At 38.4% G+C, this 63,231-nt stretch overlaps 2 protein-coding genes across 7 annotated transcripts in view; both read left to right on the forward strand.

Annotated features, from left to right (window-relative positions):
* Positions 1–15,682, forward strand: part of ptprfa (protein tyrosine phosphatase receptor type Fa) — a 244,962-nt gene extending 229,280 nt beyond the window's left edge. For all 4 annotated transcript variants that reach the window (XM_053499332.1, XM_053499336.1, XM_053499333.1 and 1 more), the window contains 11 exons: positions 938–1,061; positions 2,216–2,391; positions 2,538–2,657; positions 2,765–2,919; positions 4,135–4,420; positions 5,044–5,222; positions 9,615–9,741; positions 11,626–11,751; positions 12,957–13,111; positions 13,207–13,342; positions 13,616–15,682. In XM_053499332.1, the coding sequence (XP_053355307.1) occupies positions 938–1,061; positions 2,216–2,391; positions 2,538–2,657; positions 2,765–2,919; positions 4,135–4,420; positions 5,044–5,222; positions 9,615–9,741; positions 11,626–11,751; positions 12,957–13,111; positions 13,207–13,342; positions 13,616–13,684 (1,653 nt within the window). In that variant the 3' untranslated portion in view covers positions 13,685–15,682. The remainder of the gene's footprint in view (positions 1–937; positions 1,062–2,215; positions 2,392–2,537; positions 2,658–2,764; positions 2,920–4,134; positions 4,421–5,043; positions 5,223–9,614; positions 9,742–11,625; positions 11,752–12,956; positions 13,112–13,206; positions 13,343–13,615) is intronic.
* A 2,464-nt stretch (positions 15,683–18,146) lies between these two features.
* kdm4aa (lysine (K)-specific demethylase 4A, genome duplicate a) lies at positions 18,147–53,365 on the forward strand. Of its 3 annotated transcripts, none has more exons than XM_053497631.1 (22): positions 18,147–18,300; positions 20,287–20,431; positions 20,734–20,909; positions 21,784–21,898; positions 24,385–24,578; positions 24,793–24,842; positions 25,320–25,423; positions 27,709–27,846; positions 29,951–33,369; positions 33,659–33,810; positions 33,885–34,555; positions 36,813–36,909; positions 37,027–37,208; positions 39,472–39,667; positions 40,039–40,115; positions 40,667–40,722; positions 40,843–40,951; positions 42,771–42,959; positions 45,008–45,178; positions 46,462–46,581; positions 47,191–47,283; positions 51,029–53,365. In XM_053497631.1, the coding sequence occupies exons 2-22, from the start codon at positions 20,294–20,296 to the stop codon at positions 51,164–51,166; spliced, it is 6,585 nt and encodes a 2,194-aa protein (XP_053353606.1). In that variant the 5' UTR covers positions 18,147–18,300; positions 20,287–20,293; the 3' UTR covers positions 51,167–53,365. The 3 variants fall into 3 exon arrangements, with proteins under 3 accessions (XP_053353606.1, XP_053353607.1, XP_053353608.1); XM_053497632.1 differs by having other exon boundaries at positions 36,816–36,909; XM_053497633.1 differs by having other exon boundaries at positions 33,662–33,810.
* The last annotated feature ends 9,866 nt before the right edge of the window (positions 53,366–63,231 follow it).

A 63,231-nucleotide genomic window follows, 5' to 3' on the forward strand; every position in this document is an offset into this window, starting at 1 on the left:
TTACACACAGATATAACAGGGACTGATTTATGGTCATATCACCCAAATGAGGATGGGTTCCCTGTTGGGTCTGGTTTTCTCTCCAGGTTTCTTTCTATTGTCGTCTAAGAGAGTTTTTCCTTCTCGCCGTCACCCCGGCTTGCTCATCAGGCACAAACTGATCATTAGAATTTCTACTTTTTTCATTTGCATTCTTCTAATTTATATCCATTATTTTATTTCCATAGAGCTGCTTTACAATGATGCACATTATTAAAAGTGCTAAAAGTAAATGTAACATTTATGTATAGTTTGTATAAAGTGTTTGCTATACATCCTGTTTCGTGATTGATTGAATTGTTTAAAATTGAATTGGTCTAAATTAGGTTCAAGGATGAGGTTCTGCCTGAAAATGAAGCAACCTTTAGTTTTAATGAATCTGAAACATATTACACCTAGGTATGTTTATCATACTATTATTATTATCATGGAGTATTATTATTATTATCGTGATTACTCCATTTACTGTATTATCAGCACTTAACTTATTTCTTCACTCATATTGTGTTATCTTTATCTGGTCCTGCTTCCTTTTTACTTCTTTTTAACTATTATAGATGAATTCTTATTATACTTTTATAACGTCTTTGTACATTAACATTATTATGGTCTTGTTTTTTTTCTGTTACTGGTATTCCTACAAAGAATTATGAGCTGCATTTTATAATAAAAGAGGCTGTACTGATGATGATGATGAAGAAGATGATGAAGATAATTTATTATTATTATTATTATTATTATTATAATCCTATTATCTTGTGATGCCACATAAATCTTTTGCTAACATTTCACATTTGCTAACTCTTTCAAAGGAAGGTTTTTAAATGCCAAGTGTAGTCTTTCAATAAAGCTATAACTAAAGGTCTGACTTGATCATATTTCATTCCTCTGTTCCCAGTCAATTGATCCCGGGCAGCAGTTCACCTGGGAACACTCCAACCTCGAAGTGAACAAGCCAAAAAACCGATACGCTAATGTCATCGCCTACGATCATTCCAGAGTAGTCTTGTCACCCATCGATGGTTTGTAACTTAAGGGAATTTTTTATCTCCTGTGTGTGTGTGTGTGTGTGTGAGTGTGTGTGTGTGTGTGAGAGTGTGTGTGAGTGAATGAGCGAGTGAGTAATGAACAAGGAATTGAGTGATAGAGAGATGTGATGTGATCTGTAACAGAATGTGTTAGGTATATAAACTCTAATCGAATGATTTAGCGAGTGAAATAGTGAATCAGTCAGTGAGTGAGGTGTGTATTTGAATGCTTTAAATGATTGACTAAGTGAGTAAAAAAATCATCACCGTTTGTATCTCAATGAGAAACAAGTCTGCAACTTAAAAACTGAAACCTAGGATATAATGTGAAGTAGATAACCAGCTGTTACTTAGCTTATTAGAGAGTGTTTCTACGTTGCATATTTGTGCATGTTATAGTTTATTGTTTAGAAATGTTCATAGTTGATGTCCTTGGGCATTAAAGCATTTTGAATAATGTATTATACCAAATGAATTATTCAATAAGGAGGAAATAAATCAGTTGGTTTTATAAGAAATATAATCCATGATGAAATAGCCTGACAGTGCCGTTACCAAGTTGATTATGCCGCTAAATTCTTCTTATACTATATGACAGCTAATTTTATTCAAGAACAGCACATCATACTTTTGTGCCCAGTGTTCCTGGGCTAGGATCCAGACCTACCGCAGCCCGGACAGAGCAGTTACTGAAAAAATGACTTAATGAATAAACATTATTACTTGTTTATAGAATATACGCCAAATCTGAACATTATATAACAGAGGTACAGTACAGTGTAATAGTTTTGAGTCAAGTATCAATGAGATACTCTCTTGTGCAAACGTCTTAAGCCACCTTTCAATTTTTTTCATATTAAATTAAATTATGTAGAAATAGAAACAAATGTTTTACTGTGACAGGCTGTGACGTGCCTAAAGATACAATTCAAAAATAAATGTATTGTTAATGTAATTGTCAGCAGCAGCCTCATTTCCCCTCTCATCTGTTCCAACCACACAGCATTCGGCATCACCGGTGTACAGTACTAATCCCCAGCCGTTCATCATCTGCATCTGTATCTCACTGCTTCATGCCTTAAGTTAGATGATTTTATGGCTAAATAATTCATAGGTCACTGAATGTGTGTGTGTGTGTGTTATACCAGCTATACCAGGGAGCGACTACATAAATGCAAACTACATCGATGGATACAGGAAGCAGAATGCCTACATTGCTACACAGGGCCCACTGCCAGAGACTGTCAGTGATTTCTGGAGGATGCTCTGGGAGCAGAGGAGCAGCACTATCATCATGATGACACGACTGGAAGAAAAGTCAAGAGTGGGTTAAAACACATGGACTTGCATACACACTCACACACACATGCATGCCCACCCACCTGCAAAGATAAAGCGTTATTTCTGTCCTCTACCTGCAGCTGATTTTGTCTATGTGTGTGTATGTGCGTGTGCATTGTTCCGCCACAGGTGAAGTGTGATCAGTACTGGCCAAGCCGGGGGACAGAGACATATGGCATGATTCAGGTCACGCTGCTGGACACGGTAGAGCTTGCCACATACAGCGTCAGAACCTTCACTATGTACAAGGTAAACGCTACACTCCTGAACAACTTAGTGAGTGAAATTGTAAATCAGTTGCGGTCATCAAGACTCAATACAAAGTGTGTGTTTGTGTATGTGAAAAAAACAAACAGAGTGGCTCCAGTGAAAAGAGAGAGGTGAGGCAGTTCCAGTTCATGGTCTGGCCGGATCATGGCGTGCCTGAGTATCCCACTCCCATCCTGGCCTTCATGCGCAGAGTCAAAGCTTGTAACCCACCAGACGCTGGACCCGTGGTGGTGCACTGCAGGTATACACACACACACACACACACGCACACAAACAGACCTCAGTGATCAGAGATAACTATAGTTGTCAAAGCTTCGAAAGCGTGTTGATTTTTTTATAGAAAATTAACAGAAACTTTCTGAATTCTGATATAGTTTAGAAACGTATTTAAGATTCTGCACTGTTTCTAGGTCGCGCTTTAAAATAGTGATATTAAGCATGTTAACTGCTTTATATAGAACCTCAGATTCTCCTCATGCCTAGTCTCTTCTATTAAAACAAGTGTTCTCTGATGGACTGATGGTTTTAGACAAACCTCCATGCCAGCTCATGCAGACATTTCAGCATTTAAGAAAAAAACAGGAAAGGCCAACATTGATTTTCTTTAGCTTTGGACTGGATGGGCTAGCCTTTGGTCTTACAGTACACGAGCACGGTGAGACTTGGGTGTCACCAGTTTACTGGTATATAATTAATAATCAGTGGAAATCTTATTGCTTATCAGTGTTTATTCTTAGTATGATCTTTAAATAATATACTGTGGGTATAATTCTTTTGCTAAAATTTATCCCGGTTTGAAAACATTGAAAAAGTTCACAGTTATGTCAGATGCTAATAAAGAGAAAGATGGAGGAGAAATTGTAATGTACAGTACAGAGTCTGGGTCTCAGGAGGTTAAATTAGAAAAGATTACAAAATGGAAGGATTTTTACTAATGCTTTCAGATTTTGAAACCCACTCTCATGGTTTAATTAATCTTTGCACGGATAGAAACGGCATACTACTTTTCTGCAACACTTTTTTTTCAAGGAGTTATAAGTTGCAGTCTCCAGCAATAGCACCTAATTGTTATTTATAAAAGGCTAAAAAACAACTTTGATCTGTGATTCGAACACTATGTGTTGTGTCTGGGGGACCAGCTGTGGTTCCAACATCAGCCTGAAGTGATCAGGAGTCTGACTTATTTAACACAAGAATGTGAGACTGTTTGATTGTTTGGTTGTGTTGTAAGTTCAGCTGTTTTCTGTAATAATTGACTTAACTGGGAAGCCGGAACTCAGATATCATATTCGACCCATGTGCATTCAAGTCACAAAAGTGGGGAAAAACATTACACAAGAGTGTTTATTTACAGGTCCAGGTGGACTCATACTGTATGAAGTGTTACATTTACATTAACATTAGTAGTAATAGAAAGTAGCTAGAATGTTAAAGTGAACTTGTGTCTCTTTGCTAGCGCGGGCGTGGGGCGGACGGGCTGCTACATCGTGATCGATGCCATGCTGGAGCGCATGAAGCACGAGCAAGCCGTGGACGTGTACGGTCATGTGACCCTGATGCGCTCTCAGAGGAACTACATGGTGCAAACAGAGGATCAGTACGTCTTCATCCATGATGCGCTGCTAGAAGCAGCCGTCTGCGCGCACACCGAGGTCCCCGCTCGCAGCCTTTACTCTCACCTCCAGAAACTAACAAACACACTTCCAGGGGATACCGTCACTGCCATGGAACTGGAGTTCAAGGTCAGTCTAGGAGGCATATAAACACACACACACACAAAAACTACAAAATTGAGAAGATTTGAGAAGATTGAGGACTCACTGGGACTCACTGTTAACAGTACACACATATTAAATATTAAAATATTTTAAATAAATCAAAAAAAGTAAGGAACGATGAGCCGCGTAAAGCCAAAGACAAATCAATGTACTTGTTTCCCAATACAGTGATAACATTTTTTATGATAGTGGTAAATATAAAATCATAACAATGCCATGATTAGAGGGAAAAAAACTTTGAATCATTCAACTGTGAAATATTTAACAGGCACATTAACCATTTTAAGAGGAGAATTTGTCAGAACATAATTTCTAGCAGACACACACTAATAAAATAGCAAACGAAATACAGACACGCCTACGCAAACCTCGCTCACACGTCCAATCAGACATCTAATCTCACAGGCTGTAAAAATGCTAGGCGTCGACCCGGCCCGTTCCCAGTCTGCAATCCTTCAGCGCGGGGTGTCTCCGAGCAGAACTGAACCGTTGTCGCAGTGTGATAGCTGCCTCCCTGTGATGGAGTGGATGTGAATGTGGATGTTGTAAAGATGTTTTATGACCCACTCTGTTTGCTCCCGTCATAGAAACTGGCCAACTCCAAAGCACACACCTCCCGCTTCATCAGCGCCAACCTGCCGTGCAACAAATTCAAAAACCGTCTCGTCAACATCATGCCTTACGAGTCGAGCCGAGTGTGTCTGCAGCCCATCAGAGGAGTGGAGGGATCTGACTACATCAATGCCAGCTTCATCGACGGATATAGGTGTGCAATTCCAAATATAATAAGTATTTGCTATTGCTTAACTGCTATCAATTCTCCCTGAGAATGGATCCTAACATTTTGGTGATTAACACAAATAAACAAAAGCAATCGTTATTATAGCTAGCTATTAGGTTAGCCCCATATATAGACTAGAAAAGCCATGAGGTCACCCTGAGTTAGATACCTTTGAGCATGAATGTGACTGTATAATAGTTACGCTCTTCTGTAACTGCATGTACCATTTGGTTAGTACAAAGCAAATTCCTGCAGAGTGCTGAATCAACACCCACCAGTATTTATATGTGGTAGCAAGGTGGCATAATGGTTAGTACTGTGGCCTCACAGCTCCAGGGTCAGGTTTCGATTCCCACCTTCAGGTCTGTGTGCGTGGAGTTCGCATGTTCTACCCGTGCTTAGTGGGTTTTCTCCAGGTACTCTAATTTCCTCCCACAGGCCAAAGACATGCAGTTTGGGCTAATTGGTGTTTACAGATTGCCCATAGTGTGTAAATGAGTGTGGTGTGCGTGCTTTTGCCCTGCAGTGGACAGTATCCCACCTACTGCCTTGACTCTTCCCGCGACCCTGTACAGAATAAGCAGTACAGAGAATAAGTGAAAGTGTGTGTGTTTATGGGAGTCAACTTAAACTCAGATTTTTTTTAAGTCTTAAAGCAACACTGGGGTAATTAAAACGTGCACTTCATACACATTTCCAGGTTGAAGGTACAAGAGGGTACACACAAACCTGGAAATGTGTATGACGTGCACATTTTAATTGTTACTCCCATGAATATTGTACTCCAGAGAGGACCGCCCCAGTGACAAGGAAAGAGAGAGAACCTTGTTGATATTGGTTATTTAAAGAGCAGGGAAATGTAGCCCTGAATAGCTGTAACTCGGAAAGTATATAGACACCTGTCCATCATGTCCATATCTCTTGCAGGGTGTCCTTCCATTCGTGCTATGAGAGTCTCTACTCTTTAGGGAAGGCTTTTCACTCGATTGTGAAGCTTGGTTCTGGGCATTTGTGCTCGTTCAGGCACAAGAGCATTAGTTATGTAAGGAGGCCTGGGGTGCTGTCAGGTGTTCAGTTCCAAAGAGGGGTAGATTCAGGGCTTTGTGCAACTCAAATTCTTCCAAACCAAAGCCTGTCTTTATGGACCACACTTAGTTCCAGTGAATGGAAATAAAAAATAGGTTGAAAACTGTGTGCCTTTGACTTCGTGACAACAGTTTAAAGAAGGCCTACATACAGTATGGGTATGGTAGTTAGGTGTCCACATACTTTTAGCCATATAGTTTATCTCAGGGATTTTATATGGGCCTGAGCTTAATAAAGGGAAATAAAAAGAGACCTGTGTGACCTACGTACGTTTCATTCAGCTCATTGGGCGAGGGATACTCCCCCACCTTGAAGATATACCTATCGTTTCTGTGGCAGGGTCTGGTTGCACTTAACCTGCTCAAGGGTCCGCAGCCTGGCGGCAACAGCGCTCAAACGGCGGACCTCCTGATCAGCAATCCAATACTCTAACCACCAAGCTACCCCTACCCCAGAACTTGATAAAACTTGGTAAAAGGTGTAAAAGTATGAAATAGATTTAGTTGGTTTGGACCATTCTTACATTATCAAAGCTCTGAAAACCTTAAATGTTACAATTAGGTTTTTTTTTTCCATAAAGTCCTTCACTTTCCCAAAGTCTTACCATTCCCCCAGTGAAGACCTTTGATTTGTAACCAGTAACTGCTGTAATCAGAAACACTGTGAGTTTATTCAACTGTGACCATTATTTAACAGCATATTACTTCAACACATTTAGCACTGTCTGGCTTTACTCTTCAACTGAGCACTATTGCATGATTTACAAGGCCAGTATCTATTGTCAATCTGAACAGGATGAGTTCCATTTTAAATCTGGTTCCTCTCAAGGTTTCTTTTTCAAATGACCTTCAGGATTTTTTTTTTTCTTTGCCAGTTATTACTGGCTCGCTCATTCTACTGTAGATCCAAATTTCATTACTCCTAAATGCAGGTCTAGATCCAGATTTTAGTGTTTGCTGCTAAGCTGAAATAGGTTCCAACTGGAAAATGTGCTTCCTGCTGATGGTCTACATGGTCCTCCATGTGATGCAGGTGCCAACAGACTTCCACAAGAGTCACAAAGGTGTGTTTAAACAGGACTGGAACAAAGAGAACTATTTAAAATCGTGTTACAGACAGCTGAGGTCTCAGAGGAGAGAATGTGATGGAGCCACTGATAGAGACAGAGAGGCAAGAACAGATGGAGAAAGACAGAAATGGATGATTTGATGTCACAGGTGAGAAATGGCATGCATCACAGAGTGAAAAAGAGAGAGTGACATCTAGAGAAATCGATGAGGTTTATAAGAAGGAATCTGGGCAGTGAGGAAGTCTCTCTCTTTTTTCTCTTTCTCGCTCAGTCTTTTTCTTTGCTGTATCTCACTCCATCTTTCCCACTACATCTCTTACACACAGTCTCTCTAGGTCCCCTGTCTCTCTGTGCTTATTCCTTTCTGTCTACTACTTTCCTTACTCTCTCTCTAGCCCTGACTACACTACACCATCTTTCTCTCTCTCTCTCTATCCCAAACCCATCATATATCTCTTTCTTTTCCCTGTGGGAGGAGACAGCTTGGTGTTTCTCTCTTTGCTGTGTGTCTCAGGATAAATAGACTTGGCAGGAAGTCTGCTGTCATTTCTAACCAAAGAACAGACAACACACAGAAACCATTAAGCCCCAATGCCACAAATGGAATGAAACTGATATCATCTTGTTACATGCAATCGTTTTGACAAAAAAATACTATAGTCAACTAGTTGTAAAGTGTTTCATTCTGAAAAATTACTTGCTGAGTGATCAGGACATAGATTCCGTCATACTGCGATGAAGTTCCCAATGCATTAAAAAAAAAATGTTAAAGAACGCAGCTAGAACAGTGTCAAAATGGAAAAGCGTAAGTTTATTAAGTTTATACTACTTCCTAGCCTAACGCATAATCATGCACATAATGCGCATAATCATGAAAAGACATACATTTAAAAAAGTGTATTATTCTAAAATGTTAAATTGTTAAGATATTGCTAAATGAATTTGACATGGTAACAGACACTACAGATTTTTTTTTTTAACCCTTAATTTTGCACAGAATGCTTTAATATGTTTTTAATCTGAATACTTTGCATTTTAAGTAATTTTTTTTGAAGCGAGACAGTATAATATGGCCGTTTTAGGGGCACATATAAAATCATCTCTCCAAAATGGCCATAGTTAGCAACTTAAAATTTTTAGGGACGAAGATTGTTCACTTCACATTGGTATGTTGCACAAACTTCTGGAGTAGCGTTTTTCAAACACACATTTTCTGTATTTCATGTATAACCTTCAAAACAAATCAGCACCAAAACAGTTTTTTGTGACTGAATGATAATTGATTAAAAAAAATATCAGTAACCAATTAGCAGTCGACCCTCTTCCATTTTTGTCTAATATTTTTTTAATAGAAATGATTCTGTACATGTTATTCACACTGCACTTAAACTGCATGTATGTATTTAATATAATTCTGATAATTTGCTGGAGCATTTTAAAACTAGCTCAATCTGGCAACCCTGTCATTAATTGGCGGTTCAGGGCTTGTTTTTTGGGGGAATTAAATTGATGATGCGCTATCCCAAGATAGAATGTGGCTGACCAGCTGTGCAGTGTAACCCATTGGCACAACTTCTGAGCTGCAGGCTGGGAACCACCACTGAAGTATGTGAACCACCTATAGTGTGTCTGGTATGGTAATGAGCGTTCACTGGGCCAATAGCTTTAACCCTGATCCAATGAGACCCATCATAACTGGCATATTGTTATGTTAAAAAAGAAATGCATTGGTAGAACTGCTGAATAGCCTCCTGTGTGTGCGTGCATGCGTGTGTGTGTGTGTGTGTGTGTTTGTGTGTGCTTTAACCCTGCCTCTTATAGATGACCTCAACTATAATGAAACATGTCACTGGTTTACTTTTGTCCTAGGAAGCAACAGTTCTGATTGTGCTTGCTTTTTGCTGTAATGTCATATCGCCCTCTGCTGTTTATATACAGAAACTGCAACACTGTACACTGGTACAAAAACACAGCACTACAGTACGAAGCTCAATGGCAAACAATGGCTATGAGTGCTTTCAAATTCTTTTCTAACTGGAGAGACAACACTCTTGTCCTCTCTCTTCTCTTTTCCTTTTTACTCCCTTGTCTCCATCTCTCACTTTTTTATTCTTTCTGTCTTTTCTCCACCTTTCTTTTCACTCCTTCATTACTATTACTCCGTCTTTTGCTACATGTCCTCTTCCTCATTAAGTGTAACTCTTTGTGTTCTGTGTGTGTAGGCAGCAGAAGGCCTACATAGCGACACAGGGACCTCTGGCCGAGACCACAGAGGACTTCTGGAGAATGCTTTGGGAGCATAACTCCACCATTGTAGTCATGCTGACCAAACTTAGAGAGATGGGAAGGGTGAGTCTCACATGGCAGGGACGTTCTGCAACGAAGTGACTTTAATTTGTATACAATGAATTTAGACATTGTCATTAGGGGTCCACATGGAAGGCAATGAGTTGCATCCTATTTTGTTTCAGTGAAGTGCCAGAATGGGGGGGGGGCGGGCTATGGGCTGTCAGATCATGGGTCTGTCAAGCATGGTGTGAGGCACAAAAGATCAGTGGTGCTTAATGTTATTCAAATTAACCTATCAGCAGTGTTACAACCCGTGATGGAAGAGAATGCCCAGTGGAAAGACTTTTAATTTATTTCTAAACTTCATTTAGAACAGCTCCTTTTCTTTTCAATGCATTATTTGAAACATTATTTTAAAAATTTAGCCTGTAGCAAGGTAGGTTACATGAAGAATAAAATTTTAAATAAGTTTTTTTTTTTTTTTTTTTTTTTAAATGAAAACAAGGTGGCGGGATGCAGCCTAATGCTAAATGTCTGCAGATTTTTCATTAGAGTGCTTTATTTCTCTTCCAGCACAGAAAATTTCCAACACTAACAACTTAAACTTAAATAATTAAATCAGGAATGACCCAACTCATTCATTTTGATCATATATGAAATAGACTTGGATACCATGAAGGTTCGGAAGATCCCAGGTTCAAACCCCACAACCACTGTTGCCACTGTTGGGCCCTTGAGCAAGGCCCTTAACCCTCAACTGCTCAGATATAAATGTAAGTCGCTCTGGATAAGAGCGTCTGCCAAAAGCCTAAATGTAAGGTAGAATGTTTTCTCAGTACGCCAGAGCCATGATCAGACTGCCTGATTCACACCTGAAACACTGGCCTTCCAGGAACTCTTGTAATGCCTCCTTATTTTAATTGATAATTAATTAAGAAGTTTGTCAATTAGTTCTTTACTGTGCAAATGTTTGTAGGCACTCATTGATTCCTTTATACATTTCATCTCAAATATTTGTCTTTTGCTTTAGTGTGTTAGTAGAAATTAGGAAAATTTGGACATCCAAATGTTCACTTTCCAATAAAATTGAACATTGCAGCCAATATTTGTTTATTTATTTATCTATTTATTTTATAGTTAAAGTGTTTTAGAATATTTTTATTTCATTAATCTTGAAGTATTGATGTTTCACATTTGTGATAAGAACGTGCAGGACAGGGACTAAACATATGTGGCCATAAAAAAAATTTAAAAAACATTTGTTAGTGAGAATAATTAGAATAAAGTGTTGAATTTGCTACAGAGCATAAAGATTGAAATTAGTTGCAACGATAAAAAGTCATGTGGTCTGATGAGTCCAGATTGACTCTTTTCCAGAGTGATGGCTGTGTCAGGGTGAGAATGGAAGTGCATAAGGCGATGCTCCCATCAAGCATAGTGTCCACTGTACAAGCCTCTGGCGGCTAAAAACCCCCACAAATAAATAAATAAATAAATAAATAAATAAATATATACAAAATATTATAAAGAAAGAAGGAAGGATCATTGAATTTAATTCCAACATGTTCTAGATGTTTATTTTGGTTCCATGAGAATGTTTCATAACCAAATTGATAGAAATGCCCTGAGGCAATAAAACAGATGCTGATGTGAACCTCTAGCTGTACATTGGTATAGACTATTGTGTGGTAAATATGCAGAGTTCTCTCTTAACACTCAGACATCAAATTTTATAAAAGAAATCAATGTGAATGAAGCTTGTTAAAGAAAATAATCAGCCTGCAGGAAATACAAATAAGGTGAACGTACTTGTGACCAGTGTATAAAAATTTTAATGCAAATCTACTGTACATAGATATCCTATTGCTTTATTTAAATCCAAATCCATATTATGTTTTCATGTGTTTTCATTATGTTCGCATGTGTTTGTGTTTTACCCCGCAGGAGAAATGTCATCAGTACTGGCCAGCTGAGCGCTCGGCACGCTATCAGTACTTTGTGGTGGACCCCATGGCTGAATACAACATGCCACAGTACATCCTAAGAGAGTTCAAAGTCACAGACGCCAGGGTACAGCCTTTCTATTGTTATATTCCACACTCCAAGGACATATTTATGATCAGGTGCTCCAGTGTACAGTACACCCAGTTAGATCGGTAATATCTATATAGTTGAAGTAGTGTTAATATGCAGACTATTTGCAGACTGCACCATACAAAATATGTATGTTTACTTAGTTTGTATGCATAGATTTGTTATAGTTAAAGTATTATGCTTTTACCTTCTGTATAGCCATTTATTAGACAATATAAGGTTTATTTGTTATTGAGTTGTGTTAAATTCGCAGTCCATGTGCGTAGAAAGTTTAGCTAGCCACACAAATACTGTATTGTTTTATTGTAACTAATGATTTAGGATATCAGTAATGTTTAGCTAATGTAAACTAGCAACTATTGCTTAATGATGTTTTAAAAAACTATGATGTTTTTTTTTTTCAAATTATTATTGATGTTGATGTTAAAGTTTTCACTGAAGTTTAGATAGGTGTTCAAGATGAAATTTATATCATAGCTCAGATTGTAGTTGAGATTAAACTTCCAATTGGACCACACATTATAATTTAGATTATAGTTTAGATTAAAGATCAGATTCAAGTTTATGTTAGAGTTCATTTTGTAGTTTATATTATAGTGGGATTATAGAGTTGGAATTAGACTTTAGATTAGAGTTCAGATTGAAGTTCATAATAAAGCTCCTGTTTGACTTCAGATGGTTTTTTTTTTATTGAAGATCAGGGTGGAATTCAGATTCGAAATCATATCATATTCTGATTAGAGTTTAGATTAAAAATCAGATTAAGGTTCAAATTATAGTCAAGATTTGAGTTCCAGTATGTTTATATTTCCGGTCTGACTGAAGTTCAGATTATAGTTAGGACTATCTTTTATTGGACTTTGGGTTAGAGTTTACAGTGTTTGGGTGTTGAGATTGCGGTTCTCATTGGAGTTGTGATTGCAATTTTTTGTTGGATTTATTAAATCAGAGTTCACGTTAGATTTCAGAATCAAGTTCATATTGGAGTCCATATACGCAGACTAGAGTTATAGTGCAGTTTGTAATGGAGTAAAGATTGGAGTTCATCTTGAAGTTTAGAATCATTCTGCAGTTCTACCAGGGGTTCTAAATGAGGTTTGTTTCCTCAGTGACTTTTACAGGTTGTATGTGATCTAGTTAACATCGATCATGTGTGTACAAATCTTCCTTTTTTTCCTCAGGATGGCCAATCCAGGACCATCCGTCAGTTCCAGTTCACTGACTGGCCAGAGCAGGGTGTGCCAAAGACGGGGGAGGGATTTATTGACTTTATTGGCCAGGTGCACAAAACCAAGGAGCAGTTTGGCCAAGATGGACCAATTACTGTTCATTGCAGGTGTGTGTATGTGTGTGTGCGTATCTGTAGCTGTTGCACTAGCTGTGCTAGTAAGTGTGTATATTGATCAACACTTGTATATTCATATTCTGCAGTGCCGGCGTGGGTCGTACAGGAGTGTTCATCACTCTGAGTATTGTACTGGAGAGGATGAGATATGAGGGAGTGGTGGATCTGTTCCAAACCATCAAAACCCTGCGCACTCAGAGGCCAGCCATGGTACAGACCGAGGTAAGGATCCATTTTGGAGACTGACAAAAGTCTCCTTACGTTGACCTTCCTGAACCAGACACATGTGGTCAACCCCATAATTATTTCATGAACGTGAGCTATCATTACAATTCATGAGAGCTTGCAATCTGTGATGTCAGCCACGCTAAAACACAAGGAGCAATGTACATTTATTTGGTAAAGCCTCTGCTGATGAGAGCGACGACACCGAATGTCTTTCTGTAACACAGATCTAAAATACCTGTACGTGTGTTCATGTGTGTGTTTTTGCAGGACCAGTATCAGCTGTGCTACCGAGCAGCTCTCGAGTACCTGGGCAGCTTCGATCACTATGCAACCTAACCGCTCGTCTAAAAACCTCCGGAAAGCCCTGAAACACCCCTCAGGAGAGCAGGCGGATCATTCTGAGCTACAACACACCCTCCACCGATTCAGTTTAGAGGTTCAATGAGAGAAAGAGGGGGAGAGGGAGAGGGAAGAGAAAGTACAGGAAAATGAGAATGGCAGACAGGGTGCTTACAACTCCTTCTAGTCCTGCATTCATTCCTCTTTCCGAACACAAAAGTGCCACTCTGGTGTCAACATTACTATAAAACATGTTATAGCATAAGAATATCTCTGGATCCTGCTGAGACTGAAAATCTTACTAATTTTTTCTTTTAATCATCATTGTCATATTAATCAGCATTACCATTATTATTATTATTATTATTATTATTATTATTATTATGAACATACAATGTACAACATATCCATGTAATTGTCTATCAGCATTTATATACTGGTATATGTAATGGGTCTATTTTTATTCTTTTTTTAATCCTTTTTATTTTTATATGCATATTTTAAAACGATCATTTATTATTTGATGTCAATGTTATCACCACATGGTCTTATACGTTTAGTACACAGGCGTGTATTTTAGCACGACACTGAGCTGCTGATCATCTCTTCGTTAATAAGATTATGTTATTTTAATGAGACTGCGATTCTTCAGCGGGGGAGGGGAGGAACTTCTGTACACCTTTTCTTCGGGGCACCTTTTTAGAACCAATTACACATGATATTAAACGATGTGAGTCCTGAGTCAGTGAACACATGAGGATAGATGAGATCTTGGAATGATTCAGTGTAAATAGTTTGCAGGAAATTAGACCAAACCAGATCAGTCATGTACCAGGAAGCATTCTCCTCCTTTAAAGGTCGGGTCAGCGATTTTTACAGTCAAAAATGTTTTTTTTTTTTTTTATATTTGCTGAAGCCCCTTTCACAGACAAGCACCTGCCTATAAAATGCTTTGAAGGGAATAGGCTTAGTGGATGGCTGCATTTGTTTGGGTTGTAAGTTTCACAACAGGTAGCATTAGATAGCTGTTGAAAATAAATTTGCACAAAGTTGTGACCAGAAAAGCAGAAATGAAATCCAATATCCAAAAAATGTATACATAGGAGGTCAAAGCACAATTGGTTTTAAAAAAATATTCAAGGTAAAGGGCTTAAACACGAACTAGAAAGCAGTACAAACAAGACTCTGAACTTATGCAGTTGTACAGAAAGGCAAGACTTTATAATTAGAAAATGATCATGAATTTTTATATATAACTAAAACCAGGAAGTAGTCTGGAAATGACTGTTAGAGGTCGCCCTAGTATTCCAGTGAGCGCAAAACCTCCATTGGAAAATAAATATTCTTTTTATACTTACTTCTTCAAAAATCGCTGACTACACCTTTGAAAAAAAAAAAAAAAGCAGTTAAAAATATCCAAATGATATTCAACATGAAGTCTTCACTACATACCTAGCCACGCCCACAATTAATACAAGACATAAATAAACCAGCACAATTAATACAAGACATAAATAATCCAGATATTTACAAGAAGACATGATGCTGTGTTCCGTAAATCTTAGAGGGTGCAAAATATTAGCAGGGTAATCCAGTGGGCTGTTATCAGGATTATTTCATGAGTGATTTTAAAACACAGCATGGAGCAGTTTGCTGAAACTACTGATCCTGAAGTCCCTACACATGGTATTGTCACATACCGTAATCATCATGTGATCATCTGTCACTGTGGCTCTGAAGGACAAAAAAATCATGACATTACCGAGAAGAATCACCGGCTAGGGAACCTCGAGCGCTTCCCTTCTCTGAGGGCTGAGAATGAGGTGGATTTCGACACACCGGACCACTCAGCATTTGCTTGGAGATGCGAGAGGCTTCGTTCGATCTGTTGGACATGCCGTTCGTTTTCTATTTGTTAATAAAAACAGGAGAGAAAGAGAGGAAATATGTTCCAATTACCTTGATGTTAATAAAGTTGAATAATTGGGTTTTGTACATTGTTGGTCGTGACTCTTCTTGTGCTTGAGTGCCTCATGACCCCTACAATGCAAACACACTTACATAGTCTACGCGTTGCCAAGGAAACAGATGGTGTATGTGTGTGTTCTTGGCAGTCCTTTAGTGCCCCTTAGCCCAGGACTGTGCCCTGTGTGTATGTGCGATGAAGAGAGAGAATGACTGCTATAACGCTTCCATGAGACCTCTATTTAAATACCATATGAAATGAGGAAATGCTCAGACATGGTACTTCAAGTTGTTTAATAAAACAGGTTTTACTGTATATTCGCCAGTCCACATCTTGGAAATATTAGTCAGACTTATTTGGCAAGGAAACATTGATGTTATAAATGTGTTATGTACTATATTTTATGCTTTCACACCAAAATATTGTTTAAAATATCTTATTCTAATGAAAGGTTGGAGTAAATGTGTGATTTTTAGGGAAAGAATTTTGAATGACAGATTTCCCTTTTTTGGTATGTACTTTAGCCTTGTAACTCCAATATGAAACTCCAATATAAAAAAAAAATCAGTGTAAAACTCCAGTGCAAAACTCTAGTGTGGAACTCCAGTCTAAAACTCCAATGTAAATCTCCAATGAAAAACTTAAGTGTAAAACTCCAGTGTGGCTCTCCAGTACAAAACTCAAGTAAGGAAAACACCAGTGTAGATCTCCAGTGTAAAACTTAAGTGTAAAAGTCCAGTGTTGAACTCCAGTATTAAAATCCAATGTGAAACTCCAGTATGCACTCCAGTATACTAATTATATTCACTGACAATGCACCCTGCTAGGTCCCCTTATTTTTTTTTTTATTATTTAAAGATTGGTTAAAAAAACATTCTGCCGTCTTTTCCCAACACACACATTTTAATCACCTCTGGCTTTGTATCATTTCTTCAGTTCTTAAAATATTAAATTCTTAAATTTTTTAAACACCAAACCCTGAGCACAACAACCCAGCTTACCCACTTAGCAACAAAAACAAAAACACTTAAAATAAACCTTTAGTTATAACAAGTTAATACCACAGTGCAGATGAGTCTGAATGTGTTGTTTAATGTTCTTTAACAGCAGCTCTGACATTCCTGCCAGCCGGAAGGTAAATCACAGCTCATACTATTATGTTAGTGGTTCTAAAATAACTACCTTTTCACAGAGACTTCAGGAAATGTAAGGCTAATAAACTATTATATATTATTAAACAGTTTTAAATATTTATTTAACGTCTATGGAGGAATTCTTGGATTGCAGCACTTTGTAAAGGTCAGTAAGTTTTTGCCATGGAAGAGTGGTTAGTGTAGATGATGTTTTTAACACTTTGACATGACAAACTGTGTTTTTAGTTTTTGTCAAAAAAAAGGGTGTCTGGAATGCTTGTTTACTCTTGCAATAATGTAAGTGATAAGCAGAACTTAATAGGATAGTCTTATGTATGCATCGATACATTGAACAGAGGTATAAATTGTTTAAATATTTCTGTCATATGTGAATGAATTACAAAATAGAATCGTTTGCAAATCATTGCAAAAACGTTGTTAGATTAATAAAACATGACCCTATTATATAAAAATAATCTGGACTTTGCATTGGGCAGCATTACACCACACCATTGTGGATTATTTTTGAAAGTATTTTTCTATGATGTTGATATTACATCATATAGTATGCTAAAGTGTCACTGTAGCCTCGCACCTCCAGGGCTGAGGGTTCGATTCCTGCAGATCAGGCTAACTGGCATTTCTTAACTGCATATTGTGAATAAGTGAGTGTTTGTGTAAAAATGAATACTGTGCATTTGTTACAAATATTATTAAATGCAACATTTGTCGAATGACCTTTTAATTTATTCATTTATTTATTTTCGACGTGCAGCACCAAGCAAATGTATATTAAGATTTTGCAAATATCACATTTCTTCAAGTACTAAATAAAATACTACTACCACTATTACTACTACTCATAATAATAATAATTTATTGTTCAGCAATTTGGGAATGCCAACTAACCTAATCTGCATGTCTTTGGACTGTGGGAGGAAACCCACCAGCATGGGAAGAACATGCAAACTTCACGAACACAGACCCAAGGTTGGGAATCTAAACTTCAACCCTAGAGGTGTAAGGACACAGTGCTAATTACTATGCCACCTTATAGTATTGCCTATATTATTATTATTATTATTATTAATGATAATATTAATATATTATCATTATATTATTCATATTATTCATAATATGAATTTGGGCCCTTAGGGAAAGACTCTAATCCTTCTCTGTTCAGTTCAATGCCCTTTGATACTTTGTTTCTCTTTTTATTATTATTATTATAATAATATATACTGGTGATATCAGACCAAGGTCATTTTTGATGACCAATCAGCTTTGCTGGGGGCGTGTCCACGCTGGAGAAGCAGCGAAGAAGAAGAGAAACATTGCGGTGGGAAAGCATGGGGGAACGCCTTCTTCCATCTTTGTAAACAACTCTATAGTGCGCGTGCGCGTCCGTGTGTCACAATAATGGAGGACAATCTTTTCCAGCCGTCGTGAACCTAACCACCGTGTTCATCTGGAGAATTCGGACAAAGCGACGTGCAGCTGAGTGTCGAAAACACGTAAGCAAACGTACAGTTTGCCCTTTCGAGAAAGTTTAGTTTTGCCACAGAGGTGCAAGTGCTATCGCTAATATGGACACTGCACTGTTTTGCTAGTTAGCCTAGCTAGCATTGCAAGAGTACTGATTTCTATCGCAAATGTCATGTATAGGAGGTAGAAACTTCGTTGCAAGTTTTTTCGCTGTTAATACGGGAATTTTAGAACACTGAAGCATGCCAATGTAACTCAACTTAATAGTTATTAGTTGATGTGTTTTTCGGAACTTAAAGTTTGTTGTTCAAGTCAGCCAGCTAACCATAAACTTATCCGGGAATTAAAGTTAGATTTGACGAACTTAAGTGTGGACCAATCAGAGGCACGAAGTCGTAGCGTTAACCGGGATTTCGTCCAATCATGAGCAGAGGGCGGAGCTTATCAGGTCAGCGATGGCGTTGCTAGCACGCATGCTAACTACTTTCCTTGACAGCTAAATGACAGCGCTTGGAAATTAACTTAGAACTTCGTTAATTAATTGTAATACGATAATAAGGTTATTATTTGCTGGTTTATTTAATTAAGTCGGGGTTTCAAGACTTTTTAATTTTTAATACACTACATTTAGACTTGCGTCACTTAATTGATTCAGTGTTTTAACATCGCTAAAGCCATAATTAAAGTATCATGAAGATGTTTGAAGGTTAATCATTCAAACTAAAGAGCAGAAAAGTAGGGCATGTTAACGCAAAAATAATAAGGTAACAAGGGAACAATTTTTAATAAATTCTTAGTTTTGTAATGTACTTAATACTAAGGTACGTTAGTGTAAAGTCTTCATTCATTTTTAACAAAGCTGCTAATGCCACAGTTTTAAAGTTCATTAAATAAATGTATTACTTATATATAAATTTAAAGTTTATTAATATTGTAATTACACCCTACTGTGTACAGTGTTTTCCACAGGTCTATAATATCCTCGTGGTTTTAGCCAGCGTTACCTCCCAGCACAAAAGTGGTCTTCTACATACAACAAGTACAAATGACCTTTAACACAATTAGTTTTTTTTTTTTTTATTAATTTCATATTTCGGAGATCCAACCTACAAACAAATTCCCTCAATATACACACATGTAAAGAGTAAGATGAAGTAAAAAAAAAAAATATATATATTATTATTATGAACTAAACATTGTTTGGTGCACAAATATGCCACTGTTTGTCAAAGCAGGTAGCCCTTAAAAACCCAGAGCATGTTTTTAGCCTTTTTTGCATTACTGTGCTATAATAAATTTATAAGGGTCAGGATTAAGCAATATTTTTCCTCACAACTTAGGCAGTATACGGAACTGAATTTTATTTCATTTTGTGTGGTTGTTTCTGTGCCAAATGATTTTAATATGCACATACCTGACATATCAGGAAATCCAAATGTACAGTTTGATCCCCTGTTGACACTCTGGTAGGACTCCTATATAAGCACCCCAAATCGTTCATTGACCAATGCTGTTAATCTTCCTTGTTTAGTTTTTTTTGTTTTGTTTTTTAAGAGAGTTCATGTGCTAAACTGTGTTTGTCTGCACAGCATGTGTGGCTGTCAGTACACTCTCCTTATTATTTTTACTGCAGCTGATGTCCGCTGCATTTACTGCCTCTCAGTACACCGCTCTCATGGTAGCAGAATAAACAAGCACAGAAGCAGTAGCGTGAGAGGGAACTATCTGCCACTAGTTAATCGACTACAGATGGCATAGTTCTCCCAGACAGATTTTTTTAAAAGGGTGGGCAAATATACATGGGTGGACATCAGTGGACATCAACTTTATGTGTAATACGTGTAATTACTGTATGTGTAATATGTGTAATTACTGGTGTAATATGGTCGTATTTGTAGTTTGCTATAAATAATGAGTTATCTGTATTCACAGCCAGAACAGTTCTCTACAGTGCTGTACTTGACTGCAACCGATTGATGGATTTTTCTATTCTCATTTAAATCTGTCTTTCCCAGGAGCAGAATGGCCTCGGACTCAGTAGCTCAGGCTCCTGGGTCGAGGATCATGACCTTCCACCCGACCAAGGAGGAATTCAAAGACTTCAGCCGCTACATTGCTTACATGGAGTCAAAGGGTGCTCACTTGGCTGGCATGGCAAAGGTTAGTGCAACTCCAAACTCTAAAGACACCACGTGCTTCTTTAACAGCCATGTGTCCCAGCCCAGGCCTTCACACACACATATTGTGCATAATTCACAGACAAGAATAAACACATTATCCACTGGCACATAGAGCTAAAAAGACTGTTACTGTCTTAAGTCTGAAGATAACAAGACTATGAATATGCATTTAAGCTCACAGCAACAAGATCTTTGGATAAAATTGTTCCATAAAGGCTTGTAGACATTTATTACTTTTAAAAGCCAGAATACACAATATTCATTATTTCAAATCTGCCACAGGTTGTGCCTCCTAAGGACTGGAAGCCCCGCCGCACATATGATGACATTGATGACCTGGTCATACCTGCTCCTATTCAACAAGTGGTGACGGGTCAGTCTGGTCTTTTTACACAGTACAACATCCAGAAGAAGCCCATGACTGTACGCGAGTTCCGCAAGATTGCTTACACAGACAGGTGAAAATCTGATTCCTGTTACGCAGTCGTCATTTATCTTAGATATTTTAGGCATACAGCTTTTATTTTTTGCAGATATTCCTGTAACACAGTCTTTATTTTTTTAGATATTTCAGACATACCATCTTTATTTATCTCAGATATTTTGAGGCACACTGTCTTTATTTATCTCAGATATTTCAGGCACATCGTCTTTATTTATCAAAGTTAATGTCAGGCACACCGTCTTTATTTATCACAGTTATTTAAGGCACACCATCTTTATTTATCATGATTATTTCAGGCACACATCCAAGATATTTCAGGCACACTGTCTTTATTTATCTTAGATATTTTAGGCACATGGTTTTTATTTATCTCAGATACTTCAGACACACCATCTTTATTTATCTCAGATGTTTTGAGCACACTATCTTAAATTATCTCAGATATTTCAGTTACTCAGTCTTAAATTATCTCAAATATTTATAAATATATAAATATATATAAATAAATATATATAGTTTTTTCCAATAAATCCCACCTGCTAAGTTACAGTGGGTTACAAGAATTCACTCTTATTCATTTTATACGCTTAACTATGTATAAAATGGCGAGTCAATCAGTGCCTCAGCCAAAACCCAGTAGATGAAAGTAAAGACTGGTGGGAGAGAGTTGTCCTCATAACTCACTTACTGATCAGGAATAGAAGCAAAATTTCCTTACTGGAAAACTGTCCCCATGTTCAGCTAATGATATCCCCATGTGCAGCAGACATGCTAAAAGAATATATTTACTCCAAAGAGAGAGAGAAACAATCAGATCAAGTCTTTACATGGATAATATCTACCATTGAACAGATTATCAAAGATTAACCCTACCTCTCTTATTGCAGGTTCTGTAACCCTCGCTATGCAGATTTTGATGAGCTAGAGCGGAAGTACTGGAAGAATCTTACACTTAATTCTCCACTCTTTGGTGTGGACGTTAACGGGACTCTCTATGACCCAGTGAGTACCCTGTCTTTGTGCTGCTGTTCCGGTTTCCACACACTGGATATGTTTTGTGAATGAGCAGTGTGATATTAAATAAAAACAACAATAGCATTTCCCTCAGTTTCTTAGTCCTATTTTATGAGTTAGTGTTAACTGAGTGTGTAAACTTTAATTAAAACATACACAGCTGCTGGAAATTTACAACGATTATGAAGGAAAGAGCACAGCATTGTTTTTCTAACAAACGGCTTCGCAATCTCCCAAGATGTCAGGGTCTGAATTAGGTCATTTGCAACTTCTTTAGGTTTGAGCAACATTCTAGGCAGTAGACTCGGACAAATTTAATATATTTTTGTTTGATTTTATAATTTGTTGCTCAATATACACACACGCACAAAAATATGGTAAATAACCCAGAATCTTTGCACACTCTTGGCATTCTCTCAGCATCATGAGGTAGGTTGTAACCTTGAATGGTTTTCCAACAATCTTGAAGGCGTTCTCACAGATTTTGGCTGCTTTTTCTTAACTCTCTGGTCCAACTCATCCCAAAACAATTTAATTGGCTTTAGATTGGGTGAATTTGGAGGCCAGGTCATTTGATGCAGAACTCCCTTACTTTTCTTCTTGGACAAATAGCTCTTGCATAACCTAGAGGTGTGTTTGGGTCATTGTCCTGTTGGAAAACAAGTGCAAGCCTGATGAGATGGCATGTCACAGCAAAATCCTGTGGTAGCCATGCCGATTAATTGTGCCTTCAATTTTCAGTGTCACCAGCAAATCACCCCCACACCCTCACACCTTTTCCTCCATGATTTACAGTGGGAATCACACATTCAGGAAGCGTCTTTGAATCCTCTGTACATCTGACAAAGACATGGAAGTTAGAACCACAAATCTCAAATTTGTACTCGTCAGACCAAAAGACAGTTTTCCACTGATCTACTGTCATTTTCTTGGCCCAAACAAGTCTCTTCTGCTTGTTGTTCTTCTGAATTTATGTTTTTTTGACCCCTGATGCTGGGTGTTCAAATATCTCTGCCACTTGAACTCCAAGAATGTTTAAAGGGTTCATCCAGCACCATTTTTCATTAAATGTTAATATGATTCTTTAGGGTCCTAAAGAAAAGTTTGTAATATACTTTAATTGAAAAATTCTCAATGGTTGTGTAAAAAAAAACACTACTTTTACCTGGTAAAAACTAGCTCTGTTCTCAGCAACCTGTTTCAGTACATGCTCCTTTAAATGCTTATGATCTCTGCTGAGCCCGCCCCCAAATTCTGTGGGGCGTGTCTTCACAACACACGTGGGGTATAGCCACGGGAGTGTAGTCCAGTGCGGGCAATGCTTTGGACTGCATTACCCTCAAAGCATTGCCCACAACGCAGTGCGTAGAAAAGGCGATCTGCAAAGATTCATAGAAAAAGAAATCACACTCACCGAGCCTGGTGAAGATGAAGCAGGAACACGAAGCATTAATACAGATCCATTTTTTAGGAGCTGCTTCCTAGCAAAACCTGCTTTATATTGACCCGCGTTAAAGCAGTCTGGTGAAAAATTATTAGCACAAACATGAACGCATTTGGGTAGATCGGCAGGGACGTTAGCTTCAAAAATTCACAGGCACTGCGTCCTCAGCGGCTCAGATGTCGGTAGTGAATGACGAATGCTGTGTTCACTATTACACCACACTCGCTTAGGCGACATTTTGCTCCAGCGGCGAAAAACAATGGCCGACAGTTTCTTCTCACTCGGGGCGGCTCTTTACTAAAACACCAGTGTCAATCAACTATAGTAAAAGCGGCCTCTGTTGGTGTGGCGTCACATCGACAGGCATTTGAGATTGGCCTGATTTCAGAAGGGGCATGTTATTTTAATAAATGAAAAGAAAATCACTGGGCGGCTCTTTATCATTGTAGAGTGGTTGTGTACACACTCTCCTAACACACATTTCAGTCCAAACAGCTTCAAAAAGTGCATGTAGGCCCGTATGACCCCTTTAAGTTCATGTGGGCTCTAATTTGAGGTGCTGTAAATTAGTGGTTTCTGAGGCTGTCCATTCTAATGAACCTATCCTCTGCAAAAGATGTAGCTTTTGGTCTTTCTGTTCAATCTTTTTCAGATTGACTGATGTTTCTTGCCATAATATGGATTTCTACAGTAGTTGTAGTAGCACTAGTAAGGCTTTTGACTGAGTACTCGCCCTTCCTCTGCACAGGACAACAGATGGTCTAAAGGATATTATGACGAGAAATTAACTTGTGACGAAGCACACCTGTAAATTTAAAGCCATTCCAGGATTCTCATAAATCTGATAAGAATTCGTTGAGAATATCATATCAGTCTACAGAGTATGGTTCATCAAAAACACAAAATTTACTGTAATATCATGTTTATTAAAGTGTTAAAGCTAATATAATATTTTGAGTATGCCTCATGATGTGCAGGCTCTCTTCTGGCTCTGCCTCATGTCTGTGTGTTGTTTTATATTTCTATGCAGGATGTAAGCGTGTGGAACATCGGGCATCTGAACACTATCCTGGACACAGTGGAGAACGAGAGTGGCATCAAGATTGAAGGGGTGAACACACCGTCCCTGTACTTCGGGATGTGGAAGAGTACGTTTGCCTGGCACACTGAGGATATGGATCTCTACAGTATCAACTATCTGCACTTTGGAGAACCTAAATCATGGTACAGTGCTAATTAAGTCACATCCATCAGTCCATCAGAGTACACTAACATAATGTGTTCTTAATTCAAACTGTTTTCCAACAAGCACAGAACAGTGTGTTTTTGTTAACAGAAAGCAGCAGCGACAATAACGCATGCTGTGCGTGGTTTTTAGGCAATGTATTTAAAAAGGCAAATAGATACCTACTGACTAACTAACTGTACACCTGTGCAGGTACGTTGTGCCTCCAGAATACGGGAAGCGATTAGAACGTCTCGCAAAAGGTAGGACCAAATCTGCTGTTTTATTATTTTCTTATGGATATGCCTCTGCTGGAGTGTCATAAATGTTTGGCCACATGTTGGAGCAAATGTCTGTTCAATAAATATAGTTATAAACAAATATAGTTAGTTAGCATGGTTGATCAGTTTGCTTCTTTATTTTTTACTGAGGCTCTAGGATTTAACTAAATTAGTAAAGAATTCTGTACAGTTGTGATGTGGTGATTTAGGCATACAGTTTGAACAGTGCTAGACTTTGCGTTTTATACTCCTCTGCCTTTTTCGTATCATAGCTCTAAGGCAAAACCAAAAAAAAAAAGCAAGCCTGGGACACCAAATATTTGGGCTGAAAAGAACTGTATAACTCTCTAAATATATTCATTTTTGTTTTACTTTTCTTTGAATTTATTTTGTTGAATCTGGCAGTTGTGAGCCTCTGAGATTGTGCATACTGATTCTGTATCTGGCTGTGCTTTTCAGGCTTTTTCCCTGGAAGTGCTCGAAGTTGTGAAGCCTTCCTGCGACACAAAATGACTCTGATTTCCCCGTCAATACTGAGAAAGTATGGCATTCCTCTAGAGAAGGTTGGTTTACGTTAAGCTTATAGCTGGTTTAATTATTTCTTAAACCCTCAGTTATTACTCACAGTAGGAAGAATAATGCCTTTCTTTACTCCCGAATGGTTTCTGAATTTGACATGACATATGAAATAAAGTGCACTGAGTATCTTAGAGGGGGAAAGAAGTGCGTGGGGCTACTTTTATGTAAATAATTAGCTTTTAGTTAATTTATACCAGGTAGATTGACAATCAGAAACAGAAAGAGTGGACCAAGGAAACTATTTACATAAATGCATGAATGTATTTACTAGAGAAGGAAAAAAATCTGTTCAGTTATGAAAATAAGTTATAATTTACGTGTGTCATTTTTTAATTTTTTTTTATTAATAACATTTTTATTTTTTAACAATGATAATAGAGATGCACCGGTTGATCAGCCAGTGTCCAGAATTGTTTGGTTTTCAGCTTGATCACTTGACCACTTGACCAATCAGCCCTGGATATAACTGATTTTCTGCAGAATGCACAAGCTTGCCCACGGTGCAACAGAAACAAATTTTTATTGCCTTTCATTCTCATTCTCACATGCGTTCAAAAGCCTCAGACTTTTTTCTCCAAGAAAATCTCACTACACACACTACACTCATTACACACTTTTGCACTCGCCTCACAATACCAAGAGCACAAATTAGTCTTAAAAATATATTTGCAATCTATTAGAAGCCGGGTGTGTTCGCAACTGATCAACACAAACACTTTTCGTCAAGTGGAGTTTTGAGAATTTGGAGGCATTTGAGATGGTAAAAACTTTGCTGTTTCTTTATTAACATACAGGTGGTAGGAGTGGAATATTTGCTAATTTCGTTTAGAAATTTCAATTATTGTGGATGGTATAATGGTGGTACATGCTGCTTAGTTAAATGCATTTTTGTTTAATTTAATTTTAAGTTGAATGTTAAACTCTTGTATTTGAGTTTAGTTTGTATTGTTAAATTGCTGCCATTGATTTTTAAATGAGAAAACTTAATGTTATAAGGAATAGTCTACACTTACTGTAATTGCTCATGTTTAATTTAGTTGTGAATAACGCTAAGGTATAAAACCTTTTAGTTATGACAGCTATTAAGGTTCAAATCGGCATAGTCATAAAATGCATACAGGATCGCGATATTAAATCAGCACCCAGGTACCATGATAATATTGTATCCGGTGGTAACTGGTGATTGACGACCCTAGTTTTTACAAACATTTAATATTTACATACATTATAATATTACATCTTAACGAGATCCTGTTAAGAGGCAGTATAGACTGTTTAATTAACATTAACCCTTTATGTAGCTATTGATTTTATTTATTGCATGTGCAGTCGGAGAGATTTTGGGAATTTTCCCACATTTTTGGCTACTGGTAGTTACTGTACATCATTCAGTCACTTGACGACTGTGGTGTCTAATACTTTGGGGTGAAGTGTGTTTAATCATGACATCAGAAAATGCGAATACATAGTTAAAAATAAATTTTATAATAACTCAATTAAAATGAAATAAGAAGGAGGTGTGGAAGTATTTTTGTGACCCTATCTGTCAGAGAGCTCTGATTACATTTTGAGTTATATAGAGTATTTTAAACATATTCCATGTTGCAAAAACTAAAAATGAAAATATTTTATACAGAATGTTAATGTTTTCTTATGGGCAAGAAAAAATATAACTCATTGGTAACACACCTTTTTGGTGTGAGGTAAAATATCCTGATTTTGCTTAAAGTTTGCATAAGCTTCACTCACAGCAATCGCATGTCTCTCTGCCAAAACTACTGTAATAGCACACCAGCTGCTAGACAGCAAACTAGCTAAATTAAAAACTAAATTAACAAGAGTAACGTGAGATAATTGTGTATTTATAAAAAATAATTATTATTAATTATTTAAATAATTCTGTTTCTCCCTTCTCTCACCTTCACTGTTAAGCAGAGCAGCAGACTCTAATAGTGGGTCAATAAAACCTGCTCAGTATAGAATTTCAAGGTATTGCATCATGAAGAAAAGAGCAGTATGTTTAGTAGTTTACTACAGCATACTAAGTGATTGTAAAAATAGTTTGTGTGCTAAGTGACTTTCTAGTGTGCTACTAGACGTTAGCAAGATCGCATTACATTCAACAAATGCTTCGTTCATAATAACTATGCCTTAATGTTTAAAATTGAAATTCCTTCTTTCTTAAAAGGCCAATATTCAGGGAAAGGAAAATGAGTTCTAATGTTTGGGACATGGGTCTAAAGTCTTTTCTCTTTTGTGTGTATGTCAGGTTGCACAGGAAGCAGGTCAGTTTATTGTGACCTTTCCCTACGCCTATCATGCTGGATTTAATCACGGATTCAACTGTGCAGAGTCCACAAACTTCGCCACTCAGCGCTGGATCGACTACGGCAAGCAGGCAGCATTAGTAAGTGTGAGGAAATTCTAATCTTAAAGCTTGTCACCACTACCAATCCCAGGTCATCATGCAACTTATTTGCTTGGGTGTACAGTCACACCTTAGCATCGGTTTGTAATGCACAGTTGCATTACTCAAGCTTTTAACACTTTTAACGCTTTTAACACAGCAGTGCGAGTAATTAAATGAAGCGTTTTATGTTTTATCGCAGTTTGCCCTTTTTCAACCCCAATTCCAAAAAAATTTGGAACAGTGTGGAACTTAGAAATGAAACCAAAAGGAAATCAAATGTAAAGTCTCTTTATTTTGTACCTGTACCACTTTTGTACTACTTTTGTACCACTTTTGGACCTGAAGTTGATAGTATCTTGGATGGTCCTCTTTAAGCTAGAGAACAGTGATAGCTGTTGAATCTAAAAACGAATTGGAATGTTGACCCGTCAGCCCACAAAAATGTTTCCAGTGTTCCACTGTCCATCTCAGATGAGACAGAGCCTACAGATGTCTTTGACCCCTCTGGACAGAATGGATGTATGGTTTCCTTAAGCATTGGTTTGCATTTGTAAATGCAGCGACAAATGGTGGTAATGGCCAAAGGGTTTACCAAAGTGACGGTTTTTAAAACATTGGTTTTTGGGGGAGGAAGATCATGTCTGTTCAGAAGTGTTTTTTCTTTGTAGAATTTCTTTATGATATTATGTATTGACATTTGTTAGTGTTATCCTGAACATATTAGATAATTTACTTGTGCTTCTGTTAACAAATCCGTGAGCCACGCCCTACTCTTGCTCTAGAAGGACTAGGCCTTTCTTTGAAACTCCTTGTATACTGTAACATGACTGGAAAAGCTATTTATTAGCACTTGTTTCTCATCACCATGTAATTTTTACTTGTCACATTATAAGTCTTGGACTGGCCCTATCCCAACTTTTTTGGAGATATTGCAGCCACCAGATTTGAAATGACTGCATATTTTGACCTACTTGTGCTTTCAGTGTCCAAATGATGTACAAAGGGTTATTAACGGAAATAGTGATATTACACATTAGTAAACAGTCAATTGTCTCCCCTTTTTTGGAGAATGTTGCAGCTAGCAAATAATGAGTTGTTGTAATTTTTGTATATATATAGTACACGGTGAAGAGAGTTTATTTATTACTCCTTTTTGCTTCTATTACCGATTGAAATTGTGAAAAAATAGCTAATTCTGAAGGTTAGGTTCTTAAGGCATTGGTCAGTCATGGTCTAGATACTTAAGTTTTGTATGAAAGTGGGAACAGAGATAAGCGAGATTGTTCTGCTGAATATTAAGAACAGACACACAGTTTTCAGTGTACCTTCGCTTGTGACTCATACTGAACAAGAGTCTAAACTTGACTACAGAAGATTACACTACACCCTGGGACACAGATTGTCTCACAGCTGCTTAAGAGTTTAACCCTTAGTGAGCAAGCAAAAGACTGCAGTGGCAAAGAAAATATCCCTAAAATAAGATTAATGTAAAAGAAACTTTGACAGGAACCAAAACTCATCAGGGGATACACATCCTCCTCTGATTGACAGTATGAGCCAAAAGTCATTTTATATCAGACAGTCAGAATTTTAGTTCATCAGAAATATAAGGTAATGTCGTCTAATGCTAAGGATATCAGTACACCAACTACATGCCCCTGATAGACTATGAGCTTTGCTTGTAAAAAGCACAGTTTTTTAAACATTGATATGTTTTGTAGCAAAGCATTAAGTGACAAATATATGCTGACTTGGAACTCTGCCTGTTATATCATATTGTTTTAGCTAGCTTATTGTAATCACAGGAAAGACATTTGCTAATCCACAAACAGAATACAGTAGTCCGAGGTGAACACAAGCCCAGTCCCATGTATTGGTACGGTATGCTTCCTCCACTCATTTTCTGTAGCTAATGTATAAGATTTAAAACACTGCTGCTTGCCTGAAAAGCCAAAAACAAACCAGCACCCACATAGTTTAAGGCACTTATCACACTGTGCACTGCACCATACTGACTCTACTTCTTTAGCACTCCTGCTTAAACGTCATTTGAAAATCAGTACTGCTTAAATTTTTTTCTTATTCTTCTTTTCTGCCACAGTGTTTGTGCCGTAAAGATATGGTAAAGATCTCCATGGACGTATTTGTGCTGAAGTTCCAGCCAGAGCGATATAAACTGTGGATGGCAGGAAAGGACAGAATGATAATTGACCACTCCAAACCCACACCAGAAGCAGCAGAGTTCCTGCAAGGTGGAAAGACACCAGGAGAAACGGGAGATCTCAGCAACAGCGGCCCTGCTGAAACCAGAGGAGAGATCGAGACAGCAGATGAAGATAGAGGGGAGAGAGAGGCGCAAAAGAAAGAGATGGCGGCAGATGAGACGGATACACAGAGAGAAGACAAAATGATAGAAAATGCTGGTGCGCATAAAATAACCACAGAAACACAGAAGGAAAATGCAGAGGAAGAGGAAGCAGAGAGCAGAAAGATTCAGCTAGAAGCAGATAGTGAAATGGAGAAGACACGGACTGAAATAGACATAGAGAAAGAAGTGACTGATGGAAAGAGAGAGAAAACAGAAAGAAAAGAGTTGGAGATAAAAATACCAGACAATAAGGCAGGTCTGGCAGAGACAAACCAACCTGAAAGAGAAATAGATGAAATGGAGATGGAGACAGAAAATGACAGCACAGAGAGCAGAAAAAAGAATAAGACTGATGGGGAAGAAGTACAGACAGATACAGCAGAGATGGAGACTGAAGAAATAAAACAGACAGAGATTGAAACTAAGTCAGCAAGGAACAATCTAGAAACTGGAAACAAAGAGCTGAATAGCAGTGAGATAAAGAAAGACATGGGTGAGACAGATAGTAAAGAGACTGAAAAAAAAAACCTTTCTGTGGTACAAGAGACGGAAAAAGAAAACCTGTCTGTGGTACAAGAGACGGACACATCAGTGACGGAGATGGAAACGCAAAAGAGTTGGATGGACAGTCAAGAGACAGACAGAGAAAATAGGGAAAATGAAAAAGAAGAGAGAGAGGCAGAAGAGTCAATGAGGGACAATTTAAAAAGAGGCCAAATGGAGATTGAGACAGTGTGTGGAAAGCTGGAAGGTGAAACGGATGAAACGTTGAGTGGCAAGATGGAGAGCAAGACAGAAAGTGGAAAGATGAACAGTAAAACTGAGAGGGATGATCTGGACAGAGAAACATGGAATGGAAAAATAAAAGATGACACAGGGGAGACATGGAGAGGAGAAATGCAAAGTGAGAAATGGCCTGGGGGCATAGAGAGTGAGGTAGTAGAGACAGGGGAAGAAAAGATGAGATGTGAGACAGGGTATGCAGAAATAGGGAGTAAGCCAGGGGGCGAAGAGCTGGAGACTAAGACTGGAAGCAGAGAGATGGAGAGTGAGACAGGGGTTGGAAAGATGGTGATTGAGACCGGGAATGGACAGGTGAAGAGTGAGGCAGCGTGTGGGCAGGTGGAAAGCAAGGCAGGAAATGGACAGGTGGAGAGCGAGGCAGCGTGTGGGCAGTTGGAGAGCGAGGCAGCGTGTGGGCAGGTGGAGAGCGAGGCAGCGTGTGGGCAGTTGGAGAGCGAGGCAGCGTGTGGGCAGTTGGAGAGCGAGGCAGCGTGTGGGCAGTTGGAGAGCGAGGCAGCGTGTGGGCAGTTGGAGAGCGAGGCAGCGTGTGGGCAGGTGGAGAGCGAGGCAGCGTGTGGGCAGGTGGAGAGCGAGGCAGCGTGTGGGCAGGTGGAGAGCGAGGCAGCGGGTGGGCAGGTGGAGAGCGAGGCAGCGGGTGGGCAGGTGGAGAGCGAGGCAGCGGGTGGGGTGTTGGAGAGCGAGGCAGCGGGTGCGCAGGTGGAGAGCGAGGCAGCGGGTGGGCAGGTGGAGAGCGAGGCAGCGGGTGGGCAGGTGGAGAGCGAGGCAGCGGGTGGGCAGGTGGAGAGCGAGGCAGCGGGTGGGCAGGTGGAGAGCGAGGCAGCGGGTGGGCAGGTGGAGAGCGAGGCAGCGGGTAAACATATAGAGTGTGTGGCAGCGAGTGGACAGACAGAGAGTGAGACAGGCGAGAAGAATCGAAGAGAAATGCAAAGTGCAACAAGAGAGATGGAGAATGGACAGATGGAAAGTGAGACAGGAGAGAGAAGCAGGGGAGAGATGGAGAATAGAACAGAAGAGTTGGAGAGTATACACGAGAATAAAACAGGAGAGAATAGCAGAGAAGACATGGAGATTGAAACAGGGGAGATTCAGAGTGAAACAATAGAAACAGGGCGAGAGATTGAGAGTGAGAAAGGCAGTGGTGAAATGGAGTGTGATACAGAAAAATTAAGGTTAGAAGAAGTGGTCAGCAAGACAGATGAGACATGGAAAAGAGACATAGAGAGTGAGACGGGAGAGGCCGCAAGAAGAATGATCGAGGACGAGAAAGGAGTAAATACTGAGGGAGAAACCAAGAGACAAGCTATAGAGATTGAGACAACTAAAGAAGAGGTGGGGATCGAGACAAAGACAAGGGATGAGACAGTAAGAGGGGAGGTGAAGAATGACACTGGGAGAGGAAAGATAGTAAGCATAACAGGGAAAGAAGGGATGGAGAATGAGACAGGAGAGATTGGGTTCGGAGAGATTAAGAATATAATGGGGCAAGACACTGAGAGTGTGACAGTAAGATGGGAGACTGAGAGCATAACGAAGAAGAAAGAAATGCAGAATGAGACAGAAGGGGCAGGAACAGAAGAGGTAGAGAACACAATAAGGAAAGAAGACATGGAGAGTGAGACAGAAAATAAAAATTGGAAGGAAAACCTTGAGAGTGAGACAGGGAGAGGAGAGACAAACAACATAACTTTAGATAAAGATCCTGAAAGTGAGACAGGAAGAGTGGTGACAGAAAGCATAGCTTTGAGGGAAGAAATTGAGAGTGAGACAGAGAATATAACTTTGAGGGATGACCTTGAGGGTGAGACAGAGAGAGGGGAGACAGAAAACAGAAGTTTAAAGAAAGAAGTGGAGAGTGAGACAGAGAACACAAGTTTGAAGAAAGAAGTGGAGAGTGAGACAGAGAACACAAGTTTGAAGGAAGAAGTGGCGAGTGAGACAGAGAACATAAGTTTGAAGGAAGAAGTGGAGAGTGAGACAGAGAACATAAGTTTGAAGGAAGAAGTGGAGAGTGAGACAGAGAACATAAGTTTAAAGAAAGAAGTGGAGAGTGAGACAGAGAACATAAGTTTAAAGGAAGAAATGGAAAGTAAAACAGTGGGACAGCAGACAGAGAATATAACGTTGAGGGAAGACCTGGAGAGTGAGACAGTGAGAGGTGACGTGTCCGAAAAGTCTGATGATGAAGATGGGCAAATTACTAAGACTGTGAAAGAAGAGCCTGTTTCAGCAACTCCAGAGGAAAAATTAGAAGAGAATGGGACAGAGATCATAGAGACTGGAGAAGAGAAAGAGGTGACAGAGACGGAAGAAGAGATGAAGACCATCAGTGTTTCTGTTCAGAGGAAGAGGTGAGATTTTGTCACATTACACACACTAAGTTGCGACGGAAATCGAGTGTTTTATGATGCTATCTCTGACTATAGATAGTAAACCATACTCCCAGTGCCAGAAGTACAGCTTATGCTTTTCTCCACAATTATTTATACATCATGCTTTATTAAACTCTCACACTGGGACCTAATGGGTTAGTCTGTGTGCTGTGCTCCTTAAAAAGACACTGGCTCTCATTCGAAGTAACAGTATAGTACAAGTGTTCTAATGAGCTTTGTATGTCTTTCTTGTCTCTGTATACACCAGAAGCAGTTCCAAGCCAAAGGTCAGAATGAAGCGGCAAAGAGCGGCGAGTGCTGGTTTTGCTGAGGCTGTAGAGCTGGTCAAGCGAAAAAGAACCAGGCTCAGTCTACCTGAAACAAAGCGTGAGGCCAAACAGTCATGTTTAGTGGGCCAAGGTGGGAATGCAGTCAACTCCTCATTTTTATTCTTCTTTTTTCTCCCCTTCCTTACTAATAATGCTTTCTTGCAGATGAGAGTGACAATGAGGACAGCATTAAAGTGTGTGCTCCAGCACTGAAAAGGAAAAAGAAGCCAGACCACTCCCACTTAGAAACTTCGCCGCATCATCTTCAGTCAATTAAACAGCCTGTCACCATCACTCCTAAAACACACATCCGACGCCATAGCACTCCTCTGTCCTGCCATATCACTGCGTCTTCCCAGGCTCGCAGCATTCCCTGTCGGCCCAAAGAATCCACTCCATGCTGTGATCTTAGAGCTAAGCAGCCTCAGGCTAACAGCACCACCCCTCTGTCTCGGCGTGCAGTTGGCACCAAACCCAACAAAACCAAGGTAAAATCTCCGCCTAACAGCATCACCACAGACCCGAGTGACCTCAGCATTCAGGCTAAACCCACCAATAACTCAAGACACCGTGGTAATATCGCACCAAAACGCAGGAAAAGCAGCCCTAAACATGAAGCCAAATCTAGGGAGAGTCATGGCAGGTCTGTTTCAAACGAGGACATTGGTGAGATAAGGGAACCCTACAGAGGGAGCTCAGCTCAGCGGTTTTTTCAAAGGACACTCAGTCCAGCTGAGGTGCTCCATGTCCACAGCTACGCTAAAGGAGACTACAACGATCTGGACCGAGAGGAAAGGGACAGCGACACGGACACGGAGATGCAGGAGAAAGAACAGGTCACATATTTATTTATATACATTTCTAAGTTTCAACAAAATTGTGGGCAAAGTCCAAAGAAAATCCAAAAAAGTTCTGCTTTTTAAACACACAAAAATCGTACTCTTAAAATCCTAAGAATGTTAAGGTCTGTAACAAACACTAAACCAGGGGCCAACGAGTGGCGCAGTGGTAAAGTGCTCGTCCTATCATCCGGAGATTGCGAGTTTGATTCCCGGGTTTAAATTAGAAGGTACCTCCCTAGATACATACTATTTTTTTTTTTTATTTCAAGAAACTGTTTGAAGAAAGAAATTTCAAGCCATACAGCTTGCATTGTAAAAATTTAAGTCTTACTTTGTAGACATTTGTCCATACATCATGCAGGGGTGAAATCGCACAAGTTAAGACAGAACACGACTAACCAGTGACTACTACACATGGCCATGATAGCCTCAAAATGGAAATTTGTCATCATGATATTCATGACAACAATATTGAAAAACGTTTTATCAGTCATTACAGCTTTGCAGAAAGCAGCATTTATTGGAGCAAACAAAATAAAGGTCATTTCAATCCCTCAAATTGCATGCTCAATTGTATTTGCATACTTTCTCCTGCATGCTAAATATCAGAATCGATATGAGGAGGGAAAATACCAACCAATCAGGATGCATTAGTTTATATTAATATTATTTGGGTGAAAGGTGACAGCCATTTCTCATAAGAAAATAACTTACAAGTTTAGTTTTTTGGTGGTAAACTAACCAATAGCTCTTGGCAAAACCAGACGGTCAGGTCCAGTTATTGAGACTGATGACATTCACAATATCGTTAAAGAACACTTGTCTGTTCTCTTGTAGTTGCCAAGAGATAAGAAACTCCCGTAAACCACTCGCAATGTTTTTGCCTGCGTGATCCTTGGGAAAGAACGTCCTAAGGCCAGAGTTGTGTCCCTTTCGTCTTTTTTCAATGTAGTTCACGGTCAGGCTAATCTATGCAGCTGCAAGTTGGACAGTATGAAAGGGCACACTAGTGACGACCCAGAAGACACAATATCGACCTACCACTACAAACAGAATTCTAATGTTCGACTTAGCAACCTGAAACCACAAATATACATGAAGTATTCAGTGTGATCTCCTATATTAAATAGAATTATACAGAGCACATGTTAGCCTTAAAAGCTGGTAAATATTTCACAATGACTTGCGTTCTGGTGCTCCTAAATTTTGAGCTGAATTAAACTAACATCCAGAATTATGAAGATTATGGAAACGCATAGAACATAGAAAATATTGTATTGTCAGTGTATTGTCCAAAAGTACAGCAAAATGTTGTGCGCCTTGAGATGGTGTCATAGTTACATAAAATAAATTATAATTAAAAACAAATTAACAGCAGATACCTAAACAATTTAACAGTGAATAAATCACCAAAACAAGTCACCCATTTAAACCCTGAAGTAACTGGATGCATGTGATGATAAAGTGCCAGGTTTACTCTTACTGCAGAGTGGTATAGATAATTCACAGTATTGGGTTGAGTGAACATGGAATAGTATTTTATTTAATTGCCTTTGGTGCGGTTAAAGGCCACCGGCTTTTTTAATTAAAAAAATTATCTCATCAGTCTCAAAATAAAGACACTGCTGTGTCTTTTTAACAATAGCTGTGGTGTTGGGCTGCAATGTAATCTGCACCTGTGACGAGTTCCTTGTTTGTTTGTTTTTTGGTGTTTACTGGTAAATTGTTTGCAGAAAACCACATAGGCAGGATCTGAAACTCGTCCCTGTAAGCAGTTTTGACACCAATCTCTTGCAATCTTTTATGATTACAAATCTGTCAGATACCTGTAATCATGGAGGTTATCAGTGGAGGTATTTTTGGGGACAGGGATAAGTAGCTGTCTTTAGGCAGGGTGGTGTAGTAAAGTGCAAGGGATAAGTTGAAGACGTTGGTGAAAACAGTCTCAAATTGATCAGCACATTCTTTAATTTAAAAAAAATTGTATACAACTATTATAAATAACACCAGGCTTAAAGTGTACCGTGGCTAATAATAGAGGCAGTACATTTAGATATGACACATGAGACAAGGCATTAAGACATTCCTTAAAAGGTTAATAGGAATATTTATTTATAACCAAATTTGTAGATTGGGAAATAAGGAACAAGTTCAACCTATAGTTAGAAGCTGTGCACAATGTAATGGGGTAACATGGAGCAAAGCGAGATGTAGATTATTATGGTAAATTAATGTGGGTTTTTTTTACCAGCAGGGGGCAGAAGATGACTCTGACTTTGAGGCACTGAACAGTTTGGTGAGGCTGCCCAGGCATCATCCACTAATAAAGGACAGCATCAGTGATGAGGGTGAGGGGTTTCATGTCAGTGTGCTGACATGTATGTTAATCTATTTGATTAGATGAGATCTGCTTTTAGAGTATAAAAAGGATGTGGCTTACGTTAGTGTGTGTGTTTGTGTTATAGAGCTTCAGGACCAGACCTTAATTGAAGAGGATGGTTTGGAGGGTGAGCTGTGGGCTAAGCCTCTGGCCCAGCTATGGCAGAACAAACCTCACAACGAACAACGGGAGAGAGAGTACAACAGAGAGATGGGTCTTCAGCCACCGTACTGTGCCGTCTGTATGATTTTTCAAACACACCAGAGGGTATGTAACTAACAGTACTACACCTTTGCCTCTTGAACATATAATGTCATACAGTATGTTCTGTTCTATTTGCACTATATTTGGTATAGTGGCAACATTTCCCGAATCCAGAGAATTGCTGAGTAACTCATTCATGCCAATCAAGAATGCAAGTTGTCTAGGATATAGACATTAAAATTGTTGACAGTTTATACAAACATTCGAAAAAGTTATGAACTTTGGAAGAAACGAACATCCGTCCCTGCACGTTCAATCACAGATGTTGGATCATATCTCTGAAGTACAACGTCCGCGGCATGCATCATGCATCCTCTGCAAGTGGTTTGGGTGTAGCGTACAGTACTGTATTGTATAGAGCACAATAGAGCACTCAAGTCAAGGATGTCCGTAAGCAAGCCTAAAAACAGCTGCGATTAATCTGGTACTGTTAGGAAGCAGCAAACAATAACCATGGAGACAAAAGTAAAAATAATTATTAGAAATTGAGACATTGCTCATTCTTTTAACATGAATCCACAGCTGTTCAAAGGATAAGATCACGGAACCTGTGAAGTCTGCTGTGCCATTACTGTACCGTATTATACTGTGTATAACCAATTATGTTAGTATCCTATTACCTAGACAGTGTTTGGTGGATTTACAAACAAACTGGACATACCACCTGGCTCTCAGAACAGAACTCGTTCGTATGTAGGGGACTTACTGTAGTTACTGCAAAACCCCATATAAGAGTGTGTGTACAGTGGGGAAAATAAATATTTGATCCCCTACAGATTTTTTAAGTTTGCCCACTTACAAAGAAATGAATGGGCTAAAAAAAATTATCATAGGTTTATGGTAAAGGATTGAGACAGAATATCAACCAAAAATACAGAAAAAGCACATGATACAAATGTTATGAATTAACTTGCATTTCAATGAGGAAAATAAGTATTTGATCCCCTTACCAACCAACAATAATTCTGCCTCTCACAGACTGTTTATGTGCTCTTGTGGTACACATATTAATTTAAGAAGGTGCTTCTAACAACAATGTGGTATGTATATAAAAGCCACCTGTCTATCTTCCATTCAAACCACACCACCATTAGCAAGACCAAAGAGCTGTCAAAGCAAGTCAGGAACAAGATTTTAGACCTGCACAAGGCTGGAATGGGCTACAAGACCATCAGATAGCTTGGTGAGACAACTGCTGGAGCGATTATTTACAAAGGGAAGAAATACAAAGTAACCATTAACGGCCCTATATGCAAGATTTCACCTCATGGAGTAAGAATAATAATGAGAAAAATGAGGGACCAGTCCAGGACTACATGGGATGAGCTTGCGAATGGTCTCAAGGCAGTTGGAAGCACAGTCACCAAACTGTATGGATTGAAATCTTTCAGCGCAGCAAGGCTTCCCCTCCTCAAGAAGACACATGTATAGACCCGTCTGAGGTTTGCCAATGAACAGAGAAAGATTGGGATAAACTGCTGTGGTCAGATGAGACCAAAATTGAGCTCTTTGTCATCAACTCGACTTTTTTTCGGAGAAAGAAAAATGCTGACTATGAAACACCAGAACACCACAGTCCCTACAGTCAAGCACGGAGCTGGAAACATTATGCTTTGGGGCTGTTTCTCCGCTAAAGGTACAGATTGACTTTGCTGCACTGAGGGGCCAATGGATGAGGCCATGTGAGAACCTCCTGAAGATGGGTTGTGAATGGGTCTTCCAGCATGAAAATGACCCAAACATACTGCCAAGGCAACTAAGGAGTGGCTTAAGAATAAGCACATTAAGGTCATGGAGTGGTCTAGCCAGTCTTCAGAATCTATCCAATAGAAAATTCATGGAGAGAGCTGTAACTTCGAGTTGCCAATCAACAGGTAAGAAACCTTAAACATTTAGAGAAAATCTGTAAAGGATAGTGGATCAAAATGCATCCCAAGATGTGTGCAAATCTGGTAAACAACTACAGGAAACATCTTCCCACTGTGCTTTCCAGCAAGGGTATTCTTCTAAATACTTATTTCCCTCATTGAAATGCAACTTATTTCATAACATTTGTATCATACTTTTTCTGGATTTTTGGTTGATATTCTGTCTCAATCCTTTACCATAAACCTATGATAAATTATAGACCCTTCATTTCTTTGTAAGTGGGCAAACTTATAAAATCTGTAGGGAATCAAATACTTATTTCCCCCACTGTATGTGGACTGTATAACAGAGGATGTATGGACAGATATAAATATTAATCCACCTTTGTCTTGTCTAGTCTGAAGAGGCTGACTGTGAGCAGACTTCAGTTCATGTTGGACGTCAGATGAGGACAAAGCCACTGATTCCTGAGATATGTTTCACCACAACCACTGAAGAGTCCACTGACCTTCATCTATCCACTCCTCATTTGGAGCAGGATGGAACCAGCCTGCTCATCAGCTGCTCCCAGTGTTGTGTGCGTGTGCATGCAAGTGAGTAACAATTATACATATACATATTTACGAGCTTATACTTAAGCAATATCACATGACAAGGAGTGCTGTTGTGATGAATATCCAATCAAATGACTCAGTCAGAACTAACTGTTGTTTAATTGTACCAACAAGCCCAAAGTAAAGTTTTTTAAAGTGATGTGAGAATAGCGATTTTAGAGGGTATATTCTGGTGTGTAGTTTAGAAAGTATTTATATGCTTTGTAGAACTACAAACCACTATGTTATGCACCCAGTATGGCATTTAACATGACATGTAGGACAAGTAACTAATAAATGTTTGTCAAAAGACATACAGAAATTGACAGCCTTAAAGGCTCTCTTTAAAGCCTGTGTGTGTGCTTTATTAGGTTGCTATGGCGTTTCCCCTGAGCGAGTCACAAAAGACTGGAAATGTGCCCGATGTAGAGCCAATGCCCACACAGAGGTCAGTGTGTGTGATATTTCATTGTTTCTGTATTTTTACAAATGGCTATAAATAACTGCAACAGCAAATTCCGTTGTTTTTTTTTTTGTTTTGTTTTTTTTTTAAAGCGTGCCCTTGACTTGAGCTCTACTGTACTTTGGTTGAATCATTGACCAGCCGTAACTGCTATTACTCACCAGCCTGAAGGAAGTTCTGTAGTAAAAATTTGTTACAAACTTCTACACCAAATTTGAATTCAAAAACTGACCCAAATGAGCTATATAAGCCAGTGTTGTAATAATGAGTAAAAGTGACTGCACCATGACGTCAACATGGAACAGCGTCCTCCCAACCTAAATTCCTGTTTTGGGTGTTTCCAACTGTACAGAGAAACTTTATCATGGGAAGACAATTTTTCACATCAGACACTTCTCCAACTGTATGGTTTTAGTATAGCTGTTTATTGCTGCTTTTTAAAATTAAGCATAAATTTTAGTACATTGTCTCTACCTCAGCAAGTCATTAAAAAGGTCAGCGGATGTCTCATTTTGGTGTGTGTCTCGATTTTACAGAGTTGTTGTCTGTGCTCGTTAAGAGGTGGAGCCTTACACAGAGCCAACAATGACAAGTAAGTATTGTCTTTTATACTAACCAAAAGCCCAGGACCAATACTGATGAGCTACTTTCTATCTTAGCCATCATACTTAAATATGTAAGATTGTGGCATGTTCTGTGTTTAATTTTGCAGGTGGGTACATGTGCTGTGTGCTGTGGCAGTGTTAGAGGCTCGCTTCGTGAACATCACAGAGAGATCTCCAGTGGATCTCAGTGACATTCCCTTTCAGAGATTTAAGCTGGTAAAAAATGTTTTTAAAGGTCCCAGAGAGCATTTCCTCTGTACTGTAAAGCCAGTGTTTTGCAAATGTAGCTCATACAATACAAAAATCTGCATTTTTCCTTTCTCAGTAATTTATTTTCCTAGTTAAAAACAGAAGCACTACTAATACTACAAATCTACATTATTTATTAAGTAATAAAAAAAAATTATTGCTTGTATGCTGTCAATTTTATATTATTTTTTTTATTTATCTTTCAACATTTATACTTCTATGCAAATATGAAAGATAGTGATAAGCAGAAAGATTATGATGTTCAAAGATGTCCAAATCACAATTTTTCTTCACTGAACATTTTATGGACATTAAGCGATGAGACATTTCTTGTCTTAGGTACAAGAAGTGAGTGGGGATATAGATGGATTTCCAAAATCTAAATGCTGTAGTAATAATGACACTGTATTATGTCAGTGACTCAGTAAAATATAATTTGTATATTAAAATGTATGTACAGTAAGTTGAGTATCCAAATTACGAAGTTCCGCAGATACGAATGGACTGTGGTCCTACGAACATTTGTGGATGTAAACAGTTTGCGGGAGTAGCTCAAGTGTATTATATAAAAAAAAGGCACTGCAGTGCGCCAGATACTAATATTTACAATTATATATAAAATTTTCAGTGAGTAAGTGAATGTATAAAATGTCCATTGTTTGGTATATTGTATGTGTGTGCGTGTGGGGATGCAGGAAAAATGAGTCAGTCTCACCAGTTTCATTGAATTAGTCCGGGAGCACAATGACAGAAAATGGCTGTCCTGTAAAGTTGTTTTGATGGTGAATAATCCTAATTTTGAAAAAATTCTCAGCGAGACAGAATTCACAGTCGGGTACAGTTCTGAGAAAAAATGGCTTCTGGTTAAGCACGCAGTAAACACCATGTACTGTATAGTTATCTTCCCCCGACCTCTTTTCGGGTTCGCTTTAAAAGAGGTCAGCTGACTTAGCTACATCACTGGGCTTACCTTCGCGATTTCGAGGCGCAGTCTCGCGAGAATATAATGCAGAACCAAAACACCAAACATGTGTTTGACTTTTTTATGCTTCACATTGTATATTTGTGTCAAAGGTGTATAAGACACTGTCTGACTTATGAACGAATCCGACTTACAAACACAGCAACAGACCACACGGAACATATGTTGTAAGACGTCACATGGATTTCATGGTCACATGGACGCAATTTTAGGTAATTTGTTTTATAGCAGTTTGTTGAATGAATGCAGTCAAAACAGCTTAAATATAAATTTTATAGTTTATTCATATAATATTTATTTTAATGTTATGATAAGTATTGCTAAAAAAGATGAAACTTTTATTCAGTAACCAATAAACACAAGCTGGGTCTGTCACATGTGCTACCCAGGAACACCCGCGTTTTGGTAATGATATCATGGGTTATTAGATGTCACTTAGAGACTTCATAAGTTAAGGATAAAAAAACCTTCCAGTATATTTAAAAGGTTTGTGATGCCTGTGTCACCATCGGCTCTTATGGGATTAATATCTTTCTGATTATATCACTTGTGATTCACAGCTCAAACCAAGGGTGAGTTGGCTGCTCCTAGCTCCTCCTTAAGGATTTTTTTTTTTCTGACTGAGAATAAAGGCACTCGTGTCTGGACTCAAAAGGAAACATTTCATAAGATTTCATAATTACATTGAAGCAAGCAGGGAATTTCTCGAATTTTAAACACTAATGCTCTGCATGAAGTTCACCTAAATTTTTCTGTCATGTGACGGCAAAACTGTGTCACTCATTGAGGCTGTGTGTTTTACAGAAATGTTACTACTGTAAAAGGCGGATGAAGAAGACGATGGGATGCTGCGTGCAGTGTTCACATGGCCGCTGCCCCACCTCGTACCACCCTACCTGTGCCCAAGCTGCAGGTGTCCTTATGCACCCAGATGAATGGCCTTTCATCGTCCATGTCACCTGCTGCCGTCACAAAGGTCCTGTCCAGTCAGAGGTACAAATTAAAGAGTAGTACCTTTTATTCTCATTGTCTAATCAAAAGTAAAAATGATTATTGTTCTTTCTTAGACGTCGCTAAGTAACTAAATTACTGTTTTTTGGACCATAGGTTCGATAAATTAGAGAAAAAGCTATATTTATTTAATGCAATGTGTGCATTTCTGCATTTTTTTTGTTGTTTATTATGTATATTTTATTTTTCCATGTATTTTTTCTAATGTGAAGTAGGCGTCACAATATATATTATAATTTCAATTTTGACATTTCAGTTTCAAAGTACATTATTACACAAGGGCAGCAATAGGATGTACCAAGTTATGTCAGTAACAAGGCTAATTGTAATAACATGTGACGCTAAATGATGCTAAACAGTGGTCTCCTATGCATCATCTTACTTTAGGCATTTCTTTAATACGCTTTATGGTCCAGAAAGTGTTTATATGTATGAATAATACTTGTCACTGTAGAAATTTAAACTCCAGATTGTTTGGAAATGGTTTTATAAACCTTTCCAGATTGATGTCCAGCAACAATTGCCTCTCTAAGACCATTGCTTGAGTCTTTCTCTCTTGGTTTTGTGTAAACACACACCTGAATGTTCCAGATTAGCAAACTGCCAAAACTTCTGCCTTAATATAGGTCTGCACACCTGCTGCTGATTAGTTAATCAGTTGAGCTGCAACTTACCCTCTTAAATATTGTAGAAGCAGTAAGAGGGTACATAGTATTGCCCACATGTATTTTTCTTTTTGGTTTCATTTTGTTAAATAAATAATGGCACAGTAAAAAAAAAAGTTATATGTTGTTTATGGTTGTCTGATGTTGCCTAATACCAAGACCTAATATAATCAGATGATTTACTTCTGTTAGAAAAAACACAGAATTAAAAGACAAATGGCTGTAAGACTGGTGTTACCTGACACACACAGCTCATTATATCTCAGGCTGCACAAGTAGTATAAAATGTAGCATGCATGCTGTGAGGGTGAAGTTTAACCAAGATTATTCATGTCAAATGATTCATGTTTAGAACAGCCACAGTTAGTGGTATATCGTGCCATGGTACACTTCTGAACAGTAACGAGTTTCCAGTAGGTGTTAATAATTTTCCTGTGTGTTTAGTAAACTTTATTTGTTTTGGTAAAAACAGACTGTACAGTGAGCCTGACTGGACCGCCAGTCCATCGCAAGGCACCATGCACACATTCAGACACTCATTAACAGCCAAGCACAGCCAGTCCACCTACTAGACTGTTTCTGGCAGGTCAAAAGAAACCAGAGAATCAGCAGGAAACTTAGATGCACACAGAGAAAACATAGTTCTCTATTTTCACACACAAGTAACTAGTGAATTCATATGAGTTCTATTTCTAATGAGACTAGTATAAACTGATGATGCAGAGATACTTTGTCGCTCATAATTATGTTTATTTATAACAGTTTATCATTGACGATAGCTTGAAATAGTAGCCTTACTGTGAAACCAAACCCTAGCATACAGTACTCACTCAGCATAAATAACACATGCACTTGCAACATTAGATGGCTTGCTCCTATAAGCAGAGCTTGTTTTGCTCTGATTCAGTTACATGGGAGATGAACAGCGAAAGTGCAGGGGTTCATTTCTGTTCAAGCTGATAGATTATCAAGTGTAAATATAGTAAAAAATGGGTATAATAAAATTACAAAAACTATATTATATAAATAAGTTTGATTTTAAATCTAAACATCCCACTCATTTCTGTCTAAGGCCAAATAGTTAGTTTATCAATTTATTCCCATGCCAAACAAATGCTCTGCATCAAACTTGGATAAAACCACACAGTCTGTACATTAACAAACATTCTTTTAGATATTGTCAGTTTTCTCAGTAAATGTTTGAGGCTGCTGGCATTTTGTGTATTGATGTTTGTAGATGGTTTTCAATTAACTGTGGAGACTTGGGGCTGCTGCTAGTCCTAACTTGGGTAAATGTGATCTGGGTGTTGGATTCCATGGAGAAATATGACTCACGCTTTCTTTCTTTTTTTTTTTCTCCAATAGAGGAAAAAGGAGACCATGAGGGAAATCAGCGCTGGCCAGAGAGTAATCTGCAAGCACAAAAACGGACGCTACTACCAGTGTGATGTAGTGCAGCTGACTAAAGAGACATTTTATGAGGTCAACTTTGATGATGGGTCCTTTAGTGACAACCTCTTTCCTGAAGACATTGTGGTAAGAGGGCTTGAGCCTGGACCGACATTTTTTTGCATCACATTATATATATCCTAAGTCCAAAAGTATATTACAATTAAGGCAGGATATATTCTGAGTTTACAGCCACAATAGTCCGTGATTAAGGGTCTTGCTAAGAGGGCAACAGTGGCTCTTTTAAATTTTAAATTACAAGCACAGAGCTGCCACTTTGAACTCCATTATGACACTATCACGTACTGAAACAAGAAAAACTATTCTAAAAGCAGACATTAGCGTTGCTGATTTCCTCACACTACTTCTTTTGCTCTCTAATATGATTTTTATTTTTAATTTTTTATAATAAATGGATGGTTGTTATGGAAAGACTTTTCTATGGCCAACGCCAATATTTGCTTGAAGCAGAATGATAAGAAGAGAATAGAGAAGGAAAGGAAGGGCTCATGATCCAAGGCACACCACATGGCAAATATGTTGGAGGCAGTGTAATGGCATGGGCAGGTAGGACTGCCAGAGGAACTATGTCACTGGTCTTTAGTGGTGATGTAACTGCTGATGAAAGTAGCAGGAACTGAAGTGTATAAAATTGCAATAAGCTGTGTATAGAGCTACGTTTGCAAAAAGAAAAAAAAGTGGTAACAATAAAATGTATCGGTTGATTGATTAATTAGTTTATTAAAACTGCAGTTTCTGTATGTGTAAAATAATTTTTTAATCCTTACCAGTACTATGTGACCAAAAGGGGAATAAACCATAGAGGTGGTGAACAGTCCTGAGACTCTTGCAAGATTTACTTTATATTTCCACTTATTCTGTGTGGTTTCAAGGTTAAATCTCATATAGCATTAAATGAAAAGCTAGTGCACTAGGGTGTGCAATCCCTTGTCCCACACATGAAGTAGTGTCTTGATCAGGGGTTAGAGAGGTATTTGGGATGCAGCGTTGTGTTATGAGCTAGCTAGCTTCGTTGCTATTGTTAGCTGTGGTCAAACCAACACGAATGGTTCAGAGGCAATTCAGAAGGAAGCAAATACTGAGGAACAAAAGGTGTCGTTAGAGATGACATAATGTTAATAGATGCTTGCGACGAACAGTTAGTGTAATTAATGCTTCTTTGAACACCAGAAACATTGAATAATGCACATAGTTAAACCACTCATTTTTATCATTAGTATCATTACTTAATTGAAACTAACTGTTGTATTAGTAGCTATTTATGAGTCTAGTGTATTTAGTTTTTTTGTGTGTGTGTGTGTGTGTGTGTGTGTGTGTGTCTGCGTGCGCGCGTGCGGGCACACGCATAGGGCCGTGATTGTGCCCAACTGGGTCCTCCACCCCTGGGAGAGGTCGTCCAAGTGCGTTGGACAGATGGACTTATTTATGGAGCCAAATTTGTGGCAGCACATGTCATTCAAATGTACCAGGTAAGCCAAAACCCCAGCATGCCCTGCATGTGGCATAGTCGCGAATAAAGTGATCATACATGTATAGTATACACAAACACTAGGACATTCATGAATAAATAGCGTATATATGGAAATTTTGAACTTCTTTATTTGGATTTGTATGGAATATGCACCCTTTATCCTGGCTTGTGATGCAGGGCCAGGTCTCTTCTTAAATATTAACAGACATATCAGTAGTATTGGCAGTAATAATAATAATAATAATAATAATACAGTATATGGTTAAATTAGATCAATGTGAAAATCAACATCTTTGTTGCTATGGTGTAGGGTTGCTTGATTATTGCAAAAAAAAAATCATATTATTTATATGTTTATTTTCTTCATGACTCATTTATTTAAAATACTCCTTAGGGGGTTTTAGGTATTTTCGAAAAATAATTTTAGGAGAATATAGTAGTATTATTAAAAAAAAAATAGTAATTCTTATAGGAAATATTTTTTTATAAGAAAAAAGTTGTGTGTAATGTGGCTTATTTTTGCCCATTTATAATTGTTGAAGCCCCTTTAAGCAAGTAAGGATTAAAATCATGCACAACTGAAAATTGAGTATTAACTTTTGCACAGGTGGAGTTTGAGGACGGTTCACAGCTCACGGCCAAGAGAGACGATGTCTACACTTTAGATGAAGAACTGCCCAAAAGGGTGAAATCCAGACTGGTGAGCTGAACATTTATCTTTGAAAACCTCATTTGAATATCACTCAGTCACGTTCTTCCTAATGACATACTGTATGGTAGTGAATCAGGGAGATGGCATTTTATTTTATAATAACTGTAGCACTGTCAGCCACCACACAACTAGATTATCCACCTCTGTCAGGTGACCTCAGCAAGACCGATAAGATCATACAAGCAAAAGGCACGCAAGCTTAACCACAAGGAAACTTTCCACAATTTATCAGAATAGAACTTCCCAGATAGACTGAAAATAAGCTACATATATAATATACATTATTATATTAAGCTCAAAATCCTGACCCTCTTAGACTGACTTTGAATTACCTTTTAACATCAGACAGTAAATTTATTGTGCAATTTATTTCCTGTTTGCATAACAAAAATTTTAAATATAACAAAACAATATTGGGCAATAATTCTTTTGAGATACAAAATCTTGTTGTTCCACATTGACAACAAAACCTCCATCTTGTTCCCGTGACCCCGTTTCCACCGCAACTCACGTGCACCAAATGCATGAATCTACATCACGGTGCATTCCATAGAGATCTGGGTTATGTGCACTTGATTTCGCGTTTATTGCGTGCAGTAACGTCACAATCACACAACATTGTGTGTGCACAAATTGTGCAATCATCCGTTTTCAGCCAGAGCACTAAAATGTGTCGTGCATCAATCCTTTGAGATTTAGGTTATGTGTGCATGCTGCAGTGCTTGTTGTGTTTGGTAATGTCTTAAACACGCAAAATTTGCCTAATTGTGTTTTCTCCATTGCTCCATTAGCTAATATCCAGTAGGGTTTTATTCTCTGTATCTCTCCAGTCCTGTAGCAGGTTACTACAGTTGGCATTCATTGCATATATTTTTTGGAGGCGAGGATTGCAATCATTTAAATAAAACTGACACTACAGCATATAAAAATAAGATACACTCTGGCTGAGCTTTTCTATGACTGATCTTAAAGGGTTAAAGTAACCTCAGCTGTAGTTGATTTCAGAAGCATCTTGTGTTCATTGTTTCTAGGGCAGCTTGGCAACATAATTAACAACATAACCCTTAACTCTGTTTGAGGCTACGACAATTTACTTATGCTCTAGTCTACTGTCTTTTTTATTTTATTTTTTATTTTAACCATGTGAGATCAGGTTGAGAGCCAACAACACAGTAATCCAACATACTCTCACTGCTTCGCACACAGGAGTGCTAATATTATTAACAAGTTGCCAAGATTTTACCAAAATTGCACCTATTTATGAGCTAATAAAATTAAATATGAACGCTTTACACAGTCATGTTATTATCACACTGTAGAACAGAAAGTTTACATTTATTACACACTTAAATGAATGCACGTATTCATTTCTTGTGGGAAAAGCAAATATACCTGCCACATGCAAATTTTAAAATGCAGTTTGTATGTGCATATTATAAACTTAGGCTTTCATGTTTGTGCCTCGAACTGATGTGCGCGTGTTGTTAGTGTGAGAAATGAGACACATGCAGATTCCTATACTAATGAAGTACATAGATGCTCCCCATTTGTTTGTAATAATAATGTTATTTGCCATAATTGGAGACAACTCGGGGACAGCTTGACCTTGAGTTCAGCTGGTAGCTCATCAGCTGTAATTGTAATTTGGTAAAAGATAAGATGCTTTTTTAAAAATTAATTATATTAGGGGTCATTTAACTTAAGCCCTACATTTTGGAAGGAGCAGTAAAAGGAAGCATTTCAGCAGCCTGACCTGAGCATTTGGAAAAGCCCTTTAGTTTATCAGCTAAACATGTATGGCGGAAAAAACTGGCCATAGTTCAGTTTTCTAAACATGAACCAGCTTGGTGTCTGTACTTAATTCTCTGTTGTGACTTATCCAATTACACAAATAAATGTAACATGAGATCAGAAAGGGAGAGTATTTACAGAACTTAACCCTAACATGCTCACATCAGATCATTCCACCTTCAAGTTATTATAGCAACACCCCCCACACCCCACACCCCCCGGCGCTTTTTTTTTTTCACTATTATTCTTTTTTTCTTCCCCCTGCCATTGGGACTAGCACTGAGAATTCTCTGTATCTTCGTTGGCTGGGTATTTTATGTGGGGATAGGGTTAACAAACCATCTTGAAGTCTGTACTTAATTCTCATGTGACTTAAGTACAGCCATGGCCAAAAGTTTTAAGAATGACACAAATATTAATGTCTGCTGCTTCAGTGTTTTTAGATCTTTTTGTTAGATGTTACTATGCCATACTGAAGTATAATTACAAGCATTTCATAAGTGTCAAAGGCTCTTATTGACAATTACATTAAATACATGCGGAGAGCCAGTATTTGCAGTGCAGTGTTGACCCCTTCTTTTTAAGGCCTCTGCAGTTTGCCCTGGCATGCTGTCAATCCACATCTGGGCCACATCCTGACTGATGGCAGCCCATTCTTACATAATCAATGCTTGGAGTTTGTTACAATTTGTGACTTTTTGTATGTTCACTCATCTCTTGATGATTGACCACAAGTTCTCATTGGGATTAAGGTCTGGGGAATTGTACATGGGCCATGTGCCCAAAATTTTTATGTTTTGATCTCCGATCCACTTAGTTGTCACTTTTTTCCTAATGACAGAGTGCTCCATCATGCTAGAAAAGGCATTGTTGGATGGTCGTGAAAAGTCGCTTTCGGGGGATGTTTTTGAAACATACTTTATTCATGGCTGGGTTCTAAGGCAAAATAGAACACCTCCTTTGGCTAAGAAGCCAACTGACGGTAACGATGGCACTTGACAAAAAAGTCTAAAAATACTGAAGCAGCAGACTTTGTGGAGATTAATATTTCTGTAATTCTCAGAACTTTTGGCCATGGTTGTAATTACATGAATAACCATAACATGAGATCAGAAAGATTTCAGACAGTTTTCACAGACCCTTTTTTTTTTATCTTCTCTATCGAAATTGTCAGTTTGTCGAAATCGTTGATTGTTTAAAGTCATGAAAAGTATGCCTAAAGGTGAATGGTCAGAGAAATATGCATTTATTCTCCCTGCTTCAAATTCAAAACATGCGTTTTATCTGTTCACCGTTTATTGCATTTGTCAAAAGTGGCAATGTGAGACGATACAACGAAAGAAAATATAACTACTTTAAATTGTCTTTTTGCAGACTAAAAAAATATCACTAATAATTACTATTAAGTAAACTAAAAAGTAACTGCTGTCACCATTCAGTCAGGTTCACTGCTTATCCAGACCTTTGGAATCAAGAAATAATGTTACTGAACTTCCTGGACCAATTTTCATTCAACTAGATTTTGATGTGAATGTCCTGCTCAAACGAGAGATTCTGCACAAAAATTATGATCTTTTATATGAAGCCTGCTAAGCTTGATCCAAAGCAGCTTGCTGTACTTGTTCTTTCACTTTTTATATAGTTAAAAAGGACAGATTTTCACTCATAATTATTTAAACATAATTTCCTTATATAATTACCTAATGTCTAACCACCTGGAAACTTTGGGACCCCTTTGACTGCGCAGGAACTGTAAAACTTGTCTTGGTCAGGCCCCAACACTTAACCACAAAATACCAGCGATTAACCACAGGTCTGAAAAAGGGGGTCAGTTGCAAATACCAACAGGTGTGTCCTGTTTCAAAAACTTAGCGCTGAAACTAAATTTTTGTTGTTGTTGCTCTGTGTTTGTTTTTCTTCTTGTGTGTGCGTCGTCGTCTAGTCGAAGGCATCAGACATGCGTTTCGATGGCATCTTTGGAGAAAAGAAGCTGCAGGACAGCAAGAGGCAGCGTGTAATTAACTCCAGATACAGAGGCGATTACATCGAGCCAGTCATCTACCGGACCATCATGGAGTAATCAGCAGCAGCATCTTCTGCCTCACAGCACCAGCATTAATTGAGCAAAGCTCCCACACATCTCACATTAAGTGAGAATATGTCTTTCTGTGTGTGTGTGACTGCATCACACACATCACACACATCAGCTTTTTTTTTTTTTTTTTAAGTTTTAATCGCTCCATGAGCATTGCCATCACTCTGATGTTTAAAAAGCTTTAAGTGAAGGCATTTTTAAAACACACACTTGTGCCACGTCCTTTTGGACATAATGTGGTTTTTATATCCTTACTGGAAATTGAGCCACTTATGCATACACCTTGGCCAGAAAGCATTAGAGTTTGTACTAGTTTTATATAGACCCTCATTGTTTCCTCCTCTTGTTCAGTTTGCATTAATTTATTTTCCCTTCGAGTTCAGGGTGCTAGTACTTGCCCTTTTTTTTAAATATATATATATATATCAAAAACGGAGGAAACGTTGCCATTTTATCAACATGAACACCTCCTTTTTTTAAATACACACTGTTGTCAAATTGTACAGCTGCATTCCTGAATATTGTAGATTATTTGAAACATAATAGATGAAAAGTTTTTTGTTGTTGTTCGTTTGTTTTTCCTTTCTTACCAGTCTATTGGTGCTTTCTAAAAGTAGCCTTTGCAATATAACTCTGAGTTGTAACAGAACTGTCATCAGGGCAGACAAGTTTTTTTTTGTTTGTTTTTTTCCAGCTGGGAGGTTCTTTTAAAATGCCACGGATTTCTTTTCTGTTCTTTCCAGCTCTGCTGTACAAGGCGTTTCAAGATCTGCCTTGAACTGCTGTTCAATCAGACTTGTTGTATGTTAATTACTTACAGCTTTGGCAATCTTAATCCTTACTGTGTTGGGCATGTTTCAATGCTAAATTTCACATATCATGCTAAATCGTATGCCTCCACCACCTGCACAATATTATTACCATATATTGCATTACCAAAACAAAAAAAATAACTGTTGCAAAAGCCCTGACAGTCCCCCTGCTAAACTATTCAACCTTCTTCTGTGGGCTGAAATCCACTTTATGTACACTATTGCTCCATTTTTTTTTATGATAAACTGGGTAACTAAAACTAGCTAGCCAGCTGTACTCGTAAGCAAGTTAGATCTGGGAAGACAAATCGTAAACATATAGTTAGCTAATGGCTGCCTGAAAGCTTTTCACTAGCAATATTGCTTGTCATGGGTTAGCTAAAATAAATAGTTATACTAAATAGTTAAACTAAAAAATTAATAGTTAAACTAAATAGTTAGCTTGGTTGTTTGACACCACCATGCTATAAAATGAAGTATCTAATAAAATAATTTATTAAACACGCTGGCATTAATGAGATGTTATTATTTAAATAGAACAGTATTACTTAAAAAGCCTCGCTAACAAGATTAATATTTGGATACGATCCTCAAGGGTACTTTTGTTTGTAGGGCATCAGGGGGACTGTAGACGCCAGTTCTGTCCATGGTCTGGTAAACAGAATTGTGGGATTCTCCTCTCTAAGGCCCGGTACAATGCTGTCTTCAGCTAAACAGATGCCAGCAAGATGGCAGGATACAAGATTAGGAGCAGAAATGATGCCAGGCCAATACTGCCTAATCAGACAGCACATTATAATATCCCTAATTGCGGTCTATTGTAATAACCTGCCTGTTTCATATCATGATATGTTGTATAATTTTAAAAACTATCAAAGACAGAACATGCCTAATCCCCATGCTTAAAAAAAAGAAGCTAGTTTTGCACTTATAATAAAGCTATAATAAAGCTATACTCCTAATAAATTGTTTCCTCTAGCCAAGTTTCTGAAACAGCCACTCACTCATGAAGGCCTTTTAAAGCCTGTGATGTGATTTTGTAGTGTGTCTGTAGTTAACAGCTGTCCCTTTCACTCAGCAGGAGGGGACCTAAAGTACATATATCACCACTTATAATTAAAAAGAACTTATTACAAATGTTTTTTATTATTAAGAAGTCTATTTTATTGCTTTGTTTTATAATAAGTGTTTAATGTTTATATGCTGTGAGAAATAGAATTGTATGTAGTTAATTTAAGGACTTCATGAACTGGCAGTGTATTTTTTCAGCTTGCTTCTTTAAGCTTAAGCCTCACTCACACCAAGAGCTGAGGCTCTGTTCCTGTCTTTTGTAAAGATTATCAATGTGTTTCAGTAAAATGATGTGGGCTTACATACCTCTTCTATGAATATTTATTGAATAATGATCTGGTTTAGAGCCCGGAGCTTTTTACATGTAGGCATTTACTGTAGCAGACATTCTTTTCCAGAACAACTTATAAAAGTGCTCAAGTTTCTGTCATTGGATTTTACATTTTGTACTAAAACTACTACAGTTTTCATGTACAGTAGATATCATGTAAGGGATAAAGGGATAAACTGCATGCCTAAGTAGCACCCTTGCCTCAGATCAGATCAGATTGACATGTGATGAATCTCAAATAGACCTGCTTATGTGGTTTCTCACATCGTTAAAACAGTTTAGGCAGCAGAATCAATTTTTGCAACAGCATCAAATAAAATATAGTTACAGAATTGTACATTGGATCGTATTCAGGTGATATAATTTCAATTTGATTTGTGTAATTATCTTTTTTTATTGATTTAATTATTTGTTGGTTCATGCTGCAAGCATTATCATCCTAAAACATTCTGCTTTCAATTCTGCTTTTAAAAGTAGAAGTTCATTTTAATTCATCTTGTGGATCTATTTCCCCCCTTATTCATAAAATAATATAGATTTAACAAAACAATCTTAAGCAAAATTTACTGACTTTAAGAAGAATGAACAGTTCCACGGAGCTGAAGAATCAAGCTCAGTGGTCTTAGACCTTACTACACCCCTTTTTTTTTTTTTTTTGCTTTAATTATTTGCATATGCAATCTTTGAGAGCAAACTGAGATGGTCAAACTAAAAAACTCATATGGTCAAAGTAGCCTAAAATAGGAAATACAGAAGGGCATAAAGCCCTGATACATCACGACCCTCCATTGCACCAGCATCAAACCAGATGTTCTGATGAGTGAAGCCACCAGCTTCACTGGGGTTGCTGCAACCGTATTTAAAGTGTCATCCTTTTAGACACTCAAAGCCCAAATTAAGAGTTTATTTGTGGTTTAGCCCAGTGGTTCCTGATCACAGTCCTGGAGGACCCCCTCCTTTGCAAATTGTGTTTTTTCAGCTTCCAGCACACCTGATTTCTTAATTCAATTCCATTTTATTTGTATAGCGCTTTTAGCAATTGTCATTGCCGCAAAGCAGCTTTACACAATCAGTTAGAGTCAGAGTTATTTAAGTTTTTATGAAATGTGTATGAATTAAAATGGTCAGTTTGTGTGACAGTGGCAAGAAAAAACTCCCTGAGATGGTAATACAGTAAGGAAGAAACCTTGAGAGGAACCAGACTCAACAGATCTTGTTAAATCTGTTAATCAACAGCCGTTTCTGAACAGAAGTGGGTGTGAAGAGAAGGAATAGAGGTGGGATAAGTTGGTTTAAACCATCTTTACACCCATCACCCCAATAGTGCCATGTCCACACATGTCACTACTATATAAGATCCTGCAAAATTGTTATAGCAAGTTGAAAATAGCCACAGGCATGCTAGATCAGTAAAATTAAATCTAAATCAAAATGTTCATGATCAATGAAGTAATGTAAATGAAACACATAGGGATTACACAACTCATTGAATCAGTGACATAATCATAAAAAATGTAAAGAACCAGTGGGGTTTAATCCACTAAAAAATGAATGAGTACATTTGAAACGCTTTGGTTTTACTCTAAAATGTGTATTACAGTACACTGTAGAAACACTGAGCATGCTAATACCATGATCAAGATGAGCATAATCAGCATCTTGTGAAGTTTACTAGAGTGATCACTGGCATGACTCTTAAAAGGGGTGCCTGTTGTGTCCAAAAACACAAGCACAAGCGAGGACAAACGTTTAAAAAATGAGAATGCACTTAAAATCACAAAGAACTAAGTGATCAAAAGTGGTCAAAGGCATAAGTTAGTAACATTGGTCTTCACTTGAATAAATCTACTTGAGAGAAAACCGCTGTCTCATCAATAGTGAATCTTTACTTTCGTATGACTGCTCTCATGGGACCAAACAGATGAAGGTCTGATGAAGCAAGATCAGGACTATAAGGAGGCTTTAACACCTCAGTGTTGACAGTGTGGAACATGCATTATCTTGCAAGATCACAACACCATTGTATAGCAGAAGTTTAGGCCTCAGTTCTTCAATAAGCATCTCACTGTAACGAGCACTGTTGACTGTTGAACCTTTTTTCTGATAATGTTCCAATGCTGGCTCTCCCAGAAAACTGTAAGCATCAATTTTCAAGCTGATGGTTGACATTTGAACTATGTTAGATGTTTTTGTTCCATACTCAGTAGTGAACAGGCTCGTAGTGATGAGTCACTTTAAGAAACTTTTACCGTCCTCATAGTACCAGTCCAGTTTTTATTTGCAGATATCTAAACGCTTCCGTTTATGCCCTTCTGTGAGTTGATTCATTACCTATCCCCCACAAAGCGCGGATCACTGCACGTTGCTCTTCTTTTGTGCAAACCACAAGTGGGTCCTCCATTTTTTCTCGCACCACAGTTACAAATGAACTGATGTAACACATTTACACCTGCATAGCAACGACTGGTGAGACAGTAGCCTTGAACGGAAAGTGCGGATTTCATGGACTATCTGACCTGCCGTCCCCAGTATGTCCGGCTACAGAACCTTGTGTCCGAGACAGTGATGTGCAGCACTGGAGCTCCCCAGGGGAATGTACTGTCTCCGTTTCTTTTTACCCTCCATACATCTGACTTTAGATATAATTCAGAGTCATGCCACTTGCAGAAGTTCTCTGACGACTCTGGTTGTTGGGTGTATAAAGGAGGGTGACACCTCTGAGTACCAGTCTGTAGTGGACGACTTCGTTTCCTGGTGTGAGAGTAATCACCTACATCTGAATACAAATATCTGGGAGTCTATCTGGACAACAAACTTGACTGGTCACTCAACACAACGGAGCTCTACAAGAAAGGACAGAGTCGGTTGTACTTTCTTCGAAGTCTCAGGTCTTTTAACGTCTGTAACACCATTCTGCGGATGTTCTATAAAACTGTTGTGGCGAGTGTCATTTTTTACGCTGTGGTCCATTGGGGTGGTAACATAAAGGTGTCTGATAAGAACAAACTGGACAGGTCAATTAAAAAGGCCGGATTTGTGCTAGGCATGGAGCTTGACTCTGGAAGTAGTAGCGAAGAGAAGGATTCTGTCCAAAGTACAATCCATTTTGAACAATCCTTCTCACCCGCTATACAGTGTTTTCGCTGAACAGAGGAGCAGTTTCAGCCAGAGACTGACCACCACAAAGTGTTCCACAGAGCGCCACAGGAGATCCTTTCTCCCAACGGCCATAAAAGTTTACAACTCTTCTCTGTAACTCATACACACATGTACGTGGATTTTCACTGACTGTAACAAAACAGGACATTAATACTTATCCGTATTAATAATATGATAAGTGCAATACTACTTCCCAATAAAATATGTAATACAAGATTACATATGATAATACAATATTACATACATATACTAGATTACTGTGCAATACTTACGAATACTCTTGGGTCATATTTTTTGGTACTTACTGTTTTAGGACCTTTTGTTTTAAGACCTTTTTTTATGCTTATTATTATTATTTATTACCTTTATTACCTTTCCTTAGATAACAACTGTGAGCAACTGTAACCTAGCATAAGCAATTTCCCTCTGGGATTAATAAAAAAAATCTTTGAATCTTGAATCAGATAAGACAGAGCTACCAATAGAAGGTTGAATATAACCGGATCATTTTCGACTCACTCTTGTGATTTAAAATATAATTTTTTTTTTATTAAAACAACATTAATATAGAGCCCATTTTTGTGCATTTATGTGGAACCTGGATTTGGGCAATGAAAACTTTGCCATGGCAGTGACCACTCCCTTCCTTTAACTGTGATTCCTTTGCAAGCTGATACATAGTTTTGTTTAAGATGCTAAATCACTAAGTTAATTAAAAATTAAAACTAATTAAAAAGGCTAATGACACGAATAACTACTGTGAATTCCCTATGGTTGATGCAGACTTGGAGCTCTGCCTTGACTGAGTCTACCTTTTATTTCACCATGTTGTGTTTATCATTGAAAACATTCTCTCTGTACTGTATGAGCATTGCAGCAGGCAATAGATTATATGTCGGTACTAAAGATCTTCAAGTTCCTGAGCGGGTCATCAGTTTGAGGGATGAGTTTTAAATACCTCTCCTCAGTGTTTTAATTCTTTATTTCTGCTGAACTGACAAGTCCTTTTTCAAAAGAGGCATATTCTTCATATAGCGCATCCATGTCAATGTCTGACAAACTACTGGCTTTTACTGCTTCACAGAACTGCTCAAAGGGGAATTTAGCTATTTGGCTGCAGAAGCTGTGTTCTTAGAAGTCGTATCTGTCGCCGAGGCACTTGTGTTGGATAAGGTAGACAACAGCAAAGTAGTTGACACTCTGTCATACATTCAAATTGAGGAGGCGGCACGGTGGTGTATTGGTTAGCACTGTCGCCTTGCACCTCCAGGATCTGGGTTTGATTCCTCCAGGTACTCTGGTTACCTCCCACAAAGACATGCAGATTAGGCTAATTGGTGTTCCCAAATTGCCTGTAGTGTGTGTGTGTGTGTGTATGTGTGTGCCCTGCGATGGATTGGAACCCTGTCCAGGGTGTACCCTGCCTCATGCCCTAAGCCTCCTGGGATAGGCTCCAGACCCCCCATAACCCTGAGTAAGTGAGTGGTAAACTGAGGTGATGCAAAAAGATTTAGCTTCCAAAGTCTCAAAATAGTCAATGAACATCTTCAAAACACGACTAAGGAAAAATAAAAAGTTAAGCTTATGCATGTCACAGTTATTTTCCAAATATTCCCAGAGCACTTTGGGACTCTCCGAAAGTAACTGTTAATGGTTCCCAGTATCCAATAACGATCCTGTATTTCGTTTACATGTATATATGTGGAGTATGGAGGCTAATATTCACTTAAATTGTATATGTATAGCGCTTTTAACAAGTGTCATTGTGTCATTGTCGCAAAGCAGCTTTAAACAATCAAAAGAGTTATGTGTAGTTTTTATGGAATGTGAATGTGTACGAATCAAAATGGTCAGATCCTGATGTTGCTGTGACATTGGCAAGGAAAACCCCTCTGAGATGGTAATAGGAAGAAACCTTGAGAGGAACCGGACTCAACAGGAAACCCATCCTCATTTGGGTGAAACAAAAAGCAGGAATTGATCTGCATTCATACTGTGTGTTAGGTGGCAGCCAGTTCAGCATAACCGTTGATGTTAATTGATATTAATATGGAGTCCAGGTAGTTATTGGAGGCCCAGATAGACTTGTAGGAAATTTCAGTCCTGAACTATAGAGCGATTGCAGCCAAGTCGAGTCTCCAGAGAAACAGCTGTAAACATCATTCGAGGCCAAAACCGTCTTCATGGTAGAGTGAAACTGTCCCCGGACACCAGACGCATCCCACAGATGCTGTAGTTCATAATACATGGTACTGATAAGCAGCCTGCATCCTTTGATCGAAGTAGGCATGGGGGATTTTAAGACACTAGCAATTCACTTAGATACTGCGGTGCGAGACCATTTAATGCTTTAAATGTCAAAAGTATTATTTTAAAATCAATGTGGAATTTCATAGGGAGCCAGTGAAGTGACAATAAGATGGAGTGATGTGCTCGTATCTTCTGGTTCTAAAATGGTCCAACATAGAAACTTTAATAACTGCTAATTTATTAGCACATACACGAATATACACAATGCTGAGTGAAGAATAAATTATTTTCAACAGGGATTCTGTTATTTCCGGCACTATACTTTACTATACTATACTATACATTAGTACACCATGCTTAGCTAGCATCATCCTTGTGTCATTTGGTAGCTGTGTGACACTCTAATGCACCTTTATCTCTGGTACTCGTATCAATGTCAATGTGGCGGAGCTTGCAGAATTCACAATATTCATCTTTGCTAGACTTGAAGGAAGTCTTTCTTTTTGGCGTATAAAATTTTTTTGCTTAATAATAGGATTAAATTTGTGCAGTAGCAGTCAGCATTTTTGTGGTGGAGGGTCAGAAATTTGATTAGAATAGATTAGATTAGATTAAACTTTACGTCATTGTGCAAGTACTCGTACAAAACCAATTAAATGCAATTAGCATCTAAACAGAAGTGCATAAGTGGCCTATTTACAATAAATAGCAATGTGGTAAATGAGGTTAAGGGTTGATATGTATAGGGCGGGAGTAATTAATGTGCAGACAGCGCAGTACATAATTAAGATGTGTTATATATGATACTGTACAGTATAACTGTGCAAATATTGTCCAGTGGATAAGGCATGTCAGGAAGGGAACATGTTCAGCATGCATATATGAATGTCTGTATGATAGAATCACTCACTCACTGTCTATACCGCTTAATCCTGATTACAGAGTTGCAGGGAGCCTGGAGCCTATCCCAGGAGATTTAGGGCACAAGGCGGGGTACACCCTGGACAAGGTGCAGGCACACACACATATTCATTCACATATCACAGGCAATTTGGGAACCAGTTAGCCTAATCTGCATGTCTTTGGACTGTGGGAGGAAACTGGAGGAAACCTACCAAGCACAGGGAGAACATGCAAACTCCATGCACACAGAGATGGGAATCGAACCAAGACCCTGGAGGTTCAAGGCAACAGTGCTAACCACTAAACAAATCCGGATGAAGTTCACTGGGTAACTGCATTGTGTTCTGGAATTTTGTCGCCAGCATTTCTTTGCTAGTTTGGACTTCTCATTAATATGAAGTTAAATGTTGCTGAACAAGAAATAAATTTTTGCCTGTTGGGAGCTCACAGTGAAACATTACAGTTTTCACCTATGTTTCAGGTTCAGAGACAAACAGATTCCTGCCTATCAAACCCCTGGAATGTCTTACAGCCATGGCATTTCAACAAAGCTGCCAAGTCCATGTCCAATTTCTCACGCTTTCACATCTGTGAAAGATGTGAGCAAAATCACTGAGCTCCAGGTTTAAACAGCTTTTATATAGAGGTCAAATCACTACATCATTTATTTACATACACAGGTGTATTGCGCCCCGAGCGCTCCCACATGAAGTTCTGCCACTTTGTTTTCTCCAAGTGAAGAGAAATAATATTTGGATAGTCTGATTTAACATTAACACACATTTACGGATGCATGAGACATCAATCACGTGCAAAAAAAAAAAGAATGATAATTGGAACTGTCATAATAGGGCAGGACAGATAAACAATCTAGTAAAATAAATCAACAACCAAATGCATTTACAGACTGCAGCAAAGTTATAGACCAGCTGGAGCATTAAAATGAGCGAGTGAGGGCAGTGACATAGTATTATCCAAAGAGGGAAATCCATGTCAGTATTTAAAATGGCAAAAAAAATGTCATTGACCTGTAGAACTTTTATATACATGTGAACACCCCAAGGCTACCAAAAGTGATTAGGAAAGACTCGCAAGCAGAAGAGAGATTTTACAATCATACAGATGGAACAAACCCTCTTTATATTCTGTATCTTTTTTTTCCTTTTCATTCCCCCTTCTTTTGTATCTATAATGATTCTTGTTTGACTGCAATTTCTCTGTTCATCATCATTATTGTTATTATTATGATGATTATTACTACTACAAGTGTATGCGATCAGCCACTTAATATTAAGAAGGTCCCCCTCTGTGCCACCAAAACAGCAATGACTTTGGTTTTTATATTGGAACAGACTACATGGGCCAGCCTTTATTCCCCATTTGCATCAATGAGCCTTAGCTGCCGGTGACCCTTTTGCCAGTTTACAGTTTTTCTTCCTTGGACCACTTTTGGTAGGTCCTGACCACTGCAGACCAGGAACATCCCACAAGAGTTCAGTTTTGGAGTTGCTCTGACCCAGTCATCTTAGTATTCACAATTTGTCCCTTGTCAAGACAACTCAAATCCTTACGCTTGCCCTTTCTTTCTGTTTCCATCGCATGAACTTCAGGGACAAAACGATCACTTTCTGCCTAATATACCAACCCACTTTCAGGTGCCATTGGCACAAGATATTTTAACTGTAGCTTCTGTAACAAGGGCCAAATTGTAACGGCTAGGCGACTGCGTCAAAGCAACTCCAAAGCTACAGATCTTGCGAACCTGTGAACTGGCAACAGGGTCATGGGTGGACAAAGCTTATTGAAGCACATGGTGGAGTGAAGCCTAGTAGTTTGATCCGATATAAGAGCTGCTCCACCTCTAATTGCTGAAAAGGCTAATTTCCTTAGAAAGGTGTCAGAACACAAGGTTGACAAAGAACAAATAAATATAGTTATTTTGTGACTGTGCTTTGGCAATAGAAATGTCCATATTTGTCATGCCAATTTGCACCCTTTGTATCTTTGATTCTCTTTTTCTTTCTCTAATGCATGTACAATCCAGAGGAATTTACCTTCAGGACCAGCATCTGATCCATTTTGACAGACTTTTCTATACTATTACTTATAATATCTAGATTTTTCCTTTCTTTTTCTTTTTTTGGCCCAAGATTTCTTGCGGCCCTTGCAATGACTGTTGCATTTCACATAATATTGCATGCATTTTGTTTTGTGTGCGTTTTGTTCTAATAGCTATACAGTGAACCCTGGATTGCAAGTAACGCGGTTTGCGAGTGTTCCGCAAGACGAGCAGAGATTTTTAATAAAATTTGACTTGGAAAACAAACAAAATTTCTGTCTCTGCTCAAGACTCAGCCTGCTCTATGTGTCTGTGTGCGCGCGCATCTTTGAACACTGTGCCACACACACACACACACACACACAGACACCTCCTACTTTTCACAGAAACACACAAACTCTTTGCTCTAAACACTGCTCTGTCGTGATTCTTTTTAAAGGTAAAGTGCAGGTTAATTAGTTTTATTTTAATTTACAGCAGTGATTCCATTAGTGTGTTGCTTAATTGAGTGTCATTAGAGAGATTTCTAGTTTATTTTTTCAGATAGGCTTCTTACTTTAGCTTCACACACACATACACACATACGCAGCGCCTGCATGAACAAACGGAAACACTTATCCGTCTGGATTTATTTTTACTTTTTTTTTAAGTAAAGTGCAGGTTAATTTGTTTTATGTCTAGTTTATATTTTGTGTTAATTATTTTATGTATTTATTTTTTTGGGCTGTGGAACAAATAATTAGAGTTTCTATTATTTCTTATGGGAAAATTTTATTTCGTTTACGAGTGTTTTGTAATACGAGCCAGCTTCCGGAACGAATTATGCTCGTGATCTAAGGTTCCACTTTATTATTAATGCTGCTTGTAATGCGAAGCACTACTATTGTTATCTCACAGGATTATTATTTTGTTTCCCGCCTAAAAAAGTCCAATAGACTTAATATTGGGACCGGCCTCGTTTGTGACATCACGGCCGTGACTGTGATGCAACAGAAGGCTCGACCATGCACTGGACGGTGTCCACGCTAATTAGAACTGACCCGGCTGTCGCAGAGGCACACAAAATTTCTCCAGAAATTTTAGCTCTCTAGGTATTTTTTTTTTTTTTATCTCTCTAGTTTCTTTCTTTTTCTTCTTTTTCCGTATAAAAGTTTGGCGCATAACTAGTCCCGCACCGTTTGTCAGAGACCCATGAATGAGGTGTCAAATCGTGCGGCTTATTCAGGAATGGGGTGCTATGACTTTTTTAAGGGGTGAGTACTTAATTGCCCCCCGCAGGGGCCACCACTACATTTATTTTCAAAATCTCACTTAGAAGCTTTTCTGTAAATTTGGCAGTTTCAATCTTCCTTATATTATCCCACACAATATGCCAGTTTCCCAATCATTTATGATAAAAAAAAACTAAGTGGCCAAAATTGGGACATCTGTTCAGTTACACCATATGTGCTTTCTGATTCCAGAT

The sequence above is a fragment of the Clarias gariepinus genome, chromosome 6 (genome assembly GCF_024256425.1).
Source record: "Clarias gariepinus isolate MV-2021 ecotype Netherlands chromosome 6, CGAR_prim_01v2, whole genome shotgun sequence".
In the NCBI taxonomy this organism is placed as follows: Eukaryota; Metazoa; Chordata; class Actinopteri; order Siluriformes; family Clariidae; genus Clarias; species Clarias gariepinus.

Coding starts and splice junctions, on each gene's coding strand:
- kdm4aa (XM_053497631.1), top strand. CDS start 20,294: ATGGCCTCGGACTCAGTAGCTCAGGCTCCTGGGTCGAGGATCATGACC. Junction 25,424..27,708: donor ATGGCATTCCTCTAGAGAAG/GTTGGTTTACGT, acceptor TGTGTATGTCAG/GTTGCACAGGAAGCAGGTCA. Junction 45,179..46,461: donor TCTTTCCTGAAGACATTGTG/GTAAGAGGGCTT, acceptor GCACACGCATAG/GGCCGTGATTGTGCCCAACT.